Source organism: Boleophthalmus pectinirostris, unplaced genomic scaffold (assembly GCF_026225935.1).
Source record: "Boleophthalmus pectinirostris isolate CB_2022bp ecotype Guang Dong unplaced genomic scaffold, ASM2622593v1 HiC_scaffold_6, whole genome shotgun sequence".
NCBI lineage: Eukaryota > Metazoa > Chordata > Actinopteri > Gobiiformes > Gobiidae > Boleophthalmus > Boleophthalmus pectinirostris.
Window position 1 is genome coordinate 562,246 of NW_026571447.1, and position 60,948 is coordinate 623,193.

Consider the following 60,948-nt stretch of genomic DNA (forward strand, 5'->3'; position numbering starts at 1 on the left):
CACGTTCATATCTCTGTCGGAAGCTTGTCCTCACCAGTGTCCACAGTGTCCACAATGTCCACCAGCCCGCTGCTCTCTCTGCTTTTGTGTCGCGGAGTAGCGGGGGCAGCGCACAGCAGCTTCTTAAAGGAGCCGCATGCGCATTACGTGCCAAAGACTCGATCTGTCCGTGCGTGTGTCTTAAGACCGTAGAGCCGGACACCGTGCAGCCGGACACCATGCAACCGATCCGGGTCACTTCCTTAGGTGAAGGCGCGCGGGTGTCACTCCACAGAGCGCACGAGCCTTCTCTCGCGCACTGTCTGCGCTCTGTGACGGGCGCACAAACAGCCCAACACTCTGGGACCTGACTCTCTCTCGGGCACTTTTTTCTCAAATGGAAATGTGCAAAAGTCACGGTTCAGCACATTCTCTACCTCTGTCGTCCTGTTTTGAGCTCAACATCTCTTCTCTCATCTTTAATCACGTTCCGTTGTGCAATTTGAGGCCATTTTGTCTTTATTTTTATTTTATCTGTGTTAAACTTATTTGAATGATGCAACAAAACAATGTATTTATCAAAGCTCGAGATATAGTTCTTTTAAATAGCCTATTTGACTTTTGATAGGCCTATCACAGTTTTCACAGTTACTGGTTGTCTGGAATGTTCCAGTATGGCATTTCCATTGAAGAATGGATGTTAAAAGTTAAAAGATGAAAGTTTTAAGTCTTTGCAACTTGGACTTAAAGGGCCCATATTACTATTTTCTGTTCTGTTATAATGCTGTTTCCTTGTCAAAAAAAAAAAAAAGAAAAAAAAAAGAAAAGAAAAAGAAAACATCTGCAGTTGGGTTTTGTTTCATTCACACATGTTTAACACACAAATCTTGCATATTTAAGTGGAGTTTTTCTCTCACACAGAAAACACTCCACTCTTCCACCTTGTGATGTCAGGTAGTGATACAGGAAGTGCTCCACTGTGTTTTCAAATTCCACACACCTTCACTAGAATCACTGGGATTCTGGAATTGCGGGTGAAGTGTCCCTGCCTCAAGTGGAGGAGTTAATGTATCTTGGGGTCTTGTTCACGAGTGAGAGGAGGATGGAGCGTGAGATTGACAGGTGGATGGTTGCAGCGTCAGCAGTGATGCCGTCGCTGTATCAGATTGTTGTGGTGAAGAGGGAACTGGACCGAAAGGCAAAGCTCTTGATCAGTCTACAAGGAGCCAGCTGAGGTGGCTCGTGCATCTGTTACGGATGTCTCCAGGATGCCTTCTCGGGAAGTGTTCCAGGCATGTCCCACTGGAAGGAGGCCAAGACCCAGGACACGCTGGAGGGACTATGTCTCTGGGCTGGCCTGGGAACACCTCGCTGTCCCCCCAGAGGAGCCTGAGGACGTGTCTGGGGTGAGGGAAGTCTGGAAATCCCTGAATAGATTGCAGCCCCTGTGACCCGGGCCCGGATAAGCGGAAGAAAATGGATGGATGGAATTGCCGATCTCTGAACACTCTGAATCACTGAACCAAAGGTAAAAGGAGCTGTTCACATGAACACCATCATCGCTTCCTGACATCACAAGGTGGGACAGAATATTTTGAGCTGTGGACATGTAGACAGACTAATAATAAAGGATTACTTAAACATGTGTGAATGAAACCAAACACAACTTCAGGTCTGTTTTTGAAGACTTAACAACATTATAATATGATAAAAAATAAAAAAAAATATAAAAAACCACAGGAGTCAGTTTTGCATAATATAGGACCTTTAAGCTTAAACTATGGACATGACCCCACCTTCTCCTGGAGCTGGACTCACCTGTCTCTCAAACGTCCCCAGCAGCTGTCAGGTGTCCTCAGACCGGCCACAGGTACGCCTCTTTGTCCTCTCCTCTTCTGGTCTCGTCTCGCTGTGAGCTGTGGTGCTGAGGTCCTCTCTGGTCCCGTCCGGCTGTGAGCTGCGGGAGAGAGTGGTCTGGATTGGGCCCTTGGGTGCCGGTGAATATTTCAGCAGGAGTTCGGATGACTCTGTAGAGTGGAACCTGAGCTGCTGGGCTGACGGGCCCATAAAGCCTCTCTCATGGATCATACACATCAGTCTGGTGGAGCTGCCATGTCACTTTTTGTATCTGTGCATAATCCTCCAGGACCCCCTCCTGTTCACATGCACAACAGCCCGTGCATGGAGTGCAAGAAGTGATAAAGTGATGTTTTTAGTGTTCTCCAGATAACACTTTTTTTTATAACAGCCCATCCTCACCATTTCAAAGCTGCCTTTCAAAACATGAGCCAGCATTTTTATTTTATTTTTTTCACAACAGAACGTGTGTCTCCAGAGCCTTAACCTGCAGATAGAGGACACATGTTTGTCTAAGTCTCAGTATATGTAGAGAACATGCCTCATTTAGTTTAGTTGATTTATTTAATGAGACAGGGACAGTGCACACCTTAACAAGAGACATGCAGTGTACCAGGCTGTAGCACTAGTGCTAATTTCCACCTGTAGTCTCCAGGCAAATTCCAAAAGTCTCTTGCTTGTGTCCTCTGAACTGCACATGCTGCACTTAATTGATTAAAATCCCATGAATGATGTTAAAAACTGAGCTCAAAAACACAAAGTTTCAAACACTGCTCAGTGTGTGACCCAGGTAGCCACAAAAGCAGTCAACCACTCTGTTGCCATGGGAATTAATTAAAAAAACATACAAAGATGTCTTTACAATGGCCAGACCATCACAAAAGTTCTGTTTCATCATTCATATCACATCACATTCACAACATGGATGTGAAGAGATCAGCACTGAAACTGAAACTAATTAAAAGCTATATCTGAAGGGAAAAGTTAACCTCTGGAGACACAAAGGTCATGGTTTTATGAAGTGTAGAATCAAAATCTTGCACACAGTTCATTTAAATGTGCCTTTCTTGAAAAACACTTGAAAACACGATCTTACGACTCACCTCAAACTGAGACTGTGTCTGTGGTGTGTTGAGACAAAGACTGCATGGTTCCGACCAGAAGCTCAGATGCCTCAGGGCCTTTCAAAATACCCAAAGCGCTTTACAGTTCATTATTCAGTCACTCCACACTCAGTGGTGGTAAACTACTTCTGTAGCCACAGCTGCCCTGGGACAATTTGACGGAAGCGTGGCTGCCAATCTGCGCCATCAGCCCCTCCAACCACCACCATCACTCACGCTCACACCACTTTCATACTAGGCAATGTGGGTGAAGTGTCTTGCCTAAGGACACAACAACAGTTTCTTTGCCACTGTGGCACCTGGAATTCCTAGTGGTCTCCCATCCAAGTACTACCCAGGCCCAGCCTGCTTAGCTTCTGAGATCTGACAGGATCAGGCTTTTACAAGCCGGTATGGCCACACATCTGAGTACATCTGAACACATCTGAACATACCTGAGCACATCTGAACACATCTGAACACATCTGAACACACCTGAACACACCTGAGCACATCTGAATACATCTGAACACATCTGAACACATCTGAACACACCTGAGCACATCTGAACACATCTGAGCACATCTGAACACATCTGAACACATCTGAGCACATCTGAACACATGTGAACACATCTGAGCACATCTGAACACATGTGAACACACCTGAGCACATCTGAACACATCTGAACACATCTGAGCACATCTGAACACATCTGAACACATCTGAGCACATCTGAACACACCTGAGCACATCTGAACACATCTGAACACATCTGAGCACATCTGAACACACCTGAGCACATCTGAACACATCTGAACACATCTGAACACATCTGAGCACATCTGAACACATGTGAACACACCTGAGCACATCTGAACACATCTGAGCACATCTGAGCACATCTGAACACATCTGAGCACATCTGAGCACATCTGAACACATCTGAACACATCCAAACACATCTGAACACACCTGAGCACATCTGAACACACCTGAACACATCTGAACACACCTGAACACACCTGAGCACATCTGAACACATCTGAACACATCTGAGCACATCTGAGCACATCTGAGCACATCTGAACACACCTGAACACACCTGAACACACCTGAACACACCTGAACGCAGCTGAACATACCTGAGCTGAGCACATCTGAACACACGGGAACACATCTGAACACATCCGAACACATCTGAGCACATCTGAACACATCTGACCACATCTGAACACACCTCAGGACATCTGAACACACCTGAGCACATCTGAACACATCTGAACACACCTCAGGACATCTGAACACACCTGAGCACATCTGAACACATCTGAACACACCTCAGGACATCTGAACACACCTGAGCACATCTGAACACACCTCAGTACATCTGAACACATCTGAACACATCTGAGCTCCGCCTCTCAGGTACTACAGAAAAAAGTGCAGGGAGAGGGAGACACACTATGACATGCTCCACTCCGGGTTTATAAAAATAAGTGCTAACTTTCATATTGATAAATCTTCGCAGGAGCCTCTGCGAGGTCTGGAGTGACCTGACCATGTCCTTCAGACCAGACGTGAGTTAGAGCATAGCGGAGGTGTCATTTCAAATCTAAATAAACACTTAAGGACAGCTGTTTAGTCATACAGATGCAGAGTGCAATGTGCCAATCATTCTGAAACACTGTGAATTACATGTGCTTAATCACACGCGACATCATCTGTGTTTGGTGCAAGGCTCAACTAAACAGAGTATTCAGACTGTACTAAACAGAGTATTCAGACTGTACTAAACAGAGTATTCAGACTGTACTAAACAGAGTATTCAGACTGTACTAAACAGAGTATTTAGACTGTACTAAACAGAGTATTCAGACTGTACTAAACAGAGTATTCAGACTGTACTAAACAGAGTATTCAGACTGTACTAAACAGAGTATTCAGACTGTACTAAACAGAGTATTTAGACTGTACTAAACAGAGTATTCAGACTGTACTAAACAGAGTATTCAGACTGTACTAAACAGAGTATTCAGACTGTACTAAACAGAGTATTCAGACTGTACTAAACAGAGTATTTAGACTGTACTAAACAGAGTATTCAGACTGTACTAAACAGAGTATTCAGACTGTACTAAAACAGAGTATTCAGACTGTACTAAACAGAGTATTCAGACTGTACTAAACAGAGTATTCAGACTGTACTAAACAGAGTATTCAGACTGTACTAAACAGAGTATTCAGACTGTACTAAACAGAGTATTCAGACTGTACTAAACAGAGTATTCAGACTGTACTAAACAGAGTATTCAGACTGTACTAAACAGAGTATTCAGACTGTACTAAACAGAGTATTCAGACTGTACTAAACAGAGTATTCAGACTGTACTAAATGGAGTATTCAGACTGTACAAAAACATTATTTACATTTAGACTGCAGGTGAAGTATTTTATTACTGCCACTGTGGTTAAAGAAAGTATGTAGGATGTTACATGCACAATCTGTGCATCTAATATGTGTGAACTATATGTGTGAAGCTTGTTCTGGCAACCACTCCCTGGTAACTCTAAAGTGTGTATTTGAGCAGTGTGGGCCTGTGTGGGCAGGTTGCAGATGGCTGTAGAGGCACTGAGGATGCGGGCTGCGACAGCTGCAGACACACCACAAGCACAGATGCATGCCCTGGCTACATGTACCCAGATATTTTCATCGATTCATATATTTTCCCCCGATTGTTCTTCTCTACACATATACACATATGTCATAAAAATGGAGTGTTTTATAAAAGCAACACTGTAATCGGCCCTGGGCCCCGGGGTCTCAGCACAGCAGCACCATCAGAGTATCAGATATAGTGTGTAGAGCTTTTAAGGTTTTGTTTAACTTTGACACATTTACCCACTGAAAACTTACATTTGCAAACAGCTCACCCAAAATCCTAAACAGAAATTTAGTTTTCCTCTTACATCATCTCCCAAAAGCAAGTTTATCATCAAACCTTTCTGCCTTTGCTCATGTATTTTTCTGTGTTCTTTCCTTTGACATAATGGAAGAGGCTGTGCATTTGCAGAGACTGATGGGGATCCTTAAAAAATAAAAATAAATAAAAGCAGCTCAGAGCCTCAGTCCTCCTCTCAGGGGCCAGAGAGGAGTGCTGTTTGCTGTAGTCTAACATTGGAGTTCAACCTTTACACAGATTAAGTTTGGACCGGAAAAGCTGTGCTTTTCTATGTTTGTATCGCATTATGAAAATATAAAAGTACACATTACAAATTGCTACGTAAATTTTGTTTTGTTTTTTTTATCAAAAATATTTACGCTGAAGAAAGTGTGGTGACCCTGACATGTGTGTGCTTTTCTTGAGACATGCAAATGGTTTAATAATGTGATACTTTGTGATTTTTTGGTGTTTAGTGTTGATTGTGTTGCTGCTCAAAAAGTGAATCCTTCCCTCATATGTGTTTGTAAGTAAGAGCTGTGGCAGATGCTCTTAGAAAAATCTGAGAATTGTCTGAACTCATGAGAAATGTTCCAAACGACATGACCACCTGTGTCCTGTTCAGATACAACTTTGAACCAAATGATCAAACTAAACCAAGTTTCAAAAAAATGTGCTAAAACGATTGAGAAAATCTAACGAGGTCAAGCGCTCCAAAGCCCCATGTATGTGGGAACAGCGCCACTTCGAGGACAATGTCAGCACTGCAGGTTTACAGTAGCGCTAATGGGATGGGATTTAGAGTAATGACGTCACACAGTGCACCCACCAGCTCACAACAAACACGACGACACGACAACGACGAGAGATCGCACATGACAAAGAAGACCATTTAGACCTGGTTTAGTCCTGGTTTAAACCTGGTTTAGACCTGGTTTAGACCTGGTTTAAACCTGGTTTAGTCCTGGTTTAAACCTGGTTTAGACCTGGTTTAAACCTGATTTAGTCCTGGTTTAAACCTGGTTTAGTCCTGGTTTAAACCTGGTTTAGACCTGGTTTAGTCCTGGTTTAGACCTGGTTTAGACCTGGTTTAGTCCTGGTTTAGACCTGGTTTAGACCTAGTTTAGTCCTGGTTCAGACCTGGTTTAGTCCTGGTTTAGTCCTGGTTTAGACCTGGTTTAGACCTGGTTTAGTCCTGGATTAGACCTGGTTTATTCCTGGTTTAGTCCTGGTTTAGTCCTGGTTTAGACCTGGTTTAGTCCTGGTTTAGACCTGGTTTAGACCTGGTTTAGACCTGGTTTAGTCCTGCTTTAGACCTGGTTTACACCTGGTTTATTCCTGGTTTAGACCTGGTTTAGACCTGGTTTACACCTGGTTTATTCCTGGTTTAGTCCTGGTTTAGTCCTGGTTTAGACCTGGTTTAGACCTGGTTTAGTCCTGGATTAGAGCTGGTTTATTCCTGGTTTATTCCTGGTTTAGTCCTGGTTTAGACCTGGTTTAGACCTGGTTTATTCCTGGTTTATTCCTGGTTTAGACCTGGTTTAGTCCTGGTTTAAACCTGGTTTAGACCTGGTTTAGTCCTGGTTTAGACCTGGTTTATTCCTGGTTTATTCCTGGTTTATTCCTGGTTTAGTCCTGGTTTAGACCTGGTTTAGACCTGGTTTAGTCCTGGTTTAGTCCTGGTTTAGACCTGGTTTAGTCCTGGTTTAGACCTGGTTTAGTCCTGGTTTAGTCCTGGTTTAGACCTGGTTTAGACCTGGTTTAGACCTGGTTTAGTCCTGGTTTAGACCTGGTTTAGTCCTGGTTTAGTCCTGGTTTAGTCCTGGTTTAGACCTGGTTTATTCCTGGTTTAGTCCTGGTTTAGACCTGGTTTAGACCTGGTTTAGTCCTGGTTTAAACCTGGTTTAGTCCTGGTTTAGACCTGGTTTAAACCTGGTTTAGTCCTGGTTTAGACCTGGTTTAGACCTGGTTTAGTCCTGGTTTAGACCTGTTTTAGTCCTGGTTTAGTCCTGGTTTAGACCTGGTTTAGACCTGGTTTAGTCCTGGTTTAGTCCTGGTTTAGACCTGGTTTAGACCTGGTTTAGACCTGGTTTAGTCCTGGTTTAGTCCTGGTTTAGACCTGGTTTAGACCTGGTTTAGACCTGGTTTAGTCCTGGTTTAGACCTGGTTTAGACCTGGTTTAGGGGCCTTTTGGGGGCCTTTTCCCATGTTCTAGCATTGTTCCCTAATCAAAAACATGCCAGAAGAGATTTGAGATATCATCTACGCATGTTTGAATAATCTAGCGATCTCTCCTATTCAAACCCTCCTCACGGGCTCAGTCCTGGTTTAGTCCTGGTTCTGGTTCAGTCTTGGTTCAGTCCTTCTAGTACAGGATTGTACTTTCTAGCTTCAGTCACACACTTAAATTACATATGATATTTAAAGATGCACTGTGGAACTCTTAGAAGGATGTCATTGATTTGCTTGAAATGTTCCACAGTATGGCATTAAATGTTTATCAAGTTGTAAGTAATGCTTTTTATTGCTAAAAACTCGTGAAAAAACATGCATTTTTACTGTGAGTGGGGCCACCTCTCCACCTCTCCACAGATATGAAAGATGACCCCACTCCCAGTCAAAATTTGACCTTGTGGTATCACCTGCAAGTTTAATGGCAAACGGTGCACCCTCGAGAAGAAAAGTTGCATAGTGAACCTTTAAAATGCATTCAACTCTAAATACATAAATATAGTGAATGAAGCTGTAGCTGCAGGGCTGTTATTATGTAACACGGACACAAATGGGCTCGGCCTGTAGGGGGCGCCACGACTCTGCCCAAGAGCCGCGGAGCAGCGGGAGTCCCGGAGGAGGGGGTAACCGGACACCGAGGCATCTGCAGCTCCAGACCGGACAGGGAGCAGCGAAGAGCGGCCACGGAGAGGGAGACGACCGGGGACAGAGCGGAACACAAGCCCCGCAGAGACCGCACCAGAGTCGGGGAGAAGTGCACTAAAGCCGGTCACAAGTAGAGGAACAACCCGAGACCTGCGGAACAAAGCCGAGAGGAGTGTTCTCTCAGCGGGGAGGGGAGCGGAGTTTTCCCGTGAAGATTGTGTGAGCGGCGGGGAGCGGCGGGGAGCGGCGGGGAGGAGCACCGTGAGGCCGCGAAGGATCTTAGCCGGACCTCCCGCTCCTGTCCGCTGCACCTCTGCACTTTGTCCCTCGCTGCAGGAGCTCCAGTCCCGGCGTCATGAAGAAGAACAGCTCCGGTAAACGGGTGAGTACCCCTCTCCCCTGCACCCCCCACCCGTGACGTAACGCCCCTCCGCGGCTCTGAGCGGAGCAGCAGATGGAAAGTGTCCAAAGCAGACGCGTGTGAAACGCTTCAGAGACGCGGCGCGGAGGATTAAACGCGAGAGAAACGCGCAGAGCCAAAGTTAAGTTCTTTATACGTGCGCGCGCGTGACTGACAGGCGCGTGCACGCTCATGAATTATGCGCGTGCTTTGTGACGCACGCGGAGACGAGGATCATGTGACCTCGGGCTGGTCACGTGACACGCCCATTGTCTCTTTGTTGTTAAGTATGAGTCTGGGCTCTAAGGGTCTGGGAGGTGAAGAGGAGGAGGAGGAGGAGAGGCTGAGGAGGTGGTTCTGCTGCTGCGGTGAAGGAGGAGGGGTCTAACAGTCACCAACCAAAGAGATCTACACTGCTTTAAAGTCCAAACGTTTGACACACGGGGAGGGCACCTGACACACGGGGAGGGCACCTGACACACGGGGAGGGCACCTGACACACACGGGGAGGGCACCTGACACACAGGGAGGGCATCCGACACATGGGGAGGGCATCTGACACACGAGTTAGGGGCTGTGTTGTTGGATGGTGCTGAAAGTGAAACTAAATATGTTTTGAGGGACTAAACAAATCAGGATTTCACGGTGTAAAAGAGGGAGTTTTCTGTCCTCATGCATGCTTGAATAATCTAGTGATCTCTTCTGGGTTCTATTTACACCCTCCTTATTGCACGATTGTGTCCAATGATCCTACACCATCTATATGCTCTCTCTCTCTCTCTCTCTCTCTCTCTCTCATGTGGACAGGGCAGTGTTTTAGGAACAACAGGATGCCTCCTCTTCTAATGGAAATAACATTTTCAGTGACAGAGGACTCTGAAAATCAAAATAATGATGTGGCAGGCCAGTCCAAAATTTAAATTTCAGCAACTCAAAATGTGTCTCAATCTCTTGTGTGGCTCCACGTGCTTGTGTGCATGTTTGACAACGTCATGTCTCACTCCTAAAGAGACGATGGATGGAGTCTTGTGGGATGTCCTCCCAGATCTGTGTAAGGACATCACTGAGCTCCTGTAGAGTCTGAGGAGCAACCTGGAGGCGTCTGATGGACCCAACAATAATGTCCCAGAATGTTCTATCAGGTTTAAGTCAGGTCAGTTGTATCAATCTCTTCATCCTCCAGGTTCTGCCTGCAGACTCTTGCCACATGAGGCTGGACATTGTGGTGCATCAGGAGGAACCCAGGACCTACTGCACCAGCGTAGAGTCTGACAATGGGTTCAAGGATTTCATCCTGATACATAATGGCAGTCAGTCTGCTGTTTTCTAACCTGTAGAGATCTGTGTGTCCCTCCATGGATCTGCCTCTACAGAATATCACTGACCCACCATGTTACAGGCAGCAGAGCGTTCTCCTTGTCTTCTCCAGACTCTTCACAGGTGTTCAGGGTGAACCTGCTCTCATCTGTGAAAAGCACAGGGCCCCAGTGGTGGACTTACCAATTACCAATTATCAATCTGTGTAGTGAAATGCCAGTGAAGCTCCAGGGTGCTGGGTGGTGAGCACAGGGCCCACTACAGGATGTGGTGTCCTCAAGTCACCCTCATGAAGTGTGTTTGTGATTGTTTGGGCAGAGACACTCACACCAGTGGTCTTCTGGAGGTCATTCTGCAGGGCAGTGCTCAGCCTGTTCCTCCTGCACAAAGGAGTGGATATGGATCATGCTGATGGGTTCAGGCCCTTCTATGGCCCTGTCCAGCTCTCCTAGAGGAACTGCCTGTCTCCTGAAATCTCCTCCATGTTCTGGAGATTGTGCTGAAGACACACACACACACACACACACACATATATATATATATATATATATATTATATATATATATATATATATATATATATATATATATATATATATATATATATATATATATACATACATATATATTAGGGCTGGGTGCGTTAACTTTGCGCTAACTAATTAAGTCATTAACCCTCAGAGCCTTCAAGGTATTCATTGAATTCCGACAATTATTTTAACGCCAGTTTTTAATTATTTATTTATTTATTTTTATTGTAAACGTCTGTTTCTCACTGGCTTTTATTTTGAAAAAGTCCACCACGAGCGTTTCTTTAAGTTTGACGTCTTTTCTTTACACTTTTTTCACTTTTTTCTGACCATGTGAGATGCAACGTGCCCGAGCCTGGCCGGACCAGCCGTGCACTCTGAGCTGAACTTGTTTGTTTAGTTCAGTGCTGCAGGGGGAGTCACTGATTTACCCAGATACCACTGGAAGAAAAAATGTGATTGGTCCATTTCCATTCCATTATATTAACTCTTTGTTTCCCAAGAAATATCAGTTCAAGTTTATAACACTGATCTAGAAATTATTACTAGTGTAGTGTTACACTACTCACGGCATAAAAAATATTCAATAAATACATTAGAAGTACAAAAGTCCATTTAATTTTTTTTTTTGAGCCTTCCCTGATCACCTTGAAGGCTCTGAGGGTTCCCCTGTCAAAGAAATGCTGTTTGCACAACAAATGTGTGGCTCTTTCATTTACATTTCCAGTAAAAGTGCACTATACGCTATTTTTTAATCCATTAATTGGTTTTGCATATAACATGCGATTAATCGCGATTAATTGCGATTAATCGCTCGAACTCATGCGATTAATTGCAATACAAATTTTTTATTTTTGCTCAGCCCTAATACATATATATATATATATATATATATATATATATATATATATATATTAGGGGTGTCAAATTAGCGCGTTAATTGCGATTAATTAATTACAGTCATATTTAGCGCGTTATGTTTTTTAATCGCGTTAATCTCATTTTTAATCTCTAACTTTACTGTTTCTGTATGTGAGTTGCTTTATTATAAAACCTGTTTTTATGTGTTGTTGGGACAACAACATACACACACACACACACACACACACACAAAAAAAACCACATTTAAACATTTTTTTATTTCGGTAATTCCACTCATTGCCGGAAACCCACACAAAACGCGCACAGTAAAAGCGATGTAAACGTCATGTTCATGTTGGTGGCGTCAGTCACAATGGACGAGGTGGAAGAGCCAGTAGAACAGAGGCAGCAGTGCACAGGTAAAAACACATTTGTGTCTTGGAAATTATTCTCCCGACGTGAAATATAAAAGAAAATAACAAATATAAAATCGCCTACAACTTAAATGTCACTGGTGAAAACAACCTGATGATCATGATGTCTGCACTACTGTCCTATAGTGACCTGCCACATGAGGGGACACGCACACAAACACACACAAACACACACAAACACACACCTTCATCATCGTCATTAACCTCAGAACGCGCGGACCACGTTTCCTTCCGTAGTTACAGCGCGGACACCGACGTGCTCCCGTGCGCCGCGTGTGGATCGTGTTTTCTCGCATAAACTGCGCTTCCTCCTGTGCGCCTCTAAACCAGAACTAATCCAGTCCAGGACTAAACCAGGACTAAACCAAAACTAAAACCAGGTCTAAACCAGGTCTAAACCAAGACTAAACCAGAACTAACACCAGGACTAAAACCAGGATTAATCCATTCCAGGACTAAACTAGGACTAAAGTAGGACTAAAGCAGGTCTAAACCAGGACTCATATATAAAGCATTTCTCTATCAATAATATTTTTAATATGGTTAAGGAAAGACTGGACTTTTTATTGTCTTTAAGTAGACAAAAGTTATTATGTTCAGATTTCCTAGTCTTTGCTACTTTACAGCAAACAGTTTCTTATTCATGGAGACTTGGGCTCAACAGCCAATTTGGAGAGATTTGTTAAACAATAAATTACTTTATAAAGTCACTTTTTAAAATCTATATCAGTCTTTTGATCTGCCACAATAATGTAATAATGAATTTAAATGAAAATACCTCAAATTGAAGGCTTTTCTCAGCAATTTTCAGGTGAGATTAAAATGAGATTAATTAGATTAATTAATTACAGATCATAATTAATTAATCTCTAAATTTTTTTAATAGCATGACAGCACTAATATATATATACATAATATATATATAATATATATATATATATATATATATATATTTATTATATATATATATATATATATATATATATATATATATATATATATTTATTATATATATATATACACACACACACAGGTGTTATAAGTGATGATAATGAATATCTGTAGTAATAAAAGGATTGCGATACACATCTTTGTATAGATAAATGTATTACAAGAAGTCTGTAACTACATATTTCCTTTTTTCTCATCCGCAGGGAGGCCTGGAGCCGGATAAAACCGGGTGGATCCGGAAGTTCTGTGGAAAAGGCCTCTTCAGAGAAATCTGGAAAAACCGATTTGTGATTCTGAGACAAGATCAACTGTTCATCTGCCGTAAAGAGGTGAGACCTAGTTTAGTCCTGGTTTAGTCCTGGTTTAGTCCTGGTTTAGACCTGGCTTAATCCTAATTTAGGCCTAGTTTAGCCCTGGTTTAGTCCTGGTTCAGACCTGGTTTAGTCCTGGTTTAGTCATGGTTCAGACCTAGTTTAGTCCTGGTTTAGTCCTGGTTCGTTGGAGGTTTTCTGAGGACTGTATTTGTGAAACTGGAGCCGAGTGAAACATGAGCTCAAACCAAGAACAAGAGAAAGTCTCACACTTTCAATAAACCAGGACTAAACCAGAACTAAACCAGGACTAAACCAGAACTAAACCAGGACTAAACCAGGTCTGAACCAGAACTAAACCAGGATGTTTCAGATTGAGTTGAGATTGCGCCCCCTGCTGTAATCCTGGGTAATCTGAGGTAATCTCTGACACTGAGGTCATGTGATCTGAGGGATTAGAACCACAGACCTCAGCACTGCTCAAAGGCACGAGAGCAAACACAGAAGATCCTGTGATCTGGTTAGGATCCTGGATCCTGCTCAGGTCTGTGTGACGTCTGAGGAACAAAACAGCAACTAAGCATGCAAATCCTGCTCTGTATTTGAATATGATGTACAACTCAATAACACCTGGTTTAGTCCTGGTTTAGTCCTGGTTTAGACCTGGTTTAGTCCTGGTTTAGATTTGGTCTAACCCTGGTCTCTGGTCTCTCTCAGGTGAAGGAGCCTGGTCGGTCTGATGAGGTCTTGGATCTTTTGGACTTCGATCGTTGTGAGGAGGTCAGAAAGAATCGAAGCCGGAGCAAAAAGAGCCACAGCAAATTCCGACTCCTGCGCTTATCTGCACCTGGCAACATGGTGAGGAAGAGGAGGAGAGGAGGAGGACAGGAGGAGAGGAGGAGGAGGAGAGGAAGGGAGTAGGAGAAGGACAGGAGGAGGAGGGGAGAAGGAGGAGAGGAGGAGCAGAAGAGGGGATGAGGAGGAGGAGGGCAGGAGGAGTAGAGGAGAGGATGATCAGGAGGAGTAGAGGAGGGGATGAGGAGGAGGACAGGAGGAGTAGAGGAGAGGATGAGGAGAGAGGAGGATGAGGAGGAGGAGTAGAGGAGGGGATGAGGAGGAGGAGGACAGGAGAGTAGAGGAGGAGGAGGAGAGAGGAGGAGAGGAGGAGGAGGAGGAGGAGTAGAGGAGGGGAGAGGAGGAGGAGGACAGGAGGAGTAGAGGAGGGGAGGAGCAGGAGGAGGACAGGAGGAGTAGAGGAGGGGATGAGGAGGAGGAGGAGTAGAGGAGGGGATGAGGAGGAGGAGGACAGGAGGAGTAGAGGAGGGGATGAGGAGGAGTAGAGGAGGGGATGAGGAGGAGTAGAGGAGGGGATGAGGAGGAGGAGGAGTAGAGGAGGAGTAGAGGAGGGGATGAGGAGGAGATGATGCAGAGGAGGTGCAGATGATGATCTTGTATGTTGCAGGCGGCCACTCTGGTGTTTCTGGCCGTGAGTCCAGAGGAGAAAGAGTCCTGGATCCAGGTCTTGAACCTGGCCTTGACTAGAGCCAAGAACCGAGTCCTGGACGAGGTACACATCAGGACTAAAAAAAAGACTGGGACTGAATCCAGGACTAGGACTGGGATTTAGCCTGGATGTTAGACTAGACCAGAATTCAGACTAGGACTGGAATTTAGACTAGGATTGGGACCAGGAGCAGGACTAGGATTTATAGCCTGAGACTTTCCATAGAATTGAAAATATCCCTGATTTTGAATCCAGCTTCTACTCTTATTTCCTGGTTGGACAGAGCCAAAAATTGACTCACTGTTGCTTTAAGTGATGTAAAACTAGGCACAGGTGCTATCCACCAAAACAAGTCACAGTTAGACAAACATGAAAAGCAGTCACATGGACTTTAGGACCTGATCCCAGACCCGCTTCTTCTTTGGGTCCTGGCCCTGGCTCCTCTGTGACGTGACGCAGCCTCCAGGGGGAGCCATCGATCAGTTTGTGTTCAGTATTGATCAGTTCTGTATCGACCAGTGGAAAGAACAGTTTCTCTCTCTGGGCTCGTGAGAGTTTTACACTAAACCCATCCATTTATTTTTCCACTTGGATTTAAAGACACAGAGGAACATGTGTCACAGTGCAAACACACATACACACAAAAGCACACACACATGCACATACACACAAACGCACACACACATACACACAAACGCACACACACATACACATACACACAAACGCACACACACATACACATACACACAAAAGCACACACACATGCACATACACACAAACGCACACACACATGCACATACACACAAACGCACACACACATGCACATACACACAAAAGCACACACACATGTACATACACACAAACGCACACACACATGCACATACACACAAACGCACACACACATGCACATACACACGAACACACACACACATACATACAAACGCACACACACATGCACATACACACAAACGCACACACACGCACACACACACACACACACATACACACAAACGCACACACACATGCACACACACACAAACACACACATACACACAAACGCACACACACATACACACAAACACATACACACAAACGCACACACACATGCACATACACACAAACGCACACACACATGCACATACACACAAACACACACACATGCACATACACACAAACGCACACACACATGCACATACACACAAACGCACACACACGCACACACATACACACAAACGCACACACACACATGCACACACACACAAACACACACATACACACAAACGCATACACACATACACACAAACGCACACACACATGCACATACACACAAACACACACACACATGCACATACACACAAACGCACACACACATGCACATACACACAAACGCACACACACACACACATACACACAAACGCACACACACATGCACACAAACGCACACACACATACACACAAACGCACACACACATACACACAAACGCACACACACACGCACACACACACATACACATACACACACACACAGGCATACACACACACATGCATGCACATACGCACTACTCAAATGACTTTTCTAAACCATTCTACATTCATGGGAGTTGTGTTTGTTTGTACAGTGAAGTCTGAGCTCTAGAGAAATGCAAAGGAACAGCTTCTGAATACATTTTTTTAAAATAAAAATAAAACGCCAATGTTGTCAACTCTGTCCAACACACAAAAACACAAACAAATGTTTTTTTTTTACAATCCAATTTGCGATCTATGTTGTAAAAAAGGCTATTTACCATTGTGTCTAATTCAAATATATCTGAAAACTTTAATTGCATTTATATACTTTTATGAACATTTGTGTTTCATAATATCTCAATTTCCAAACATATTTTTTCTATTTTAATGTTATAAAATACATTTCTGTAAATAATCAACACTAATCAGGCTGTAGACTTCTATGTTCTTGATCACCAAAACTGTTGTAATGTTCCTATAGTTACTGCCACCAGCGTCTCCAGGTGGAGGCTTCAGGAAGCCCACACACACTGACCGATACCTGGTGTTTGATTCACACCACCCACTGCAGCACAAACTTGGAGTTATTCGAACACTATGACACAGGGCCCAAGTGGTTCCTCCAAGCACAGAGGGAAAGGAGAAAGAAGAACAACATGTGCAGAAAGCTCTCTCTGTTTGTGGAGATCCAAAAGGGGCTTTCAATAGAACAAAGAGAGCTAAAAAAAAAACAGGACAATAGAAAATCAGAACTATTGTATGTATGTATGTATGTATGTATGTATGTATGTGTATGTATGTATGTATGTATGTATGTATGCATGTATGCATGCATGCATGCATGTATGTATATATGTATGTGTGTGTATGTATGCATGTATGTATGTATGTATGCATGCATGCATGCATGTATGTAAGTATATATCTATGTATGTATGTTTGAATGTATGTATGTATGTATGTATGCATGCATGTATGTATGTGTGTGCGTATGTATGTATGCACGTATGTATGTATGTAAGTATATATGTATGTTTGTATGTATGTAAGTATATATGTATGTTTGTATGTATGTAAGTATATATGTACGTTTGTATGTATGTATGTAAGTATATATGTATGTTTGTATGTATGTATGTAAGTATATTTGTATGTATGTATGTAAGTATATATGTATGTTTGTATGTATGTATGAATGTATGTATGGGACTATTCCTAACACCTTGAACAAGTGTGTGTGTTAGTTTCAGAGTAGTTTCAGTGTAGTTAGCTCCTCCCTGCAGGCAGATATAAGGCAGTGTCTGATTAGAACTGAAGACACACCCTGAATGAGCTGCGAAACATACTGACTCAAAAACTTTTTCCACTTGACTGTATTTCATTTTCCTTTTGCTATGGGTTAACACCCCCAAAGTAATGTCACAACAACAAATCAATATTTACTGTGTTTGGTTGCTGCCGTAGGTGACAGTGGAGGACGCGCAGCTTGCTCACCTGACCAGGGACCGGGTCCGGATCCCCCACACGCGCCGCCTACCCACACGGGGACACCTGCTGGCTGTGGTACCCTACTACACATCTGATCTGATTTAACCATACTCCCACTGCACTACTGCAACTGCTACTACTACAACTACTACTATTACAACTACTACTATTACCAGTGGTAGTAGTGATGCCCCCGAAATGCTGCCCTGTCAGCCCGTGCCTAGGACCGCCCCTGCTACTGTTACAACTGCTACTACTACTACTACTACTACTACTACTACTGCTACTACTCGTATTTCGTATTTCTGCAGTTGATGATTTTTGTAAGCACAGAGAAAAGGTTCTCCTACTTTTATTTTACTTTTGAGAAGCATCAAGTCCTAGGCTCAGATTCAAGTCCAGGCTCAAGTCCAAGTCTTAGTCCATCAAATCAAGTCTCAAGTCTCCAGAATAGAGACTCAGGTCTGATTACGCTACTGCTACTCTGTGATCATGTCATACTCTCAGATGGGGTCAGAGTCATACACTGTATATATTATATTTAAATGGACATAGCTAACCCCCTAGCTGACACATTCCAAACAGGAAGTGAGCACGGTGGAGCTATCGGCTCCATGCACTGTGCCTTCAGATCACTTTGTATTGAGAAAATATCTTTCCTTTCTCTGTAACAGCTACTGTCAGACTGCTCATTTTGGTCTTAAAATCAATTCCTATTCTTGGTATGGAACTTCGCTCCTATGACTGCAAGCCTCTGTGAGCTTCATTTGACTTGGCGTCAAACACTGTGGGTGACATCACACTCCTTTAGTCCACTTCTTTATACAGTTTATGGGTCAAAGATTTTTTTCTATTGACCACATTGTACCACATTGACCACCTTTACCATGAAATCGCCGAAAGGAAAATACACAGACACAAGAACCCACAACACAAATCTGCATGTGAGGCAGGTTCCTCTGAGCTGACCCGTGTGTGTCTGACATGATTTGACAGTTTGATGTGGTAATATTATCTGAAACACAGAACAGCCCTTTGACTTCTGATCCTGTCCTCAGGCCTCTGCATCCTCAGACGGTGCCCTCACTCTGGATCTGATCCACGAAGAAGACCCTGGTCCCGGGTCCAAGACCGAGACCCCCATAAAACCCCACACCCTCCCCAGACAGGTCTGGACCAGGGTTCTGACATGCTTTAGTCCTGCTTTAGTCCTAGTTTTGTACTGATTTAGACCTGGTTTATTTCCAGCAGGTGGTGCCGGCGAGTAAGCCCGTATCATCGGAGAAGAGTCTGTCTCTGGACCAGATCCCCCGAGACTCAAGTCCTGATCTCGAGTCCAAGTCCGACTCTAAGTCTGGGTCTATCTCACGGCTCCAAGAACTGATCCAGGAGAAAATCCAGAGGACGGAGCAGCTGCTGACGGAACTCAGGCCAGACTCAGGTCTGAAGCAGGACCAGGAACTAAACCCAGATCAGGGACTGAACCAGGACCAGGGACTGAACCAGGACCAGGAACCAAACCAGGACTTGCAGCAGGAACGAGAGGAAGTCCAGAGGCTGCTGACTGAGGCTCGGGACCAGTGGAACCAGGCTCACCAAGTCCTGAGTCAAGTCCAAGAGCTGAAGGACCTGTACCAGCGCATGGACCCCAGCACGAACACCAACACTAACCCGAGCTAGCACCAGCAGCACCAGGACTCAAGTTTATGGATTATTTTACAATCTGTTTCATTCTGTTTTCATTATCGACTTTTGAAGGTCGTTTACAGGCTTTATTTAAATCAAAAATAATATGAAACTATTTTTAGCACAAACCTGAAGTGTAGCACACATGTGTTTCCCAAAGCCTGGGGACCTCGTCTCGGCACTCCCGCTCCAGTCCTCATGTCCTCATGTCCTCTGCAGGCATGTGTCCTCTGCTTGGTGAGCATTTTAGCATATTACCAAGTGTACCAGAGATCGCTATGGGTTTTCCAGGGCAGATGCCAATTGTTTAGAACCCAGAGAAAGAGCTCTGCTGATCATTTTTACAACTTTCTCCAAACTATGTCATTTAAAGAGAGGGTATTCTGCAAAATCAACTTTTTTTTTAGCTTTCCCATGTTATAACGTTGTTCCTCATCAAAAACATGCTTCAGGAGATTTTAGGGATTCAAACCCTCTGTACAGTTAGCAGTATGAGCCTGTATCCCCCACCCATGCTCCCCACACAACACATTTTGATAAATATACAAAAACATGATACAAAACTGTACACAGCATCTTGACATACATGTTGTGATGTGCAGTAGTGCTCTGAAAGGGGAGTGACTGAAAAGAGGAGCGCTGGGAGCAAAGAGAGGGGAGAATAAGAACGTCAAAAACAAAAGTGAAACTTATAAAACATATAAAAGTGCACTATGTAACTTCTGTCACCTGCTTGCTTCTATGGAGATGTCACTGCTCTGCCTGGAATGTTCCACAGTGACATTAAACAGCTCTATTTTACATTTATTCAATTACAGGTGTTATAGTTTTACCTAGAACAAAAACAATAATTTTGATGGTGAGCAGAGTCACCAATCCACAGATCTGACCTGTGTGATCTGGTTTGGTCTCCATGAAGATAGAAAGGTTTAATGCCATACTGTGGAACATTCCAGACACAGCTTGAAGAATTATTTTATGGGCCCCCACCAGAAAAGTTACTCAGTGCACCTTAAATATGTTGGTTTTGGGTGAATATAGTATTTTCAAAACAATCAAAGGTAACATGGAGATCTAAATATGTTATGTGTTACAGTTAATTCCCCATAGAAGTCAAATACCCCCACTTTAAATGTACTCCAAACTCATTCACAGCCCTGTTTGACTTAAGAGATCTGTAGTCATGTTTAGTGCAGTTATCTCATCACATTCAAGTGTTCAAATCAAAGTTTATGCATGTTGTACAGGCAGCAGGTTGGCCAAAATTCCCACTGGCCTGTGCTGGATATTTAAGGTTGACAGCCAATCATTTAAAAAGGGTATATTTATGGGTTTATGTCAGATGGGACAAAGACAGAGGACAAATGTTCTTACAATGACACTAAAATGTACTTGAACGTAAAGGCAGGACTGTCTCTGCTGCCTGTTCCATGAGCCTGTGTTTGGGATAAGGAAGGACAGTGGGGTCAGAAGGACAGGGTTAGGGTTTTTAGGAGTGTCATGGGGGAACAAAAAGCCCTGTCCACAGTTGCTCATTTACCCCAGATGCCCTCCCAAACGCAGCCTTGCACACACTCTGGGTTTGGGACATGTCTGTTCAAATATGAGCCATAAAAAGCAATTCTTAAACTCTGTGAAGAATTGTTGAACTTGTTTTGCACATAAAAAAAAACAATGCAATTTGATTTAAACAATAAAAATGTGAGAATTTAACATCTGGATAAGAATTTGTCCCTGACGTTTTGAAAACTATCCAGCTTTAGACCTTTTTCAGTCCAGTTTAGATCTGGATTGGATTAGTCCTGGTTTAGTCCTGATTTAGTCCTGGTTTAGACTTGGATTAGTCCTGGTTTAGCCCTGGTTTAGTCCTAGTTTATGCTTGGATTAGTCTTGGTTTAGTCCTAGTTTATGCTTGGATTAGTCCTGGTTTAGTCCTGGTTTAGTCGTGGTTTAGTCCTAGTTTATGCTTGGATTAGTCCTGGTTTAGTCTTAGTTTATGCTTAGATTAGTCCTGGTTTAGTCCTAGTATAGTCCTGATTTAGTCCTGGTATAGTCCTGGTTTAGTCCTGGTTTAGTCCTGGTTTAGTCCTGGTTTAGGCTTGGATTAGTCCTGGTTTAGTCCTGATTTAGTCCTGGTATAGCCCTGGTTTAGTCCTGATTTAGTCCTGGTATAGTCCTGGTTTAGGCTTGGATTAGTCCTGGTTTAGTCCTGATTTAGTCCTGGTATAGCCCTGGTTTAGTCCTGATTTAGTCCTGGTATAGTCCTGGTTTAGGCTTGGATTAGTCCTGGTTTAGTCCTGGTGTAGTCCTGATTTAGTCCTGGTATAGTCCTGGTTTAGTCCTTGTTTAGGCTTGGATTAGTCCTGGTTTAGTCCTGGTTTAGTCCTGATTTAGTCCTGGTATAGTCCTGGTTTAGTCCTGGTTTAGTCCTGATTTAGTCCTGGTTTAGGCTTGGATTAGTCCTGATTTAGTCCTGGTATAGCCCTGGTTTAGTCTTGATTTAGTCCTGGTATAGTCCTGGTTTAGGCTTGGATTAGTCCTGGTTTAGTCCTGGTGTAGTCCTGATTTAGTCCTGGTATAGTCCTGGTTTAGTCCTTGTTTAGGCTTGGATTAGTCCTGGTTTAGTCCTGGTTTAGTCCTGATTTAGTCCTGGTATAGTCCTGGTTTAGTCCTGGTTTAGTCCTGGTTTAGTCCTGATTTAGTCCTGGTTTAGGCTTGGATTAGTCCTGGTTTAGTCCTGGTTTAGTCCTGATTTAGTCCTGGTATAGCCCTGGTTTAGTCCTGATTTAGTCCTGGTATAGTCCTGGTTTAGGCTTGGATTAGTCCTGGTGTAGTCCTGATTTAGTCCTGGTATAGTCCTGGTTTAGTCCTGGTTTAGGCTTGGATTAGTCCTGGTTTATGTTGCTTCTCATTTGTTTCTGTTGTACTTTAGGCAAATCACCAAATCCATGTGACAGTGACATGAGGGCCAAGAGAGTCTGAGGAGTCATGATTCTGTCTGTATTTGTGTTATTCTCTGTGTTTTCATCAGACATCTCCAAAAGTCAAGGTCACATCTACAAATATTTTTCCATCAGTGATAAGTTTCATTCTCTCTCTGTATTTCCCCAACACCACAACATGTGGGAGCATCTGACACACTCAACATCTACAGATTAACTACAAACATTTGACCTGCCCCCATCTCAGTCTTACACTATAGAGAGACAGGAGGACGGGAGGGCATCTGACACACAGGGTACAGGAGGATGGCAGGGCATCACATGGGGCAGAATTGGAGGAAACGAAAAATTGCTTCTAAACCTTTTCAGGCAGCACCATCATGTGGACAAACGAAGCATCACTACATTTTCAAACTTGACTTGAACCTGCCTCTATCCTGGCTTTACAACTGCTACTACAAAAAAAAAAAATGTGTTAAAGCAAATTTTGTGACATGATTTTCCAGGAGTTAAGTAATCAGAAAATCTAGTTAAATTACCACTTTTTTGTCAGTTAAGATGTAGTTCCTCTATGCAGGGTTCCCGTGGTCATGGAAATCCTGGAGATGTCATGGAAATTGAAAATGTCACTTTCCAGGCCTGTAAAAGTCATGGAATTTTGCAAATTCAATGAAAGTTTTGGAAAAGTCATGGAATTTTAGTATCTCTTTCACACAACTCCAGTGTTCTGTTAAGTTATTATTAGGCTAGTATGATTATTTCCGAACATCTGCACCTTTTGTTTAAAACAGGGGTCTCAGACTCGCGGCCCGGGGGCCAACTGCGGCCCGCGGAAGGATTTTTTGCGGCCCTCCACTTGATTACAAAGAATAATGTCAGTGCGGCCCGCGGTAGATGTACGCACAATCCCACCCCCCTACCGCGGGCCGCACTGACAGATGAACCTGCAATCGGTGCCCATACAGATTCACAGCAGATTATTAACGCAGTTTACATCCCAAAACTCAATTTACAGCAGTTATGAAGCAACGAGTCTAAGTGGATCTGTTAATACAAGTACACGTGCACATACGGCGTCACCGAAGAACCAAAACAAACCACACATGGTGGTACACGTGTGCACTTCACTTTATGCTCCCACAACCACAGCATCAGAGCGCAGAGGAGGCGCTGACGCAATTCCCCTGTTCATAAGTATGGGACCTTTATTGGAGGGGGTAATAAGAAATAAAAAGACATTGACAGTCTGTTTATCTGTTCAACACTCGGTGCGTAACTTGCTGGCAACTCGATGACCAAGCTCCACATATGTGTCGCCGAAATCCACGCGCACTCAGCGGCAAACACAGCTGTCCCATCAATATGCAAGCGCCACAAAACTGCAGTGATCTATTCCAGAGGCTTGGCGACATGTTAGCAAAAAGTACGAGGCAAAAACAAGCGTCTTCCATCCATGTTTGACATACGAGAAACAGATACACTCCAGTGTGGCGCTTTCACACCGGCAAACGAACCAAAACTGGTCCAATTAACGAGCCTCTGTATCCCGGTAGAACAGTGATATCTCCAGTAACCAATACTGATGTTCCCTGTTAAAACCGCGGGTCGTCCTCATCTTATCACCATGAACTCATAAAACAGCAACATAGAACTTTCTACAAACTCACCGCATCAGTTCTGAGTTCGGGTAACAGCAGAAGCCAACAGCGTTCAGCGTAGCGCGCAGCTCCTCAGGACGGCGCTGGAGTCTGGTTCTTGGTCTTCTGTCGTCCTACAAGCGCGTTGGTCAGATGGTCCGGAGGCTCCATCCTCCATGTGCTGGTTCCAGACGGTGGCGAGCAAGACCAGTGCGCAATGACTGGGTCTGAGCGGGTATGTTCCGCCGTCTGCGCGATGGTTCCGTGTTCCGTGCGGGGAAAGTGAGAATGTTCTGTGGACTACACCTACAGGTCTGTGCTGCTCCTGTCCTCCGCGCTCAAGAACCGCGGCTGGTTCCGAGGTGGTGCAAAGCATCCGGACAGAACGTGAATCCAGTTTAGTTGGTGTCCGCATTTGGTTCTTCCCGGGAAAAGCGCTTTTCACTCACCGCTCCACGTCATCTGAGCCCGGACAGAACCGGAGCTGCTCCTGCTGGTTCGGGGCTCTGGTTTGGATCTAGTCCGACTGTATTTCTCACACTAGGCTAAAAGCAGGACATTTTTTAAAGGTGAATCAATTGAATGGGCGATTGCGTATTGCCATAAAATTATTTGGTTAATTAAAGCCTAAAATACCAAATGTTGGTTCCTACATGATCACGGGGAACACCGGGACCTGTGCAGGTCCTGAACAGAAGTACACACCTCCATTTTTGACTCACTCTGGAGCCACACGTTTGCACGTTCTTGCTCTGATCTTTGTGTGTTACATTCTCTGTATTGGCCATTGTTGGTAAAATATTTCGAAAATGAATCGCGGCTGCGTCTGGACAACAATCTGTTACTGCGCTGGAGTCGTACAGCGCGTCATTACAGGCAGGAGACGCGTTTCTCCCATGATGCATCTAGAATAGTTCGTTTGTCCATACTGTCTATGGTTTGGACCCGGGTTCGCGTTCACACCAGAGGAACCGCACCAAAGTTGGTCATTCAAGCGAACCGAGACCACCTCTTTTTTGAGGTCTCGTTCCGCTTGAGTTGGTTCGGGTCCGAGTCTGATTGACGCTTTCACACCAACGCAAACGAACCGAACTAACCACTTCTGGTTCGAATGGATCGTTTGGTGCAACAAATACTGTCGGTGTGAAAGCACTATACAGGTCAAGGCTCACTGATGAGCATCTTTAATCTATCCTGAGGATCTGCTTCCTCCTGCAAGCCAAATATCTCTCAGCTGTACAAGATGAAGCGTAGCCAGGTTTCAACCAGCAAGGAGTAGGCAAAAGAAGAAGAGTAGATGTATTAGTTTAAACTTACGTTCTGAATACATTTTCATGTTCTGAACTGTTATTAAAGATTAAGAAAGTGTGTTGCGTGTTGTTCTTTCTCTCTCCTTTTTTCCCGTGCAACAGCTATTTATCGAATACTCAATGCAGCCCAGCCTCACTCAGACTTTATCTAATGTGGCCCCCAGGTAATTTGAGTTTGAGACCCCTGGTTTAAAAGGTGTTGTAAAGTCACAGAAAATTCACTTTAGGTCATGAAAAATCATACAGAAATTTTGTCAAGTTTAGAAGTTTAGAAATTTTTGTAACCTAATAAAACTGTTCTTAAATGAGACCTATTATGCCAAACTTTTCAGAGCTTTTAACCATGTTACAATAGTGTCTTCTCCCTGGCCCTCTCACGTTGTGTGTTTAGTGTGTGCGTTTATGGCAACATCAGCTCCAACTGGACACTAGGGATGGCTATCATTAAGAGGTTGCCAATAAGATACATACCTCACTACATAGGCCACGATACGATACATATCCTAATAAAGTACACTTTCAATTAGATAAGATATATTTCAAATCGATTCGATACTGTTCAATAAAAAATAAAGGTTAAATCATGTCTGTGATTCTAAAAGTCTTTGTTAAACCACTTCTTGTGCACAAACATTTTAATCATCAAAACAGTGAAAATGTCAAATGTGTTGCATAAATTAGTTTTCTTTCTCTAAACAAACAACAAAACTGTAACTGTAGCAAAATAATTTAGTAAAATATACCAAAAAATACTCTTGGCAATATATTGATACAGCAGTCCACGATATTGATACTGTATCACATCAAACAATACAATGTCTTGATATTTTGATATTTTTGCACACACCTCTTGAACACCACAATTTTCTAACGTCGAAGTCAGCACAATTGCTTCTTTTATTAATTTGTTTTAGATTAATATTGAGATTTAAAATGTCAAATTATAATAATCCATGGATGTCATAGATAAGAGCAGACAAGCACAATAGGTCTGATTTAAAACTTTACTGGAATAAATGTGAGACTGCAGAGAATCCGAAGCACAGCCGCATTAACAGAATCCAGATTAACAAAATCACAGTGACTGGGGTAAATTACAACAGGTTTATTTTAAAACAGACAAATTTGAATCTGAACATTCCCCAGAAAAACTTAAACTTCACAATTTTTCTTTTGTCTTTTACACATTTATGATTTATTCATTTGAAAAGTGCTCAACCTAAAACAATAGTCTCCTGGTTTAATATGAACTCAAAATATGAACTCAAAGTGCTTCCACATCTTTCTATCTGGGAGGTTAAAGTACAATTGAGTGACAACTGACCAAAAACCAAAGAGTTTCCTGTTGAAATAAAACTGAAGTTTGAACACCACTGAGGTTTAAGGTCCTTGTGTCTCAAACCCAAAACGAAAGGGCATGGGAGGGCATCAGAAGTAAATGAAGCAGGTTAGAGAATCAAACAGGAACAACAGAACCAGACTGCACATAAATGCGTACATGCGTAACATAAAAAACTGAAAATAAAAACCCCTTAAATGAAACACACACCTGCCCTGAGAGAAAAAGTCATGACTTGGTCCTCGTTTAGTCCTTGCTTAGTCAGTGGTTTAGTCCTCCTGGTTTAGTCATGTTTTAGTCCTGGTTCAGTTCTCGTGGTTCAGTCCTGGTTCAGCTGCACCTGTGTCACTGCCATAGGGAGCCGTCTCCTGCCATGGCCATATACTCATCGAGCTGAGCGTCGAGTCGATTGCGAGATAGGGACATGTATCGGTCCAGATCTGCGTCCAAACGGCTCTTGGTCTTGGACATGTAATGGTCCAGTTCCGCGTCCAGCTGCTTCTTAGAGGGCACTGCCTTTTTCTGCAGGCTCCTCCCCTTTGGTCCCGCCCATCGACGGCTCTGCACAGACTTTGCTGGAACACAAAAGGATCACATATTTGAGAGACATCAGAGACTTGTTGTAGAAATTATAAACGACATAATGTGAGGGGCCAAATGAGGTCATTTCCAAATATGGGCACATTAATTGGAGTATAAACAATCATTTCCCAGGGCTCTTCCTCCAAACTCCATTCACCTTATTGGGGAAGTGTCCGTGGGCGTCGTGGTCACTGGGGTTGTATTATTGTACATGGGGTAGATCTCACAGGAAACACGTTCTATCTGGACTCCAGAGAATCAGTGCAGTGACGTGTTGGTCTCATCAACATTGGACATTTTACACAAATCATCACTACTTCATATAAAATTTTAACAGCCTAACTCTTCCTCAAGTCTCCATTGAACTGAATGGGATTCTGGGCGGGGCTATTCCACAGACTGTATAAACACGTGCTCCTGAAGGAGAACGACATCGCCCACACTGCTCAGCCCCAAATGAAGCTCAGGCTCAGTTACAGGGGCTATTCTGGGGCACAGTTCCATATTTGGAATTCTGACCACAAGTATCATAGCAACAAAGTGCCAATCAGGAGTGAGGCTGTTGAAGGTACACGGCCCCTCCCTCCCACCCGCACACTGTCATTCACACGTGTTGCTAATGCTAGCAGGAGCGACCTTGGGGAAAAAAGGCAGCTGATAGGTCTGTTATTAATGTTGATATCTTGGGCCATACCTTCTCAATAAAAAGTGAACTGGAACCAAACTCTATGGAGCCAGAATCGTGCTAATGCCATTTGGAAAGTGATGGCTAGTGGGATAGATGCTACACTCTAATTCTATACAGACCTAACCTACGACTAACCAGGCTGCCGTAATGTGAACGATCAGGGACTTGGAATAAGTCTAAATATTTTGCTTAAAGGGACACATCTGTCCTGTTAAGCATGATCACATAATTATGTTATATACTAGCAAGTCAAATCCATATATTAGATAGATACATGATCATGAAAAGCCAACATTCTGTGTCTCAGAAATTTTAAATATTGTGAAAAAGTTCAATATTGAGAAGTCATGGAGTCACATCTTAATCAGCTAACTAGCTCAAAACACCTGCAAAGGTTTCCTGAGCCTTTAAATTGTCTCAGTCTGGGTCAGTGGGCGACAGAATCATGGGGAAAGCTCCTGATTGGACAGATGTCAAGAAGACAATCACTGTCACCCTCCACAAGGAAAGGAGAAAGTCACAAAAGGTTACTGCTAAATAAGGTGGTTGTTCAGAGTGCTCTGTCCAAGCTGATTCAGAGAAACCTGAGTGGAAGAAAAAAGTGTGGGAGGAAAAGGCACATGACACAACATGAGACGATGTCAGAGGAGTCTGGACTGGTGCTCAGTGGTCCAAAGTCTCTTTTAAGATTAAAGTACATTTTGCATATCTTTTGGAAATCAAGGTCCCAGAGTCTGGAGGACGAGTGGAGAGGCACAGAATCCATGTTGTTTGAAGTTCAGTGTGAAGTTTCCACAGTCAGTGATGATTTGGGCTGCCATGTCATTTGCTGGTGTTGCTCCACTGGGTTTTCTGAAGTCCACAGTCAACACATCTACCAGGACATTTTAGAGGCATTACTCTGCCTGACTGGCCTGCAAACTCACCTGACGTGACTCCCACAGAGAATCTCAAGGATATTGTCAAGAGGACGATGAGAGACACCAGAGCCACCATGCAGATGACCTGAAGGCTGCTATCGAAGCGACCTGGGCTTCACACTGTGTGTGGCACAGGGTGATTTCCTCTATGCCACGGTGCACTGATGCAGTTATTCATGACAAAAGCCCAGCCAAGTATTGAGTGCATAGAAACAAACTTTTCAAAAGCCTGACATTTCTGTTCAAAATATCATTTTCTATTGATCTGATTCAAATTTTCAGAGACACTGAATTTTGTTTTATGATTATCTGTAAGCCATAATCATCAAAATTCAAGAAATCTTTCACTCTGTCATGAGTCTATATAATATATGGGTTTGATTTTGTAAAATGAGAGACATTATTGAACAATTATAGAAACATTATTGAACAAATTTTCTGCAATGGACTAGTACAGTAGATCTTTTTTATATATAAAACTCTTTTTTACTGCTTAAATGATGTTAGAAGGACATGCACTAAAAACTTGCAGCGCATTGTGGGCATTTTGAAGGGCTTTGAGGTGTATCCACAGGTGCATGCTGGGTAAATGAGTAAACAACAAACCTTTAAACAAACGAACGCGTCCCTGAAGTCTCCTCCTCAGGACTCCTCTCAGAGTGCCCGCTACAGGTGAGCAAATAAAACAGTGTTCGTGTGAAGCAGCTCTGCCCTCTTGTGGCCACAGTGAGGAAAAAACATTAAATCAAATGTAGAATGTTTCACAGTGAAACTCACTTTTTGGGCCGAGGCTGAACTGAGACTTTGGCACCGAGAGAAACCTGCTCCTGGGGGCAGAGCTAAACCTGCTCCTGGGGACAGAGTTGAAGCCGGTTTTGTGGACAGGGTTAAAGCGGATGCCATGTTGGTATTTGTTCCTAAAGTTCCAGACACCACGCTTCCAGGGACTCTTCCAGCCAATCCGAGTCCAGACACTGCCCTTTGGAGAGGTCCCCTACAGGAAAGAGAGAATCCACAGGAGCTTGTGCACATTTACAAATGATGACACTGTTTTTAATCACAGTAAGTTTGTCTTTTTGAGCACACCCATGAGGAACACTGGAAACAGAAGAGACATTAGGTACTCATTATTTTATTGATACTTTCAGCAGTTACCATGGACACAATGCATGGATTAACAAACACTGTCAAAAAATAGTTTTAAGACCATCTGAAATCACATTTTCAGGATTAATTTTCATCAGAAAGGTGAAAGTGACCAAATGAAAAATCTGTTGACTAATGCTTGCTAGCTTGTGACTGTAATTTTATTGGAGTGGGACTTAGATAGAGCAGTGCTTACAGTTAGCATCACATCCCCAGAGAATGACATCAGCTGCAAAATAAATGGTCACATTTTAATAAAGTTCTTTTCTACTCAAAGCGCTTTACAACAAGGAACCACTCATCCATTCACGCACACACGCACACACGCACACACACACACACACAAACACACACACACACACACACACACACAAACACACACACACGCGCACACAAACACACACAAGTATACGCAGACACTACCACCTGAGCTATGGTCACCCCAAAATAAATCAGTCTCCCAGATAATACATGTTTTTTTTTTTAACAAAAGTGAAATGTGAGCTGGTGAAACTTTTAGACATCTATTGGATATCTGTAACGGCTCAAAACTGAAAACAGTCTATTTTAAAGAAATGAAGTCCAATCACTCAACATTCTGTTAAAATAAACAATATTAAAGCTATTCACCAAGTTTTTCATTCTGAATCTGGGCATAAATGTTCCACAGACGTAAAGCACTGACCTGAGATCTGGGGATGTTCTGGGGGCGCAGAAACATCAGCTTTTTATTCCCCTTAAACAGAACCTTCCTCTGAGTCATCTGCTCCAACAAGACCTCAGAGAACCTGCAGCAGAGGGACAAGAGACACTTCACCTGTCTGTGTGCGAGTTGACAGAGACCATTAACCTTTCGTGTGTATTGACTGGGACACTTCACATGTCATATGTGGACATGTCTCACCGGTTATGGAGTGACTGTGTGGTCTTCTGCTCAAGATACAGTAGGTCCGGCTTCTTCTCCATGTCTTTGTGTCTCAGGCCACATTCACAGTGAGGACAGCTCAAACTAAGTCCAGTCTAGAACCAAAAATCTAAATATAAAACCAAAGAAAGGAATAAAGGACTGAGAGACTGAACCAACTCAAAACATGCACCATACAATCCTCCAGCTAAGAATGTTAACCAAGCCTAGCAACAAGATCACAGAGATGGGTCCACAGGCACGACTGCTGTGCCCACTGCTCCTGAGAGGGTCGCCCAGCAGTACTGAAGGATAAGTCAAAAGCAGAGGATAAATTTCTCTACAGGGACAATAAAAGTGTACCTTAACCTGAATGAGACCAGGAATGAACTCAGGACTAAGGTGCCAAGATTTTCAAAATAAAAAACTAGGACATCCCTGGTTTGGGTTGGTTGGCAATAATAAAATCGTGAAACGAGTGCGGAATTAAGGAAAACTGTTCTGCACTCGGCTCTAACATGAATCAGTATAGTCACATTTTCTTTGTTTTGATCATTTTTAAGCAAAATTTCTGGATTTTACCAAAACAAATGACAATTTATGCCTCTCTTTACTTTTCAAAGATCAAACTGGTCAAAAATAGAGATACCTGGGACATTTCTTGTATAAAACTGTGACAAATAACAGGTTTTGGACAAATCTCCTGGGACAGGGGACACAGGGCTCAAAACTGGAGCTGTCCCGGACCAGGGTGATCCAGAGTGATAAACTCAGTCCTAAACCCGGTGCCTAGCTGCTCCACACGGAGGAACAAATGCACACATTTCCGCTGCTCTGCTCTGGTCTGAGCTCGGCAGGTTTCACATATATATCAGACATTTCTGTAAATGAATCTGACATTCACAGAGTGCACTTAACAGCAGAAATGTGGATCTAACAACTACTGAGCAAAACACAAGAAGTAAATACTTGTAAAAAGTCCAAACACACGGTCCATTTCAAGGTGACGGTCAAGGACAAGGCTGGGCAAATGCAGGGCAAAGCTTTTTAGTGTTTTTTTGTCCAATGATTATCTCCGTATTCACCCAGATAAAACATTGTAGTCTTACGTGTGTGTACAGGAAAATAACAGGAAAATGTCCTAAACGCTGTAGACTCCCCTTTATCAGGAGGTCGCTGTTAGCTTTGCGTTAGCTTTGCGTTAGCTTTGCGTTAGCTTTGCGTTAGCCTCACCGTTAGCCGCTAGCAGTTTTTTCTGTCCAAACTTCCTGTCCAGAAAATGAGGCCGATCAAACAAACTCCGCGTCAGTATTAAAGCCTAAGAAATGTGTCAGGAGAAGAATATGTCCGAATAACCCAGAATAGTTAGGTTTTTAGAGCTAAAGTTCCAAAAAGTGACGGAGGCTTGAGCGCAGCTCTGAGCTCAGCCGCTCTCCGGAGGAAAACTACAACAGAAGATCAAGGTGAAGTCACTTCATTAGATATAGAAATTAGGGCTGGGCAAAAATAAAAAAATATTAATCGCATGAGTTCGAGTGCGATTAATCGCGATTAATCACATGTTATACGCAAAACCAATTAATGAATTAAAAAGTAGAGTATAGCGCTCTTTTATTGGAAATGTAAATGAAAGAGCCAAACATTTGTTGTGCAAACAGCATTTCTTTCAGAGTTGAACCCTCAGAGCCTTCAAGGTATAAAATATTTATATTATATTTATATTATTAATATAAATATTTTTTATTCAGTGAGTAATAAACATTACTACTAGTAATAATTTCTAGATCATTGTTATAAGCTCAAAAGCTCAAAGCCCGCGGCCGGGTCGAGTCCTCGGACCATGGAGGCTCGGACATGTTGCATCTCACGTGGTCAGAAAAAAAGTGTAAAGAAAAGACATCAAACTTAAAGAAACGCTCGCAGTGGACTTTTCAAAATAAAAGCCAGTGAGAAACAGACGTTTACAATAAAAATAAATAATAAAAACTGCGTTAACGGTGTTAAAATAATTGTTGGCGATAATGAATTAATTAGTTAACACAAAATTAACGCGTTAACGTGCCCGTCCCTAATAGAAATTAATATTGAATAAATGAATAGTATTTAGTATAACAGAGACTAAAGCTGAGAAGTAAGTTACAGTTACTTAAGTTGTACAATGAGTGTGAAAATCTAATATGTGTAAAATAAAATCTTACAGATCCTTAAATGTCATCAGAATGTTCAAAATTCAGGACTGAAGATAACTGGAGTCAAAATTAAGCTAACATAATATATTTACAATGATTAACTGACAAACAAACCTAAATGCTAACGGTTTAATGACATTATAACAAAAAATAAGCAACAATTTAGAATTTTCAAGGTATAAATCGTATTTACTTTGCGTCTCTGTTCAGAAAATGGAAAAGATAATGGAATGGAAGATGGAAAAAATACAGTTTTCTAACCCTAAAACAATATTTAGGCTTCACAGATAGTATAATTTATGATGAAATGTGTAATATATCTGTAGATGAAGTGAAAAACTGTTGTGGGCTCAACATTTCTGTAAGGATTTGTGCAGTAAAACTTCAAAATGTGGATTTTGCCTTTGTAAAACTGCTTAGTGCATGATAATCTCTTGTCAAATAATAAAAAAATAATAATGTAAAACACAATTGTAAGTGTTTTTAAACTGGGCTCTGATTTCATTCACATGTGTCTGAGTGGGTTTCATTTTCCAAATTGTCCTTGATTTTTCATCATTTGTGATATTCTGAAATTAATCCTAGTTATCCCATTAAAGTTGCATTATGTTCCACTTCACTTTTGCCTCCATCTGCCTCCAATCCAGAAATGTACAATGTTTTTGTTTACAGTTTTTCAAAGGGTCTTGAATTTGAGAATTTGAGAATTGGCTATTCAGATCTATTCATGATTCAAAAGACCTAATATTTTACTTTGCCAACAGTCCTAACTTTTCATATTTGTGAAAGCCAGAATATTTTTCACACCATACTTTAGTAATAACTATTGTAATTTACTTTACCACACTTTACAATACTTTAGTAATTAGTGAGAGTCCTGTATGTTTAGGGTGACCAGATTTTCAAAACCAAAAACTGGGACATTCCTGGTTTATGGTTGGTTGGTAATAATAAAACTGTGAAATGAGTGGAATTAAGGAGAATTGTTCTGCACTCAGCTCTAATGTGAGTCAGTATACTCTGTGTTTCTCTCTGTGTTTCTCTGTGTTTTGGTCATTTTTAAGCAGCTTTTCTGTATTTTACCTAAACAAATTACATTTTTGATCAGATTGGTCAAAAATGGAGCCACCTGGGACATTTCTTGTATAAAACTGGGACAAATCAATAGTTTTGTATAAATCTGCTGGGACAGGGGACACGGGGCTCAAAACTGGGACTGTTTCGGGTAAATACGTCTGCTAACACTACATATGTCTCGCTATAATGTTATAATAATCATAAATATAGTATGTGAGCAGGCCCTTTGTTTCTTAGTACTGAAAAAGTAGGGGTCAAAAGTGATTTACTGTTTAAAGGTCCAATCATCATATATACGGTCTATGAGTCCAGTATTACTCTTGTGCGCTTTAAGCCAACCATGTTATACAGCTCCTGCAGCCCATAGAACTATCATAAAATCATAAATCATAATATAAAAATAAATCATAAATAAGTAAATAATAATAAAAAAAATATATAAATCATAAAATAAAAAAAGTTTTTATTATAGATCCATGCTGCAGCCACGTGATGGATCTGCATCTCATTTTTCTGTCCTTGCTTCCTTCTCCGTGGGTGCATCTCATTTCTCTTTTCTCGTTTCCTTCTCCCCGATTCTCAGCTGTCAATCAAAGTGGTATTAAGTGGTGTCCCAAAGCTTAGAGGAGACAAGGGAAGGAAACCACAGGAAACCTGAGTGAGTATTCAGGAGGCAGACATCAGATAAAAGAATCAAACAGTGAGGAGTTTGTATTGTCACATCTACACAACTAAAGGATGATTGACATGTTACATAATGCTGAATTTGACAATAAAATATGTTCCAACACATTTATCTGAAACCAAAGATGCTGATCTGTCATTCATTTAAAAGTCCTGGAATAGTAATATTATAAAATATTAGAAATAATATTAGAAAATAATCCTTAGTCTCCTTATAGTCTCTCTACAGAGTCATTTCGGTCTTTCTCCTCTGCTCCTCTTTCCTTGTTTCCTTCTCCTTGATTCCACTCCTCGTTCCTCCATTTTTCAGTTGTCAATCAAATGTGTCATATTAAGTGCTGCCCCAAAGAAAACCATGGCATGAAGGAGTAAACATGAGGAAGGCTTCAGGAGGCAGGCATCAGATAAAAAAATCTAACTTTATTGGTCTCAGTGAGAAGTTATATCCTCTTTCTTCACTGTGTCTCCTCTGTCAGCAGGACTTCCTCACCCATTTCCTGCATAACTGAGGAGAGGACTCAAGGAGAAGGAAGCGAGGAAAGAGAAATGAGATGTTTCACCAGGTTGCTTAACTTTAGTTTGTGATTTTATTTTCTACAGTCCACACTTTTAAGCAGTCATTCAAGTTAAACATATGAACAGTGTTTAGCAAAAAGTGTTTGGGGACATATCACGTCAGTCTGCTCTTTCTGTCTCCTTAATAGATTATTCAATTTATATAGCTACAGAACTTGTCCAAATATTGCAGAGTTAAGGTAAAATCTGTGCAATCTGTTCACTTAAAAATCACACCCATGCAGGTACAAGGGTCACTCATGTTTAATCTGATTGCGTAGTTTGAAGATAAATCATTGTCTACAATTTTATTTAATGACAAAAATACTCCAAAAGCGACTTGGTGCTGTTTATTACCCATGATCCACCACTGCCACTGCGCCCCTGTCAGATTTTGTCACATGGGTGCAGGAGCTCTATAGTAACATTATTTCCTCAAAAACAGACCTGGAGTTGTGTTTAGTTTCATTTACACACATTTGAATGACTATAACTCTTTATTATGAGTCTGTCTACATCTCCAAAGCTCAGAATGCTCTGTTTTACCTTGTGATGTCATGAAGCAGTAGTTTTCAAATTAACAGCTCCTTTTACCTCTAGTTCAAATGATTTTAGTAAAGTTGTATGGAGTTTAAAACTCTGTGGGGCACTTCCTGTATCACCACATCATGACATCACAAGGTGGAGGGCGTGTTTTCTACTTGAAAGAAGAAGTTAGCCTAACACACACCTCCAGATATGTTTGGGATGAGGATTATACTATAGATCAGACAGATAACAGAGAAATATGGGCCCTTGAAATGAGAAGAAACATTTTGGTTCCTCTGCTCCCAGTTTGACTTGACCTGATTAAAGTCTTGGAGGTGTACGTGAAACTTTGTCTTGTGATATACACGTTTTGTTTTTTTTTGCTTTTGTGACTCACCTTACATTTTCTCGCATTGATATTTTGCAGTGACATCATGCCGGGGGTGATCTGCATGTATGTCTATCACAGAATGTTCAGTATTTGTTTTGGTGAGGGACTTATTTAACAGCACAGTTCAGCTCACCTGTTGTCATTCCAGATAAGTCAGTTAATTCTGTTCAGCCTGTGTTAAAACAAAACTCAGATCAGTCTAACAAAGCCTCAGACAGAGCAGTGCCTTCAGTTAGTGTTTAATTTCATATTCCTGATTCAAGCTACGGAATGGCTCAAACTTATATGATGTAGCTCACTTTTGGATTGGCCAACCAATCAGTGGGCGGAAGGTTTACATGGAAGTGGCACAGACAGAACCATGATCTGACCCCAGGACCACTCACTCAAATATTGTTAGAAGGAAGAGTGCAGGCTTTGTCTCATCTTCTGTGGTCACTGAAGTAGCCTAGCACCAGTTATGAGTGTCTATACTTGTATTTAACAGAATGTTGATGACATCAGCTGCAAAGGAGCAATAATTGAGTCTCAGGTAACACCACAGAATCTACAATATATTTTGTAAGATATTTAGCATCAGTGACATAATCAGACCCTACAAAGTTATTTTTGCCAAGTAACTAATTTCTGTGCAGTAATAGAAGTACTCAGATCCTTCTCTACTTTTACTCCAAGCCTGCTTCATTTTAAAGTAAGCTTACTTACTTAGTACTTAGCGGTACTCCTCAGCCTAATACAAACAGAGCAATGACTATTAAAAAGAATGTTTTTGCTTGTTGTATTTTATGTTGTATTAAATGTTGAGAAGTAATGTTCTTTCATCTAAACCTTTCCAGATACCCAAAGTGTTTAATAGTGCTTTCACTCAGCTGCCTTGGGACAGATGGACAGAAGCGAGGCTTCCAACCTGCACCACTGGCCCCTCCCACCACTAACATGTATACGTCACATTCATACAAGGTAATGTGGGGGAAGTGTCTTGTCGAAGGACACAACAACAGTTTGCACTATAGCCCCTGTTGCCTCTGTGGCAACTGGTATCTGCAGCGGTCTACCATCCATGTCCTGACCAGGGCCTGCCCTGCTTACAGAAGAGACAAGACTCGTGGACATGGAGCTTAGACTGCGCCATTGTTAAGTGCTTTTTTTTTAGTAGAGGCAGTGACTTTTACATGTAGTGTAATTATTTAATAAGGATCCGCCTGTGCCCTATAGTCTCCATATATTTAGCGTGGCCAGACGTCCCTATTTACCCGAGACAGTCCCAATTTTGAGCCCTGTGTCCCCTGACCCAACAGATTTATACAAAACCAGTGATTTGTCCCAGTTTTATAGAAGAAATGTCCCAGTTGTCCCCATTTCTGACCAATTTGATCTGATTCCCACCAACAGTAAAGAGGAGAATATGTTGATATACTGTCATCTGTTTAGCTAAAATATAGAAACGATGCTTGAAAATGACCCATAAGATAAAAAAAAAAAAAAAAAAATGACAATTTTACTCTTTTCACGATTACATTTATACCAACCATCCCAACCCAGGTGTGTCCAGGTTTTTAATTCTGAAAATCTAATCCCTCTACATGAAGTTCATGCAGAGTTCAGTTGGTTTTGGTCTTGCTTCAGTATTCCACTTATTAAAGCATTAGCCCTGTGTCCCACGTCTGCCCTGTCCACGGGTCTTCTTCTTCTTCTTCTTCTTCTTCTTCAAACGTCCATAGAGCGTAAATCTAACTCCACTAGTCCACACACTGCGGAATAACACACTGCACTGTTCCAGCCAGTGTGTCATGAGCCGTAGTCCCGCTGTTCTCCGCCTGGAGGCGCACACATGATTCATTTCTGAGGAGCACTTTTATTTTCTATTATTTTTAGCGCGTGCTGGAGTTGCCTCACTTCCTGTTATGTCTGGCGTCTGGGCGCGTGACCCGAGCGTCTGAGACATGCACGCGCTGCAGACACACACGCACGCACACGCACGTACGCACACACACGCACAGAGATACAGACGCACACACGCACGCACACACACACACGCGCGCACGGAGACACAGACACGGAGACAGAGCGGAGCCAGAGCCGGAGCCCTCAGCGGTCTGACGCACCAGCTCTGCCCGGACACGAGCGCTCATCCCCGGCACAGACAGCCGCTCTGCCCGCGGGCTTCCGAGGCTCAGGTACGATCCGTGACAACTGTTGATCTGGCTCGAGTTTAGTCCCGGCGCAGACCCGGGAGCGGCATTTTACGGTCCGTGTGCATTTCCATCCGAACACAGGGACCGGAGAGTCTGTGGGTTTACCTCGGTTAGCCTCGTGTCACCCGCTGTAAACTTGTGGTTCTGTTTCAGATCTGCTATGGGTCAGACAGCCTATTTCACTAATGCTCAGGTTTGGATTAGTCCTGGTTTAGTCTTGGTCCAGAACTGGACCCTGTTTAGTCCTGGTTTAGTCCTAAAGAGTGCTGTTACGTATTGCACATGTATTTCACATGTATTTCACATGTATTTCATATGTATTTCATATGTATTTAGTCCTGGTGAGGAGGAGCAGAGTCTCTTGAGTCTCACCAGGAGGATGTCTGGAGTCTAAGGACAGCTGTGGTTCAATTCCTGTTACTTGGCTTTTTGCTGCTGTTGTGCTCTTGAGCAAGACACATCAGCATCCTTGCCTCCTTGCCTATTGTGTTACTGACTGTGTTACTGGTACTGTCCAGAGACGCTGTAGGTGCAGATTGGCAGCCATGTGTGAGTCAGTCTGCCCCATGGCGGCTGTGGTACTGGAGTGCGTGTGTCCAGCTCATGATGGTTGTTTGTTCCAGAGGAGATCATGTCTCTGTCGGATGCCGCTCCTGCCTCAGACCTCGGCTTTAGTCCTGGCTCTGGGTTTAGTCCTGGTTCTGGGTCAGGTCCTGGCACTGGGTTTAGTCCCGGCTCTGGGGCCAGCCCGGGTCTTGGGTCAGACCCGGTCCACAGCGCGGTGCACAGCCTGCTGCGCCTGTGCCAGCCAGGGGAGAGCGAGGGGTTTGCACGACGGGCAATCGAGAGCCTGGTGCGTAAACTGAGAGAGAGGAGAGAGGAGCTGGACGCGCTGGTCACCGCCGTCACCACCAGGGGGCGCCAGCCTGGACTCTGCGTGACCATACAGAGGACCCTGGATGGAAGACTGCAGGTAAGAACCCCGCCTCAGACCCAGATTAGAGTGATTTGATTTATCGAACACAGATCTGCTGCTGTGACCTAAAACTGGCATCACATGGCCTGGTTCAGTCCTTATTTAGTCCTGATCCAGTCCTGGTTTCAGCCCAGTTTAGTCCTAAGGTAGACTTGATTTGGTCCTGGTTTAGTCCTTGTTTAGTCCTGGTTTGGCTTTGTTCTTGGTCCTGGTTCAATCCCAATTCTGTCCTGGTTTAGCCATGGTTCAGTCTTGGTGTGAGTCTGATATAGACTTGGTTTGGTCCTGTTCAAGTCCTGGTTTAGTCTTAGTATGGTCCTGGTTTAGTCCTGATTTAGTTCCAGGTTCATTTTTCATTTACGTGAACACACATTAAAGGTCAGATGCTCTCTGTGTCAGTTGCTCTCTGTGTGTCAGTTGCTCTCTGTGTGTCAGTTGCTCTCTGTGTGTCAGTTGCTCTCTGTGTGTCAGTTGCTCTCTGTGTGTCAGATGCTCTCTGTGTGTCAGTTGCTCTCTGTGTGTCAGTTGCTCTCTGTGTGTCAGATGCTCTCTGTGTGTCAGTTGCTCTCTGTGTGTCAGATGCTCTCTGTGTGTCAGATGCTCTCTGTGTGTCAGATGCTCTCTTTGTGTCAGATGCCCTCCCTGTGTCAGATGCCCTCCCTGTGTCTCTGTGAGGTCTTGTGTAGTAAACCTGCTATAGTTTAGACCTCTTTAAGCTGTGTTACTTCTAATATTTGATGAATGGGGTTAGCAGTTGAGGTTGGAGCTTATGCTGTGCACTGTTTGGGAAGAATAAAACCTCACCTTAGCTTCATGTGGCTAATGTAAGTGCAGCTAATGATGTTTCTGACTGTGACCAGCAGGGGGCACCAGACATCCACCCACACTCTTACATCAACTGTTTGGGAGACGTGGTTAAAAAATAGGCTGAAATACAAGGATGTTTTTTTTTTTTTAGTTGTTTATTACACTGAAAATTTGAGCCTTACTGTGAACGGGTTTACATCTCCACAAACTTGACTCTTATTTAGCCTGGAGGTGGGTCTCCTGCATGTTTCCATGGAAGATATTGTTCTTTTGGCTATAATATTCCACATTATGGCATAAAATGTATCTGTCTCTATGGAGAAAAGTATGGTTTTAACTTTCATGTAGGTGACAAGCCACCTCCAGAAAGTTATATACTGCACCTTTAAATTTATGTGTAAACCTAGTCCAGTGCCAGTTCAGTCCTGGTTTAGTCCTGGTTTAGTCCTGGTTCAGTCCTGGTTCAGTCCTGGTTTAGTCCAGGTTCAGTCCTGGTCTCTGTCTGGGCCTTGTTTTGTCTGGGACACAGGAAAGAGGCGGGGCTCTGAGTGCAGCTGTTGGAGTCTCACTTTTAAGCTTAAGTTTTTTTGACTTTTCTGTTTTGTTTTCTTTTTCTGTTATTTGGTATTTTCAGAAACAGCAGAAGCTATTTTTCCCCTGATAATTTCCATCAGTGACAATGTCCATTCTCTCACTGTATTTCTCCAGCCACCGTAACATCTGGGAGGGCATCTGACACACCACAACATCTGCAGATTACACACTAGACACGCGACATTTGACCTGCCCTCATCTCAGTCTAACACTACAGAAATACAGGAGGAGGGGAGGGCATCTGACACACATCTATTTTCTAGTATGTCAGATGCCCTCCCAAACCTTTAATTAGCATGACATTTGATTAGCTGACAAGTGGAGTCATTTATAATTAGCTTAAGATCAAAGACTAATATCCATATTGGTTATATTCTGTGACGCTTAGAAAAATAAAAAACACCCTTCCTCCCTCTTTCCCAACCCTTCTCTCTCCTCTCTCCCTTCTTCCTCCTCCCTCTCCTTCCTCCTCCCATTCCTCCTCCCTCCCTCCCTCTCCTCTCTCCCTCCTATTTCTCCTCCCTGCCTCTCCTCTCTCTTCTCCCTTCCTCTTTCTCCTCCCTCTCTCTTGTGTTTAGTCTCAATGATGCAGCCTTGGCCTCAGAACTCACTGGTCTCTCTTTTAATCTCTCTATTTTAGATTTATACAGACTATTTTACATTTAAAGGTTATGAGACTCTACAGTATGACTACCACTACTATTACCACTACTATTACTACTACTATTACTACTACACTACTACGCATGTTTGTCTGCACTTGAGCTTGTGAGCACTCAAATGTGCTGTTAAAGAATGATACAAATAGCATAATACATGTATTTTGTCTGTGTGTGTGTTGCCATAGTGACAGTGACAGGAGCATCTGATTCAGACTGGGGAGTGACACCTCTCTGTTTGTCTTGGTGCAGGTGGCAGGGCGTAAAGGCTTCCCTCACGTGATCTATGCACGTCTGTGGCGATGGCCCGACCTGCACAAAAATGAGCTCAAACACGCCGCCTTCTGTCGATACGCCTTCGACCTCAAGTACGACAGCGTCTGCGTCAACCCATACCACTACGACAGAGTGCCCGCGCCCACGGGTATCACAGGTACTACCACTCCCGCAGAGTGCCCGGGCCCACGGGTATCACAGGTACTACCACTCCCGCAGAGTGCCCGGGCCCACGGGTATCACAGGTACTACCACTCCCGCAGAGTGCCCGCGCCCACGGGTATCACAGGTACTACCAGTCCCACAGAGTGCCCGTGCACATTTTAAGACCAAAATAACGAGGCTCACAGCAGCAGTTCCAGAGAGAGGGGCCACAGCATTCCAATGTAAGTCAATAGGAGCCAGAGTCAGAAGGAGCCAGAAGAGCCTCCATGTGATCCTCCTCCTATTTGGAACGTGTCATCTAGAGCATTAACTATGTCCAGTTATGTATACACTCTGTAAATAGTCTTGTTACATCCAATTAAAGGCTCAGGATATGGATTTAACCGTTATCATGAAATCGATTCCCGATACGTCAGTTTTTTCAAGAATCGGCACTGATATTCGAAATCAGAATCGGTGCACGGAGCATCCGTGTAATACAATGCAATAAAGAGTTATAAGTGTCATAAAATGTCCGCTCTTTACCTAGCTGTGGGTCAGAGCTGTTATAGGCGACATTTGGAGGACTTTTTGCCATACAAAAGATATAATATTTTGTTTCAAATTGTTGGTTGTTATGGCAACAGTTCAAATTGTTCCTCATTCTGATCCCCATGGATGAACTGTCCCAAACCACTGTGATGCCCTTCCACTGAGCCGCGCTCAAACATGCTCTTACGCTCCACTAGGGGGCGCACCAAAGATCTGGGTCTGTCACTGTGCCTGTTCTCTTTCAGGTCCTCAGACAACCATTAAGGAGGAGCTGGTGCAGGACTGTCTTCACCTGGACCTGACTCCACCCCCAGACCCCTACCAAGCCCGCCCCCTCTCCATGTATCCCAGCATGCACCTATCCCCTGCAGGTGAGTCTCTGACCCCTCCTGACCCTGTCCCCATCCTCTGAGCACAGGTGTGACTCTGCCGCTCTCCTCCAGGGGGCGCTGGCTGCAGTCCAGGAATCGAGGTCCAGGGTCTAATCCACATGAGTCCAGGCCAGAGCCCCCCTGCTCCCCATGCCCCGAGTCCAGACTACAGCAGCGCTGGGCCTGAGACCGGACCAGAGACTGGACCTGAGACCAGTCCACACACCGGACAGACCAACACAGGTTTAGATTAAGTTCAGATCAGAGACCAGCTGAGGTTCAGTTTAAAGAGGGGGTATAATACAAATTATATATATATATATATATATATATATGTATATATATATATACATACATACACAATAGTATATATAGTTTAGTCCTGTTTAGATTTGCAGTATAGTGTCTAATTTAGATAGTTTAGTCCTTGTTCACTCCTGGCATAGATTTTGTGTTCTGATTTTGGTTCTTAGTTCAGTCCTGGTTCAGTTTTAGTTCAAGTTCAGGTGTAGTCCTGGTTTAGTCCTGATTTGGTCCTTGTTTTTCTTTACAGAATCCTGGTCGAGTGTCAGCCCGGCAGCCTACAGCCCAATTGGTCCACAGTCTCAAAGTGGGAGGGGCCCATATCCATTACATCACCACCCGCCAGCCAATAACCACTACTGTAAGTGATGATGTTATTCTTTTATAATGCAGGTTTAGGTTTAAGACACTTTATATGAACATCTGTTTCAGGGTCACATCAGCAGAACAACGCCCCCTATCCACCGCCTGTGTCCAGCCACCCAGGTACTGACCCAAGTCCTATATTCCCGGTTTGAGCTGGTTTAGGCAGGACCCTCTTACACAATCATGATGTTGGTTCTCTGTTTCAGGGCTGGACTTCTGGTGCTCCATCTCGTACCTGGAGCAGGACGTGAGGGTGGGGGAAGTGTTCAAAGCTCCGGCAGGTTTTCCCGTCATCACTGTGGACGGATACATGGACCCCTCCGGAGGGGACCGCTTCTGCTTGGGCCGACTGAGCAACGTCCAGCGCACTGATGCCAGCCACAGAGCCAGGTATGGTCCTGTCACTGAGCCAGGTACGGTCCTGTCACTGTCACTGAGCCAGGTATGGTCCTGTCACTGAGACAGTTCTGGTCCTGTCACTGAGACAGGTAGGCCCTGTGATTCAGTGAGCGATTTTTTATTTTTTAACAAGGGAGATGGCTCAGTATTAGAAAGGACATCTTGAAAAGGGGGGGCTGTGGGTCCTCCCTTATGAAATTTATAAAAAACAGGTGTATTTTCCTTCTCTTCTTTATCTATCTTTATCCATAGCCACTCTGTTTGATTGTGGATTGTGATTATGGTTTGGAGTAGAATTGTTTTTATTTGTACTGATTAAAAGTCTGTTGTTCAGAGGTCTCCAAACTTGTCAGAGTTCAGTCCTGATCCTTGTCAGAGTTCAGCCCTGGTTCAGGCCTGGTTCTCTCTCAGGTTGCACATTGGCCGTGGTCTTCAACTGGAGCACCGTGGAGATGGAGATGTTTGGATGCGCTGTTTGTCTGATCACTCCGTCTTCGTCCAGAGCTTTTACTTAGACCGTGAGTCCGGACGCACACCAGGGGGCGCTGTGCACAAAGTTTATCCTGGAGCCTACATCAAGGTTTGGAATCTGGGGAAGAACAACTAGTGGTTTAGTCTTAGATTAGTCCTGCTTTAATCCTGCTTTAGTCTAGTCCTGATCTATACCTGGTCTAACCCTGGTTTCCTGCAGGTGTTTGATCTGCGCCTATGTCACAGAGAGATGCAGAGGGTCTCGTACAGGGACCAAGACCACAGCAGTGGTGAGTTTTATGCCCAAGCACCAAAAGCACCACTTATACAGGAAAAGCTCCTCTCATCACTTTTAATGATTTCTTGGAGCAGGCAGTGTGATTGTGGAGTAACATCACTCACCGCACCGTGTTCACACCAGGAAGGGACCATCAAGCAGCCAAACTCGTGTTCAGTTGTTAGGACCAAGCCAACAAAAATAAGCACAAAATCTGAACAAGCACTAATGAGATGCTCACATTTTAATCATTAAACATAATTAACATGAATGTTTACAGCTTTTCTTTTAGTCATTACTGGTTCATTTGAACCAAACTGCAAAAAAATCCCCTTTCATGTCATGAAAAGTGCCACACAGGAGCAACATGCTGCGTTCAGATCATAGACTGTATAAAGAAGTGGACTAAGGGAATGTGATGTCACCCACAGCGTTCAGCTCCAAATGAAGCTCATCAGAGCTAGCTGTTATAGCGGCTTATCTGGAGCAAAGTTCCATATTTGGAAATCTGAGGCGTTACCATATAGCCAATCAGGATCGAGGCTGTTAAAGGCACTTGCCCCTCCCTGTCTGCACCTCTGCTTTGGCATGCTTACTTCCTATTTGGAACACGGTGGCTAGTTACCTATACTCACTTATATTCTAAGTCTGCTGCACATCTAGATGCTTCCAAAGCTTCTGCAGTGCGTCTTGAGCATTTACATCTCGAGAGCCAAACAATGGAGTTAAAACAATGAACTTTTTGCATCTAAATCAGGGGTCTCAAACTCAAATTACCTGGGGGCCACATTAGATAAAGTCTGAGTGAGGCTGGGCTGCATTGAGTATTCGATAAATAGCTGTTGCACGGGAAAAAAGGAGAGAGAAAGAACAACACGCAACACACTTTCTTAATCTTTAATAACAGTTCAGAACATGAAAATGTATTCAGAACGTAAGTTTAAACTAATACATCTACTCTTCTTCTTTTGCCTACTCCTTGCTGGTTGAAACCTGGCTACGCTTCATCTTGTACAGCTGAGAGATATTTGGCTTGCAGGAGGAAGCAGATCCTCAGGATAGATTGAAGATGCTCATCAGTGAGCCTTGACCTGTATAGTGCTTTCACACCGACAGTATTTGTTGCACCAAACGATCCATTCGAACCAGAAGTGGTTAGTTCGGTTCGTTTGCGTTGGTGTGAAAGCGTCAATCAGACTCGGACCCGAACCAACTCAAGCGGAACGAGACCTCAAAAAAGAGGTGGTCTCGGTTCGCTTGAATGACCAACTTTGGTGCGGTTCCTCTGGTGTGAACGCGAACCCGGGTCCAAACCATAGACAGTATGGACAAACGAACTATTCTAGATGCATCATGGGAGAAACGCGTCTCCTGCCTGTAATGACGCGCTGTACGACTCCAGCGCAGTAACAGATTGTTGTCCAGACGCAGCCGCGATTCATTTTCGAAATATTTTACCAACAATGGCCAATACAGAGAATGTAACACACAAAGATCAGAGCAAGAACGTGCAAACGTGTGGCTCCAGAGTGAGTCAAAAATGGAGGTGTGTACTTCTGTTCAGGACCTGCACAGGTCCCGGTGTTCCCCGTGATCATGTAGGAACCAACATTTGGTATTTTAGGCTTTAATTAACCAAATAATTTTATGGCAATACGCAATCGCCCATTCAATTGATTCACCTTTAAAAAATGTCCTGCTTTTAGCCTAGTGTGAGAAATACAGTCGGACTAGATCCAAACCAGAGCCCCGAACCAGCAGGAGCAGCTCCGGTTCTGTCCGGGCTCAGATGACGTGGAGCGGTGAGTGAAAAGCGCTTTTCCCGGGAAGAACCAAATGCGGACACCAACTAAACTGGATTCACGTTCTGTCCGGATGCTTTGCACCACCTCGGAACCAGCCGCGGTTCTTGAGCGCGGAGGACAGGAGCAGCACAGACCTGTAGGTGTAGTCCACAGAACATTCTCACTTTCCCCGCACGGAACACGGAACCATCGCGCAGACGGCGGAACATACCCGCTCAGACCCAGTCATTGCGCACTGGTCTTGCTCGCCACCGTCTGGAACCAGCACATGGAGGATGGAGCCTCCGGACCATCTGACCAACGCGCTTGTAGGACGACAGAAGACCAAGAACCAGACTCCAGCGCCGTCCTGAGGAGCTGCGCGCTACGCTGAACGCTGTTGGCTTCTGCTGTTACCCGAACTCAGAACTGATGCGGTGAGTTTGTAGAAAGTTCTATGTTGCTGTTTTATGAGTTCATGGTGATAAGATGAGGACGACCCGCGGTTTTAACAGGGAACATCAGTATTGGTTACTGGAGATATCACTGTTCTACCGGGATACAGAGGCTCGTTAATTGGACCAGTTTTGGTTCGTTTGCCGGTGTGAAAGCGCCACACTGGAGTGTATCTGTTTCTCGTATGTCAAACATGGATGGAAGACGCTTGTTTTTGCCTCGTACTTTTTGCTAACATGTCGCCAAGCCTCTGGAATAGATCACTGCAGTTTTGTGGCGCTTGCATATTGATGGGACAGCTGTGTTTGCCGCTGAGTGCGCGTGGATTTCGGCGACACATATGTGGAGCTTGGTCATCGAGTTGCCAGCAAGTTACGCACCGAGTGTTGAACAGATAAACAGACTGTCAATGTCTTTTTATTTCTTATTACCCCCTCCAATAAAGGTCCCATACTTATGAACAGGGGAATTGCGTCAGCGCCTCCTCTGCGCTCTGATGCTGTGGTTGTGGGAGCATAAAGTGAAGTGCACACGTGTACCACCATGTGTGGTTTGTTTTGGTTCTTCGGTGACGCCGTATGTGCACGTGTACTTGTATTAACAGATCCACTTAGACTCGTTGCTTCATAACTGCTGTAAATTGAGTTTTGGGATGTAAACTGCGTTAATAATCTGCTGTGAATCTGTATGGGCACCGATTGCAGGTTCATCTGTCAGTGCGGCCCGCGGTAGGGGGGTGGGATTGTGCGTACATCTACCGCGGGCCGCACTGACATTATTCTTTGTAATCAAGTGGAGGGCCGCAAAAAATCCTTCCGCGGGCCGCAGTTGGCCCCCGGGCCGCGAGTCTGAGACCCCTGATCTAAATGTTTTAAGAATCTGCTCTAAATGCAAAAGTGTCCAACCAGACATGTTGACACGAATATGACACTGCAGTCTGAACGCAGTATTAGAGCGTGTGAGCGACTCCTCTAAAGAAAAAGCCCAATTCGCTATCAAAAAATACTTTGCAACTAGTCCACATGCCTATTCTCAATGAAGTCCTCACATGGACGCGCTCCTCTGTGCTTAGTGCTGGTTTAGGCCCTGTTGTGATCCTGTTGTGACCCTGTTCTCCTTCAGGTCCTCACATGGACACGCTGCTCTCTGTTCTGACCCTGTTCTGACACTGTTTTCTCTCAGGTCCTCACGTAGATGCGCTCCGGGGACTCTGTGTGTTCCGGGTGAGTTTAGTGAAGGGTTGGGGGCAGCAGTATCCACGCCGCTGCATCCAGGACACCCCCTGCTGGCTGGAGGTGCACCTACACCGCGCTCTGCAGCTGCTCGACCAGGTGCTGCACGCACTGTCTCCGCGGCAACACCACGATCTCTGACCCCTCAGCAAAACCACCTCTTCTGACTCCTGTCTGCACGGAAACACCATCACCTCTGACCTCACGGCAACACCACCACCTCTGACCCCTGACGTCACCTCCGTAGAGCTCAGTGATGCCTCCTCTGGCTCCAGGGGGCAGTAGCAGTCACACAGTCGTCCCTCTAGGTTAGAGCACCCTCAGAGGTCTGTAGGAGAAAAGGGAGACCTGTGTTTGAAGTGGAGATGTTTGAGCTCCCATCTGAAGGTCATTGGCACCTGTAGGCACTTTCCTCAGACCAAGACTTTAAGACTGAAACTGCCCTCTGTCTGAAACATGTCCACGGCAACACCACCTCCTCTGACCCCTGACCTCACCACCACACAGCTCAGTGACGCCTCCTCTGGCTCCAGGGGACAGTAGCAGTCACACGCTTGTCCCTCTAGGTCACCTGTAGGCACGTTCCTCAGACCAGGACCTTAAGACTGAAACTGCCCTCTGTCTGAAACGTCTTCATTCAAAACAGTCTGACTTTTGAACCTTTTTCTCTCAACTCCAGAGGACATATTTATCATTAGCATCAATGAAAACTATAATCAACCTTACTTACTGCCGGGTTAACCCTGACCGTGGGGCAGGTCATTCTTTGAGCAGTTACTTGCATATAACACACGTCTAATGACCTCCGCTCCAGACCATTGTGCTGTCCAGGAAAAATAGACTCACATTGGTCAGTATAACAGTTCCCATTGTTTTTAATGATATTAAGTCTCCTGGGACCCGTGTAGGTCCTGAACGGCACCTGCAGTCAGTGTAGACCCAATGTGAGTGTGAGTCCCCCATTTCCTCTGCACTTTGACTTCAAACTAAAGGATGTTTTATCGTCTCCAAAGATCTTACCTCGACAAGTTCTGACAGACGGGTTACATGACAGCGCCTTAGTGCATTCGTCATAAGGTCACATGACAGCGCCTTTGGGGGGCGTGTCTTTAGGTCACATGTCAGCGCCTTTGGGGGCATGTCTTTAGGTCACATGACAACGCCTTTTGGGGGCGTGTCTTTGTCAAACTTTGAATGTCCAAAGAGATTATGCAAGAGCTAAGGCCTCCACCAGGGGTCACTGTGCTAGACAAAGCTCCTGTATTCTGCTGAACGGCCTTTTCTCTCTGTAACCCTGTTCTCGTAGAATGTTCCACAGTGAGGCTTTAAGCCAATTCTAATGAAATGTTCTGCAGTGGAACTTTAGCCCAGTTCTAATGTAGTATCCTTTTCAAAAGCATCCCTGGAGCTATGTTTCATTCACATTTTTCAGTAATTCTGGTCCACAAACCTTCACCAGATGGTGACACAATGTAGTTAGTAATTCTGCCTCACAGTAAAAGGTCCCTGGTCGGACTCCTGGGCCTTTCTGTTTACATATTCTCCCTGTGTCTGGATGGTTTCCCTAAGGGCACTCTAGGTTCACCTATCAACACAAAACAATGGGTCAAAACCTCCAGCTGAGGCAGTCCTGACCAAGACTAGCTCAAGATCTGGACATGGGTCCCACTGTTCCTGACAGGTTTAACCCACAGACACTGAAGAACGGGTCAAATGCAGGTTTAATCCAGAGACAGTGCAGGATGGGTCAAATGCAGTGGACACATTTCAGTGTGGGCACAATAAAGTGTAACTTAATAATTTCAGGTTTTACATTAAAACCTCTGAAACTGGCTTCTGATCTTACTAAAATCCTAATGCTCACTGAAGTGTTAAACAAAGGCCGGTCGCTGCAGAATTCAGGAGCTGGATCAGAGGCCATGTCCTCAGTCTGCACCAAACCTCTTTTCTCTGGGTCTGAAAAGCTTTAAGTCTCCTGTACTTTTGTGTCATGTTATGAGTGCCGATGTCTATGACTAATGACAATAAGAAAACTACTAGAGATAGTCAGACGTCTACCAGGGCACTGGCTCTATCTTGCAATGGTACTTTTATATTCAATCAGGGGTAAATGCTCTGAACTGAAGATTATATCTCTGTCACTTCTACAGTTACTGAGTCCAAGTGGAACAGACAGGATCTAAGAGTTTAGTCCTGGACCTGGTTTAAGTGATGGGCAAAATGAAGTGAGATCGAAGCTAAGTGGGCGTGCCAAATGAAGCCTTGAACCCTCGAATCTGCTGAAGTCATGTGACCGAGGCCTCGGTCTGTGTGAATCCAGATAAATACTATGTATGTGAACAGAGAACATTTTATACATATTCTCATCATGGTTATAATCAACAAAGGTTCATACACACTGGAAAGTAATTGATGGCAGTATTTGGTGGGGCTCTTTTACTGGTTCTGAGGCTTCATTGGTTCAGTTTTCCCATCACTAGTCTCTCTTTGGTTTAGTGCTGAAAATGTCTTAATTACAAACAAATATAAAGTCTATTTATTAAAACACTCAGAGACCCATTATTTTTGCACAATGCGGTACATGTTAAGTGCTCTTGTGTTTCCATCACAGTTTAAAGCAGATTATGGACCAATCAGGAGGCTCGATGAACAGATGTCAGTGGGGTGGGGGGTGGGCAACTCCAAAACCCCCAACTCCAAACTCCAAATCTCTATGACCTCATTTTCAACAAAGCCTGGGGCACAGTCTGCCATAACTTTTGTGTCTGAAGTTTCTATCGTCCAAGTCATCAACTCTTGGACAAATTATGCTTTCCAACAGCCTTCTGTAGAGATTGAACATGTTTTATTTTATTTATTCAATGAGTTCTGACCAAAGATGAAAGATCTGTATTATCAATGTTTGTAATGCCACCAGAAATTACAATATGGATGTGTGTGTGATTTAAGGCTTTTGTACTGTTTAAATTGAGCTTTAACTGTAAGAAATCTATTATGTTCGACTGTGGCTGTTTATGCTTCAATGAAATATTTTAAAGATCATTTTTAAACCAAGAAAAAGCCCAACAGTGTCTGTATTCGGTTTACTGTTTACAACTGTTCCACTGTGGCGCCATTAAGCACAAAGCCTGGGAGGGACTACGGTTTAAAATACTCCGCTAACATTTGGCCATTGGCTATTTATCTGTCCCGCCCAAGATTGCAGCCAATGGGAAAGTACAGCCTGGGTGAGTGACCTAAAAACGAGCCAATGGGTTGCGTGAAGGAGGGCGTCCGCGGTGGAGGTCGGACGGGAGTAAGATGGCGGTTCAGTTGTGCTCTGGCGTCCGTCTGAGCTGCTAGGCCTGTGACACCGCGCTTCGGCTATCCCTCATTTTTCTGTTCTATCTTTGTTTATTTACCGTTTTTGCGCCACTAAAATGGAGATGAAAAAGAGGATTACCGAGGAGCTGGGCGGCAGGAAACCAGCCGAGGTGAGGGTTTAATCGTATTATTTTATTTAACGTTAGACTTATTTTAACGACACTTTGCTCCATCGCTCCTTCGTCTGAGGATTTAGTTGTGACTTTAAAAACCTCCATTGTGACATTTAATTTTTCATATACCGACAGAAACCCATTAGTTTATCCTTAGTTTATTCCCTCGTCTCGATTTAATCCCTTTTATTTCGCTGTACGCTAAAGACACCCGGGGGATCAGCGGCAGCGCGCTCGGGACTTCCCCGCGGCAGTGCCTCTGAGCGCGGCCACACACAGCACCACCTCCCGCTGTTCAAGATGGAGCCGGTGATAAAGCCACAAACACCCAGACAACAGTTGTGTGCAGACAGTTGGTGTTTCCCGCTCTGCCCCTCCGTGTGAAACCCGAGCCCGCTGATACGGAGCTAATCAGGAGCTAACAGCCCCAGTGCAAGCGGACGAGACGAGGCTAGCTGCGCTTTAGCTCCGCTTTAGTTGCGCGTTAGCTCCGTGTTAGCTCCGGCGGCTGCGGGATAAGCGGCTTTGAATGGCACAGAAAGAGCAGCGCGTCCGAAGGCTTCAGAACGCAGCTTGGAGAAGATGCTGAAAAGTTACACTAATAATTAACACTATATTCACGACTTTATTCTGAGAACCGTACGGATTAACGCAGCTACCCCCGAGCTGTTATTTACTGTCAATGTTCAATGAAACATAAAATTCACAAAATAACTAAAAACTCGGATGGTGAAATGGAACTAAACAGAGAGATGATAATAAATGTATAGAATTGTGGATTAAAGCCCCGTGCCCCCGTATTTACTCCTGTGCGTAAAACCGTCCCAGATCCGGACCCCTGCGGAGATTGGCGTGCGCGCAGCGTCCATAGTAACCGCTCATTCTAAAAGTTTGGCTGGAGGTTTAGTGTCGCTTTTCTGAGCCCAGGAGCGAACATGGAGCACTGGAACCAGCCCAGACACTAAACCAAGACAGAACCAGTACTAAACCAAGAAAGAACCAGTTCTAAAGCAAGACGAAATCAGTACTAAATGAGGACAGAGCCCGTACGAAACCAGCACAGGAGGGAGATGGTGTCCTCTGTTCACCAGGGTTAAGGGGGAATTTTACTGACCACAGAATTGAATTATCGTATTTATGATGATGATGTGTTTATTTGTTTGATTTGAGCCTCCCTGGAATGTGCTTTAATAATCTGGTGCAAAAATATAACAAGAGCCTTGTTCAAATGTACATAAGTCTCAGTAATAATAATAACCATCTGAGTGTTTCTGCTCAAACATGGCCAGAACCTCATAATGAAAACAACAGAGATGTGGATACCAGCTTTTTCACTTCCAGTACGATTCCAATTGAATCCCTGACTCCATTCAACGAAACCAATTCCATATACTAGTATAAACGTACATTACCTGTCAGAAGTTTGGACTCACCATCTCTACTTTCTACATTTTATATACATACAGAAGATATGAAATATATGAAGTGAGATATATGGAAATTATGTTGAAAGAAAAAACATTAAATAACAGCCTTTGCTTTGTCAAAAAATATTTAGTAATGTTATTAAACTTTTTTTCCTTTACTACATAATTCTATACATCATTTGATGTCTTTCGTATGTAGAAAAACATGGACCGAGACTGTGAGTCTGAACATTTGACTGGTTGTGCGTACATTTCAGAATTTCCTGCATACTAATCGATACACACATACCTTATTAAATGTAAGAGTTGTTCTAGAATCTTTAAAGTAATTCCACAGTTTGTTGTGCCAGAATGTTGGCCATGTATTTGTAAATGTTAAAGTGCAGCTTTGTGAAATGTGCATTTGTAATTTTCTAGAAGTATTCTTTCTTTTAGCTGTATTGACGAGGATAGAAATATCCAATCAAAATCAAGATAACAGTTAGAAAATTAACTTAAATCATCAGACCTATTCTGCAAACTGGACTTTTCAGAGCTTTAACCATGTTTACACCAGTAATCAGTCACTCACTACTGTGAAAGCACATTTGGTTTTGTGTCTGACAGCACGGTAAAATTTCTTTGACCCTCGTTCTGAAAAGTCAAGCAGCAGTGCAGTTGTGTTGCTGATTTGGAGAAAAACTCCAGTTCAGGTTGTATATTCTCTGTTAAGGGTCATTCCTGTTGTGTCCAGGTGGTGGAGCTGCTCCTGGATAGCTGTGTCTCTGCAGACGGAGAGCTGGATGGTCTGAGTGAGGACTTTTCTGCTCTGGAGGTCCTGAGTCTGTGTAACACCGGCCTCAAGAGCCTGAGCAAGATGCCCTCTCTGCCCAAACTGAAGCGGGTCAGTAGCATCCTTACAGCACCCTTACAGCACCCTGACTCTGTGCCCTCCCTGTCCAAACTCAAAAGAGTAACACGCTGACAACACGCTCTTACATAATATGAGTGCTGTTCTGTTAGGGCTGGGCGATATGGGGAATAAAAAGAATCACATTTTTTTCCACATATTGATCGAGCTCAATTTTCAGTTCGATCTTCTTCTGTCTTATTAGAAGCATAGACGTGTGGACTTGAAGCGTAAAGGACAGGGTGTCAGGATCACTAGGGCTATAATGATTCATCAGCAAATCTTGACTAGTTTAAAAATAATTGTGGTTTTTAGCAACAGGAAAGGATGTTGTGAGCTATCCAAGTTTAAACTACATTTAAGAAATAGAAATACATAGTTTCCTACTACTTTTTTTTTTTCTTAAATATTAGTTTTTGCATGCACTCCTCCAGGTGTAGTCTTGTGAGTGCAGTTTGTGCACATACGCAGATACAGAATAGTTTTTGAGAGCTTTTGCCATGCCCCCTTTTTAGTCGACTAATCCAGTCGCACCCCCCATCGATGGAACGATCATATAGGGCCCCTCTGATCATTTTTTACACTACATATACTACATGTAAATGATAATGTTTTCTCGCTATATGTACATGCATGTGGGCTTAATACTAATATAAAGAAATATAAACACATATCTAATTCATTAAAGAAGTATCTAGTTCATTAAAACTCAATTTTCTTTCTTGGTTGTTGAGTGGACAACCTTTCCAACCCTCCTACAATGCTCCTGGATTGTACTTTTGGATCCGTTGGACTGATGTCTTTAATCCATCAAGAATTGATTTAGTTGACAGCAGGTCTACATGCACCATGACCTGGACTGGGTCTGCTCTCTGCTCTCTGCTTTAACTCTGTTGTGTTGTTCCAGTTGGAGCTGAGTGATAACGCGCTCTCCTCGGGGTTAGAGGTTCTGGTTGAAAAGTGTCCTGCTCTGACCTACCTGAACCTGAGCGGCAACAGCATCAAGGACCTGAGCGCCATCAAGGGGCTGGTACGAGAACTGCACCCACACCACAAACTCACACACTCACACCACAAACCTGACACTGCGACCTTCCTCAGGCTGTGTTTAAATTTACATGACTAATGTAAAACAGAGGAGCCATACTGAGCGAAGAAACGGGACCTGTTTCAAACACAGATCTTTAATGAGAACGGTACCTTCTTCTAAACTTGAAATGATGAAGCCAGTTTATTAATTAACCAACCATGATGTGACTCTGTCTCTGAGCAGTGTTCCCTGTGTGTGTAAGAGGAGTATTCTTCATAAATACACAGACATAAGCCAAAACGATACACTCCAACTTGACAAACCTGATGTTTGTGCAGTAGTTTAATTAGCAGGATGTACACTGATTGTGTTCTGATAGCGCTCTGAAAGGGGAGTGACTTGAAGCAAAGAGTAGGAGACTCAGAGCGTCAAAAATAAAACTGAAACTTCTAAAACATGTTAATATGTTGGTTTGGGTGAATATAGCATTTAAATCTAAATATGTCATGTTACATTAATGAACCTACAGAAATGTAAGCCCCCCCTTAAACTTTGTGTGTTACATAACATACAATTTAACGTGCGTGTACATGTGTAATTTGTGGTTGTGACTCTGAGCTGCAGAAGCTCGTGTGTGTGTGTGTGTGTGTGTGTGTGTGTGTGTGTGTACGTGTACGTGTACGTGTACGTGTGTACATGTGTGTGTGTGTACACGTGTGTACATGTGTAACTCGTGCTTGTGTCTCTGAGCAGCAGAAGCTCCCCGCTCTCCAGTCTCTGGACCTGGAGGAGGATGAAGAGGATGAAGAGTCATGGAGAGAGAAAGTGTTTGAGTTGCTGCCTCAGATCTGCTTCTTAAACGGCTTCGACCAGGACCACAACCAGGCCCCTGATGGTGAGCGCCCCCTGTCTGTCACACTGCACGCTGTGTGTGACTACAGCGGGGGGTAATTCTTTTTTCAAGGGGGCCACATGAGAAACAGAAAATATTCTGCATAGTATGAACTGTATTTCTTTATAGAAATCAGTAAATCTCATTGTTCTGACAAGCTGCTCAGACTGGGAAGAGTTTATGTTCTGACTAAGCAATGAAAAAGTGACACTGCTGAACAAAAATATCATTTATAAAAAAACACCTCTAAAATAAAAAAACAATGCAGCTTTAGTCCATGCAGGACTAAAAGGTCAAATAATGAAATATGTTTCATTTATAATTCCAAACGATCTTAAACAGGCCTGTCTGAGTCAGCCAGAGGGCAGTATGTGGCCCTTGGAGCTGGACATTGCCCAGATCTGCTCTACACTGCCCCCTGGCTGTTACTCTTTGCTCCTTTGTTTGAAAAAGCATGTCCAAGCTATGGCCTAGGGGCCAAATGTGGCCCCTCAGACTTTTTTTTCTTTTTTGAAAGCTATAACTAGGGCTGTCACAATAACCGCAAAAATGAATCAAGGCGGTTCTAAGTTGGGTCACTGTGATCACCGCACGTGACCAACATGACCCGACCCAGAGTCCTGCATGGGTCCATTTTCAGAGACTCGCACCCACTACCGCCTGTGCCCAGGACTAACCCAGGACTAACCCAGGACTAAGGTGCGTCCGCGAAGCCCGTCGTGTGACCGCAGGCGAAAGGACTGCAGAGCTCCGCGCCGCATGGTGGTAAACGCAGCCGTCATTTGATCGCGCTCGTGCTCGGGTTCTCCCTCTCTTAAGTCTGCAGGTACCCGACCTGGTGCAGGACTCTGACCCGACCTGGTGCAGGACTCTGACCCGACCTGGTGCAGGACTCTGACCCGACCTGGTGCAGGACTCTGACCCGACCTGGTGCAGGACTCTGACCCGAGCTGCCACAGTGAGAGCTGAAGAGATGCAGCGGCACTTGTTCCAAAGCCAAATGTTACTTCTCCCGCCACACACACTATATCCACACAACAACCAAGGTACATGTGCATCTGCAACAAGCGCATCATCAGAGAGAGTTTTCAGTGCCTCTGAAAATATTGTAACTCCGGGGGATGGGGGATGGAGGGTGGGGGAGAGAGTGCATTATCATCACATATCGCGCTGTTGAGCCGCTATGCTACACCGCAGGAGAAATTCCCTAACAGCCGTGGCTATAACTTGATAAAGCTAATCTGAAATCTTGAGTAAATCCTTTTTGGATCTACGTGTGAATAAAGGTGCTCGTTCATTCAGACCTCTGTAAAAAATCATTCAAATCAATCAATCATCAGAATAATTTCTGCTTTAGAAACAGAAACATTCGGTGCTTTAAAAGTTTGTGTTTTTCTGCAGACGATGATGATGATGAGGCTGGTCCCCATGACGATGACGATGACGATGACGAAGACGACGAAGATGAGGACGAAGGTTCAGAGGACGAAGAGGTCGGACTGTCCTACCTCATGAGGGAGGGCATCCAGGTGAGACACTGCTGCTGAGATGGTGTGAGGGAGGGCATCCGGGTGAGACAGGGTGAAGGAGGGCATCCGGGTGAGACGGGGTGAGGGAGGGCATCCGGGTGAGACGGGGTGAGGGAGGGCATCCGGGTGAGACAGGGTGAAGGAGGGCATCCGGGTGAGACGGGGTGAGGGAGGGCATCCGGGTGAGACATGGTGAAGGAGGGCATCCGGGTGAGACGGGGTGAGGGAGGGCATCCGGGTGAGACGGGGTGAGGGAGGGCATCCGGGTGAGACGGGGTGAGGGAGGGCATCCAGGTGAGGTTGTGGGTTAAACTCCTGGTGTGAGCGTGACTGTGGCAGAGTGGTTAGCCTGTTGACGGTGTGACTCTGTTCCAGGATGAAGAAGATGATGGAGATTACGTGGAGGAGGAAGAAGAGGAGGAGGATGGAGGTTTGTCACATTTGGATCACAATTCCTCTATAAACTATCGAATATATTTATCATATATATGTATATATATTTATATATATTTATCACACACTAAACAAAAGCCTCAGCATTCCCTCTGAGTGTGACGCTAGCTGTAGACACTGCTCTGTCTGAAGCTCTGTTAGGTCTTTATAGTCAGATTGTGTTCAAATAAAACTCAGATTAAAGACTGAGTTGGACTACAACAGGAGAGCTGATCTGTGCTGGTAAATAAGTCCCTCTCAAATAACATCAGTCACACTTTTTCACCTTTTAGTTGAAAATCAAACTCCTAAACAGGACCACGAACGCTCGCACTCATCTCAGGCTCCTGAAAATGTGCTCTTTAAATCACTTGTGTTTTTTCTTGTTTTCAGATCTTAAACTTTTTTTTTTTTTTTTTTTTTTGTTGTTGTTGTTGTTAGTGGTTGCTAATGTGTGCATTGTGTCAACATGGTAACTGCTGAACATTCTACCATACAGATACATGTAGAAGACCCTCAGTGTCATGTCAATGCAAAGTATTAATATGAAATTTTAATCCTTTTAAATATGTTAATTAATAATATATGCAGTTATCTCAATAATTCAGGATTAATGAGTCCTACTTTGAGGATTTTTTAATCAGAAAAATGTAAAAAAAAAAATCCCTCTAATTTAAACTGAGAGAAGAGGTGAGAATCGTCAGGTGGAGTTTGCTGTAACGGTCAGATGCAAAAGTGTTGTCCTGGTTTATGGTTCATATTTCTAATTCTGGGGCCTATCCACTGAAACAAAAACTGGCACAAAGTTCAGTGTCTTCTTTGTCAGAAGAAATAAACTAAAGTTAAATGATTTTTTTTACAACAGCTTCAGAAAGTGGAGCCGTTATTCAGTGTTTCAGTTGAAAGGACTTTAAACCGTAAGATGAATATGACAAGTTTGACATTAATATGACTATAAGAGCTGATCACAAACATACTGAGAAGGTCCAGCATTTGTGCACACGTTTGGAGACTTCTTTCAAAACAGTGAATCTCATTTTCAGATGAGGACGCGCTCCGAGGCGAGAAGAGGAAGAGAGACGCGGAAGATGACGATGACGATGACGAGTGACCCCGCCCCCAGCCACCCTCAGCCTATCAGAGCCCACGAACCAACCCCGCCAGCCAATTAGAGCCAGGAACCCAACCGCCCTCACCCAATCAGAGCCAGGAACCAGAGCCTGTCATCCAATCAGAACCACGCCACACATGGACTCCACTTCCCATAATGCACTGCTATCTGTACAGTCTGGAGTTATGGTTTTAAATGTAAAAGCTCACAGCACCCTCCACTGACCAAGGACCTGTTTTAGTTTGTCAATGGGAGTTCAAAACAAAACAAAAAATGATTTTCTTAAACCGTTTTCTGATCTGTTCTAATGTAGTTTCCTCATCACAACACACCTGGAGTTGTTTTTTTTTTCATTTGCACATGTTTAACTCACAAACCCTGCACATTTAGGCTGAGTTCGTCAAAAAACACTTGTGTTGTCATGTGCTCCACTGTGTTTTTTAAACTCCAAACATCTTCACTAGAATCATTTGGATAATTTCAGACCTGAAATTGTTCATCTTTACGGAACTAAAGGTAGAAGGAGCTGTTCAGAGCATTTGGAGCTTTGCAGATGTAGACGGACTAATAATACAGAGTTACTCAAACATGTGTGAATGAAACAAAACACAACTCCAGGTCTGTTTTTGATGTGGGAACAACAAATATTTCTGAAAAGACTGATTCTTGAGCCTTTTATGATCTAATCGATTAATCAAATGAAATAATTGCTAGGCTAATTGATCACGAAAATAATGGTTAGTTGCAGCCCTATGTTTTTCTCGCCAGGTCTAAGTCACTAATGTTGTAAGTGACATTTATTGGACCATTTCGAGCTTATGCATTTCAAATAGTTCTTTTCAGTGATATCCGAGGTTTGAGTTCATGTTTCGAAGTTGAGTTTGCTCTGGAGGGCGCTGTGAGCATCAGAATTGGAGGCTTCCAAACACAACTGTCATGAATAATCAGGGAAAACATGAGTCCACATTTAGAGCCACCTCCTCCAGATCAGCTCCAGTCCAGCTCTAGTCCAGCGCCAGACTCCTCCACAGCCGTTCAGACCCTTTAAGTCCAGTGTCGTCACAAGAGAGCGCCCCCTGGAGTCCAGTTTGCTCTCACGTATGACCCATCCACAGAAGCGTTGAGTTTGATCATGGTTTTAAAGATTTATCAAATGTGCTGTTCTCAGAATCAGGTCTGACCCAGAGAGTCCTACATTTCCCGCAATCCCCCTGTCCTACCCTGCCGGGCGAGTGGCTCGATGGCGCCCCCTCTCTGTAAATAGATCTGTGTGCGTCTGTAGTTTGTGTCGTGTTTTTATTATTTTATTTTTTTATTCCCGTGTGACGTCATCAGAGTTTTGGAATAAAAATGACTGGATTCTACTGTTTGACTTTTGTTTTTTCTGATGTTTACTCCTGTCTGCTCCTGAATGTGACCAGAAAGAGGCAGTGCTGCCCACTTCCATTTACCTTTACTTTAAAGAGGGGGTATTTTACTTTCTTGGGGTATTAACTGTAAAACATTACATACTGTGTATAGATCACCATGTTGCCTTATGAAAATGGTATATTCTTTGAAAACCTGTTTTATAAGCTTCACTTCTGTTTTTGACCCTCTGAGTTTCCCCTCCCTTTGCTCCCGATGCAAAGTCACTCCCCCTTCAGAGCGTTATAACAAT

General features: G+C 43.7%; 5 protein-coding genes and 1 pseudogene across 10 annotated transcripts in view; 3 read left to right on the forward strand and 3 right to left on the reverse strand.

Moving 5' to 3' along the window:
* Positions 1-227, reverse strand: part of mtmr11 (myotubularin related protein 11) — a 34,563-nt gene extending 34,336 nt beyond the window's left edge. For both annotated transcript variants that reach the window (XM_055164035.1, XM_020922299.2), the window contains exon 1: positions 1-227. This exon is cut by the window's left edge and continues 230 nt beyond it. The gene's annotated coding sequence lies outside the window, so the exon portion shown is untranslated.
* A 3,020-nt stretch (positions 228-3,247) lies between these two features.
* On the reverse strand, positions 3,248-3,364 carry LOC129411929 (5S ribosomal RNA; annotated as a pseudogene).
* A 5,392-nt stretch (positions 3,365-8,756) lies between these two features.
* On the forward strand, positions 8,757-21,421 carry LOC110157899 (pleckstrin homology domain-containing family O member 1-like). 3 transcript variants are annotated; one of them, XM_055164347.1, is made up of 7 exons: positions 8,757-9,140; positions 13,454-13,579; positions 14,279-14,419; positions 15,024-15,128; positions 18,039-18,137; positions 19,121-19,231; positions 19,311-21,421. In XM_055164347.1, the coding sequence occupies exons 1-7, from the start codon at positions 9,114-9,116 to the stop codon at positions 19,740-19,742; spliced, it is 1,041 nt and encodes a 346-aa protein (XP_055020322.1). In that variant the 5' UTR covers positions 8,757-9,113; the 3' UTR covers positions 19,743-21,421. The 3 variants fall into 3 exon arrangements, with proteins under 3 accessions (XP_055020322.1, XP_055020323.1, XP_055020324.1); XM_055164348.1 differs by having other exon boundaries at positions 19,314-21,421; XM_055164349.1 differs by lacking the exon at positions 18,039-18,137.
* Positions 21,422-26,676: 5,255 nt separating this feature from the next.
* Positions 26,677-32,656, reverse strand: LOC129411878 (uncharacterized). 2 transcript variants are annotated; one of them, XM_055164125.1, is made up of 6 exons: positions 32,450-32,656; positions 31,217-31,332; positions 30,998-31,100; positions 29,944-30,160; positions 29,773-29,832; positions 26,677-27,551 (listed from the first exon to the last, which is right to left on the reverse strand). In XM_055164125.1, the coding sequence occupies exons 2-6, from the start codon at positions 31,276-31,278 to the stop codon at positions 27,322-27,324; spliced, it is 672 nt and encodes a 223-aa protein (XP_055020100.1). In that variant the 5' UTR covers positions 31,279-31,332; positions 32,450-32,656; the 3' UTR covers positions 26,677-27,321. The 2 variants fall into 2 exon arrangements, with proteins under 2 accessions (XP_055020100.1, XP_055020099.1); XM_055164124.1 differs by having other exon boundaries at positions 31,217-31,346.
* Positions 32,657-38,693: 6,037 nt separating this feature from the next.
* Positions 38,694-51,562, forward strand: smad10b (SMAD family member 10b). Of its 2 annotated transcripts, none has more exons than XM_055164122.1 (11): positions 38,694-38,817; positions 39,459-39,808; positions 42,124-42,436; positions 43,089-43,214; positions 43,287-43,457; positions 43,768-43,878; positions 43,950-44,003; positions 44,090-44,273; positions 44,694-44,862; positions 44,974-45,043; positions 48,453-51,562. In XM_055164122.1, the coding sequence occupies exons 2-11, from the start codon at positions 39,467-39,469 to the stop codon at positions 48,641-48,643; spliced, it is 1,731 nt and encodes a 576-aa protein (XP_055020097.1). In that variant the 5' UTR covers positions 38,694-38,817; positions 39,459-39,466; the 3' UTR covers positions 48,644-51,562. The 2 variants fall into 2 exon arrangements, with proteins under 2 accessions (XP_055020097.1, XP_055020098.1); XM_055164123.1 differs by having other exon boundaries at positions 42,124-42,304.
* Positions 51,563-51,796: 234 nt separating this feature from the next.
* Positions 51,797-60,652, forward strand: LOC110157883 (acidic leucine-rich nuclear phosphoprotein 32 family member E-like). Its single transcript, XM_020922267.2, has 7 exons — positions 51,797-51,975; positions 54,139-54,288; positions 55,202-55,324; positions 56,078-56,219; positions 57,618-57,745; positions 58,121-58,175; positions 59,221-60,652. Exons 1-7 carry the CDS (start codon positions 51,922-51,924, stop codon positions 59,286-59,288), a joined length of 720 nt encoding a protein of 239 aa, XP_020777926.1. The 5' UTR covers positions 51,797-51,921; the 3' UTR covers positions 59,289-60,652.
* Positions 60,653-60,948: the final 296 nt, after the last annotated feature.

What these genes read in the sequence shown, in the direction of transcription:
- LOC110157899 (XM_055164347.1), top strand. Translation starts at nt 9,114, where the DNA reads ATGAAGAAGAACAGCTCCGGTAAACGG. An exon ending in TATCTGCACCTGGCAACATG is followed by an intron (nt 14,420 to 15,023) that starts GTGAGGAAGAGG and finishes TGTATGTTGCAG; the next exon opens with GCGGCCACTCTGGTGTTTCT. An exon ending in GGGGACACCTGCTGGCTGTG is followed by an intron (nt 18,138 to 19,120) that starts GTACCCTACTAC and finishes TCCTGTCCTCAG; the next exon opens with GCCTCTGCATCCTCAGACGG.
- LOC129411878 (XM_055164125.1), bottom strand. Translation starts at nt 31,278, where the DNA reads ATGGAGAAGAAGCCGGACCTACTGTATCTTGAGCAGAAGACCACACAG. An exon ending in ACACAGTCACTCCATAACCG is followed by an intron (nt 31,101 to 31,216) that starts GTGAGACATGTC and finishes CCTCTGCTGCAG; the next exon opens with GTTCTCTGAGGTCTTGTTGG. An exon ending in AGAACATCCCCAGATCTCAG is followed by an intron (nt 30,161 to 30,997) that starts GTCAGTGCTTTA and finishes TCTTTCCTGTAG; the next exon opens with GGGACCTCTCCAAAGGGCAG.
- smad10b (XM_055164122.1), top strand. Translation starts at nt 39,467, where the DNA reads ATGTCTCTGTCGGATGCCGCTCCTGCCTCAGACCTCGGCTTTAGTCCT. An exon ending in CACCGGACAGACCAACACAG is followed by an intron (nt 43,458 to 43,767) that starts GTTTAGATTAAG and finishes TTTTCTTTACAG; the next exon opens with AATCCTGGTCGAGTGTCAGC. An exon ending in GATGCCAGCCACAGAGCCAG is followed by an intron (nt 44,274 to 44,693) that starts GTATGGTCCTGT and finishes GTTCTCTCTCAG; the next exon opens with GTTGCACATTGGCCGTGGTC.
- LOC110157883 (XM_020922267.2), top strand. Translation starts at nt 51,922, where the DNA reads ATGGAGATGAAAAAGAGGATTACCGAGGAGCTGGGCGGCAGGAAACCA. An exon ending in TGAGCGCCATCAAGGGGCTG is followed by an intron (nt 55,325 to 56,077) that starts GTACGAGAACTG and finishes GTCTCTGAGCAG; the next exon opens with CAGAAGCTCCCCGCTCTCCA. An exon ending in AGAAGAGGAGGAGGATGGAG is followed by an intron (nt 58,176 to 59,220) that starts GTTTGTCACATT and finishes TCTCATTTTCAG; the next exon opens with ATGAGGACGCGCTCCGAGGC.